At 41.6% G+C, this 72,089-nt stretch overlaps 1 protein-coding gene across 1 annotated transcript; it reads right to left on the bottom strand.

The window, feature by feature from the left end:
• Positions 1-17,579: 17,579 nt before the first annotated feature.
• Positions 17,580-18,486, bottom strand: LOC101273620 (40S ribosomal protein S2-like). The gene is given in 2 exon segments (XM_033429456.2): positions 17,580-18,375; positions 18,377-18,486. Coding segments are annotated over 2 exon segments (858 nt in total). The 3' UTR covers positions 17,580-17,627.
• Between the last annotated feature and the right edge of the window lie 53,603 nt (positions 18,487-72,089).

Consider the following 72,089-nt stretch of genomic DNA (forward strand, 5'->3'; position numbering starts at 1 on the left):
AATAGAGGTGAATCTCCCAAATCAGGTTCTTCTCCAAAACGGAGATAAGCACATATATTTCACGTCAAGTTGTAAAGAAAATAAAAAATGGATGGCAGAAGTGAAACGGTTTCTTATAAGACTCGACCAGTGGACGCCAGTGCTTGACGCCCACCCGTCTCCTCCACCTGGATTGTGGGCAGAGGTGAGCTAACGGGCCAGGGGAAGGTCATGAGGTGATGCCCACTAGGGGTGATGCACAGACTTTGTGTCTAAACAGAGGCTGGTACTTATTTATTTGTTTTGTGGACAATGCCTGGGAGGTAGTCAGAGCCTCATCTCATCTGTAATTTTTTTCTTAGAACCGTATTTTAATTAAATAGGAAAACCTTCTCCATGTTAAAAAATATTTTAAAGGGCTTCCCTGGTGGCGCAGTGGTTAAGAATCCGCCTGCCAGTGCAGGGGACACGGGTTCGAGCTCTGGTCCGGGAAGATCCCTTATGCCGCGGAGCAGCTAAGCCCGTGTGCCACAACTACTGAGCCTGCGCTCTAGAGCCCGTGAGCCACCACTACTTAAGCCCACGCGCCTAGAGCCCGTGCTCCGCAACAATAGAGGCCACCGCAATGAGAAGCCCGCACACCGCAACAAAGAATAGCCCCCACCCACCGCAACTAGAGAAAGCCCGCGCACAGCAACGAAGAGCCAACACAGCCAAAAATAAAAATTAATTAAATAAATTTTTAAAAATATTTTTAAAATACGCATCACGAATCTGACTCCATTAGCTTAGACCATTCTAAGTCCCATTTTCCCACTCAACATGCCGACAACCTGGATTCTTTAGGCTGGTGCCCAAAGACTGTTGCTACTTCCTGGCACACAGCTACTTTTCCTGCAAACAGAGCTCCAGTAAGCACACTGCTTTCCCATGCACACGTGCTTGTGCTCATGCACTCATGCACACACAAACAAAAGCCCTTTCCTGCTGTGATCATGTCCCTCCAATGTACCATGCAGAGACGTTCTCTCTCAGAAACACTTGGATGAGCTGGTTGAAAAAGCAGATTCCTGGGCCCCATCTGCTTCCAGGACTCCCAGGGTTGAGTATTGGAGGTCCCATCTTTCAGTGAACTTCCTAATTGTGTTCATGGCTTGTTCTCCCTCCAGATCTGACCCTTGTAACATCGGCGGAGCCAATCGTGTGTGCATGAGTGTACGTATACACAAGCACAGACCTACACGTGCATATATCCATGCATATTCTTACCCTTTCTCATGACAGCCTGTGATTATTTTTTCACACTTAAAGTCAAGAATTAGGACTAAAAAAATAGTCTCTCTAGGGAAGAGATAAAACAATCATTTTTGTTGGAAAACGAAGGTGTTTTTTCTGTTTTTTATTCATTGCTGGACGATACATGTGTGTGCATGCATGGTGATGCACATGTGTGTGCATGTATGTGTTATACACTATATATTACATATTTAGGAAGTTTGTATTTAAATTCACAAGGCGCAGTATTCTCTGAGGGATATGAAATTCTCATTGTACAGTCGCTTAACGTGATGCTTGTTACTGGACCAAAGGCCAGGGTTTCTCATTGCTTTTTTGCAGTCCTAAGGAATAGAGATTTGGGGGGTGACCAGGAGCAGTGGCCCCGGGGCACCTTTAAGGAGTCTCCTAGGAGAGCCCAGTCTTAGCTTATATGCTGTGTCCTAATCACCCTCCTGGAAAGTTGGGGTGGGGAAACCAGAGGTGTGTCTCTGACTCTTACGGCCGCTTTGATCACAGGTATCTGGCCTAGAGAAGGGAATTTACCGACCCTCTCAAAGGGGAAATATTTTCTGGACAGCAAAGTGGTATTGTGATGAAAACACCCAGGGTTCTTTTAAAACTAATGGTGTCATTCCCTAAAGGTAACAAATGTCATAGCTTGTATTGAGGATAAAACAAATAACAAGACCAGCTAACATTGTCTGAATACCATCTCAGCCCGTCTACAAAACAGACATATTTAATCTATATACTATGAACACATAACTGTCTATACATGGACATGTATATGAGAGGCATTCAGAAAGTCTCTTAGCCTCTCTGTGCTTCAGTTACAATCCCTATAAAATGCAGATGATAAATAATGCCCACCTCAGGGTTCTTACGAGAATGATATGCATTCAAAAGTGTGAAGCACTTAGCCTGGCATATGGCATTTTTTCTTTTTAGTAATAAATCATTTCTATATCTATCTGTATAATTTATCTGTGTCCATGTATATTGCATAGATTCAAATAATATATATTCCATATCTATGATATGTAACACAATTATACATACAGATGTATGTATAATCTATACAGTTTATACATCCAAAATAAATCTCTTTGTATACACACATGGATACCAAAAGCTTTATAATATGTAATATGTTTCTTTTTATGCATTAGCATAGCTACAATATACCCATTAGTGGACCATAAATATATATGCTAGTTCTTGTAAAGCACATAGATACTGGCAGAGGAAGCAATCAGCAAATGGAACTTATCAACATCATAGTTATTATGATCTCATTTAATCCTCAAGAACTGGCAAGGTAGGTACTATTATTACCCACGCTACCCACCAGGGAGCAGGAGCTTAAGCAAACCTGGTGATGCCCAAGGGATACGGCTCTACGTGGTGCAGCCACGCCTTGGGCATCGGCTGTCTGGCTCCAAAGTGCTTGCTGCTCCACTCTGAACAATACTTTACAGACACTTGGCACTTAATCCTTGCGGCATCCCAGGTAAGTAACTTGGCCATGACTTCCTACACTTGTTCAAAAGGTGGAAATCAGGATGGTCCCAGAGTCCGCCTCTGAGAGTGCAGACCACCCTCCCATGATTATCCTCAGGGTCCCCAGCCCGTGCCTGTGACTTTGACATCCCAGCTCTCTGACTGAGGCAGGCAGATGGTGCGTTGCCTGCATGAGGCAAAATGCCAGGGAGAGCAAGAGAATTCCCCAGCCTCTAAGAAAGAAGAAACAACAGGACCGCGGGTAGAAAACAGAAGAGCAGAGACCCAAGAAGTAGGGTCACGGCGGTGCTGCGGGCAGGTGACGGTTGGAAAGCACGCAGACTCCAGTAACCCTTAAAGGAGAATTAAAAAAAAAAAAGCAGATAGCAATTTCAGATCAGCGCACGAAACCCTCATGCTCACATCCGGAAAGGCAAACTCTCTGCAGCCACACCAGGAAGTTGTCCGGAACTGAAAAACAGGTCAGAGGCACTGCATACAGCTTGACTTTTATCTCCCCCAAACACTCCTAGGCTGCTGAGCAGCAGGGAAATTCATTACTGTAAGTAGGATTTCAGCACCAGAGGACACTGCCGCTCTGCGGGACAGGGCTGTCAGCTAACTGGCCTGCTGCCGCTTTTCCCTTTTTTATTTTCCTAAACTGCACGACTAGATGATGCATTGTTCTTTGGACTATTTCCTTTTTTTCCCAAGCCCTGTTCTTCCCCTCTCCCCCTAAAGACCGAGAGACATCGAGAGACAGAGCACAAGCTTTTGCTTTGTGAGAAAAGGAGGTAAGAAGGAAAAATGAAAAACCCACAAAACTTTCAATGTCAGTTGCAATCTTCTGAGATTGAAATTCAAAATTGTTTGTGCCCTACCTCGTAGAAGAAAAAATCCTCCTTTCTTTTTATCATTTTTTCCATCATTTAGAAAAAGAATGACTCATGAAAGCTGATATAAACAAATAATAGTGATTTCCATTTGCTCTGAGAGACTTAGACATGCAGTAGCCCGAATGGAAACACAGACAGCAAAATTCAGTGGGTAGAGGTCTTTTGCCTCTTTTTAAAAATTTCTCTCCATCGACATTTCAACTCTGTTATCATCTATCTTATTCCCAACTGTGCAAACTTAGGCAACTTAATCAGCCCCTCTGGGGCTCAATTTTCATGTGGGTGAAACGAAAGGGTTTTGGTGAGAATTAAATGCGGTGTGTAGCACTGAGAGGTTTGGTTCTGGAAAAGTCACCCACCTCCCACTTGGCAACAAAAATCGAACCCCATGTTAAAAAGTGAGACATTGGATTTTTTAATGGCAGGAGGGAGTTCCAAGCTAGGTCGAATTTGGAGAACCAGGGAGAATGCTCACCTATTGAAACTGTTCTTGGAAACCATCATAGTGCCCTGGAGTCTGCATGCACGCCACCCAGAAAACAGCCCGGAAGACTCTGCTTTGGGTTTGCAGATCCACAAATGCACATCCCCCCCAATGCCAGGCAACACAGCATTAAAGCCTCTCTACCCCAAGTGTGAATCTCAGCGCCTACACTTGGTTGTGGGCCAACGCACTTAACCAAATGAAGCCCCCCTTCCTTGTTAGTAAAATAGAGAAAAATAGAATTACCTTGAAGGGCAGTTGTGAGAAAAGGGTAAGAAAATGCACATAAACTGCTCTGAACACAGAAGATATGCACTAAATATTCACCCCTCCTTTTCTCCTTCATTAGCCTCAATATATTACCATCTAGAAAGTTCTGTTCCTTCCTGGTTTAGAGGATTTACAGTAAAGCAAAATGGGGACTTCTCTGGCGGTCCAGTGGTTAAGACTTTGCCTTCCAGTGCAGGGGGTGCAGGTTCAATCCCTGGTCGGGGAGCTAAGATCCCACATGCCTTGCGACCAAAAACCCAAATCATAAAACAGAAGCAATATTGTAACAAATTCAATAAAGACTTTAAAAATGGTCCACATCAAAAAGAATATGTTTTAAAAAAATAAATAAAATAAAGCCAAAACAACCCCACAAAGCCTTATAGGTACCAAAACCCACCCTCCACAGAGCTTTGGAATTTCAGCGGCTAGTGTTGAGTCAGGGTGATTGGCACGCAGCCTAGACTTTGAGAGCTCCTGCCTTAGATCTCATCGACTCTAGAGGTTCTCATACCCAGCTGCACAGGAGAATCAGGTGGGATGCTTTTGCCAAAAATCCATGCCTAAACTTCATTCCCAGGGGTTCTGATTTAATTATCTAGGTGGGCCGGGTTGCCGTAGTCTGCGAACTGTTACTAACCCATCCTCATTTTATATACGAGGACCCTGGGGCTACAAAAGAGGAAGCGACCCACCCCAGCAGTTAGCTGAAAAATCCAGGATTCCAACCCGGGTCTAAAGGATTCCAGTGTCTGTACTCTTTTAACTGCCCTATCAACCCAAAATGATGCTAAAAGGTACTTTCTAATCTCCAAGAGAACTCAAAAGTTGGGAAAGTTAAAGTATCAATACTAAAATGTAGAGCATGATTTTCCTTGGGAGGTCAGTCTTTTATCCCAAACTCAGACTACCTGGGGGAAAGACTTTCCGTATAATGTGAGATTAGCATAGATCCTTTCAGTTGCAGGGGCAGAAACCCAACTAGGATTGGCTCAACAACAGCAAGAAATATTAAGCCCTGACTTTAGGCATGCCTGACTCCACCAGTGTGCGATGCTGTCAGAGCTCTATCTTTCTCCATCCCTCCGCTCTGTTTCACATTGTGTTTAGCCTCATATATTTTTTCATACTTCCAATTGCTCCCTCCGTTTGGTGGGGTAGTTGCCATCTGGCAGCCTTGAACCTATATTGCGTCATCTTAGAAAAACCGGCTGAAGTTATGGCTTCTTGCTCACACAGTGAAACCATGTAGTGAAGACATAGCAAAAGCCAGGGAAGGATTCTGATTGGTCCTCCTTGGACCAATCACTGTGCCTGGGAGGGTTGGGGTGCTCTGACTGGCCAAGTTTGGATTAGCATCCTCATAGAGGTTTCCATTCTTATCGTATAAGACAAGAAACAACCCATCAGGGCATAGGAGTGTGGCATTGCCAAAAAAGGAAAATGTCCCTATGTAGATGAAAACTACAAGTGCATGCATGCTATAATCCATGACCTTGAATTCTAGCCTTGGGGCTTAATGGCATTATTAAAATGAAAACTTCATCCCAGACATGAACTGAGTAATACTAGAATACTTCATTTCTTCTCCAAACTTTTCTCTTCACGTCGTGTGCTAGTAAAATTGGGGAAGAAACACTGCCTATAAGACTCCAAAGCATCACTGAAATTTAATTTACTCAACATAACCATGACCGTAGCCATTAAGAATAAGTATTCTCTCCATCTGGGAAGGTGCTAAGCTAATTTTTGAAACCTTGAAAAAATGAAGACCACAGACATTGCCCATCCCGAAATCGCTCTTTTTTAGTTTGACTGCTTGCTGAGCTAATGGCCCACTGACTGGGTTTTAGGCTTTTGAAAGCCGAGTTCTAACATCATACTATCATCTCAGAGATAGCAGCCTGTCTCTAATCAATTTTTTATTTGTTAACTCATTGCTTCTCCTGGATATAAAAGTAACACTCCTCTTTTTAATATTAAAAATAACACTTTAAATCAGGGCCTAATCCAATGCCAAACTGTTTAAATTCACTACCTCCAAGACCGCTTCGCTTCTGAAGAAATCATGCTCTGAAATAAAGGAGGATGGTACTATGGGGAAAGAGTGACATGCCATATGTATGTTCTTTTTTTTAAAGCCTTTTGCGAGCATAGCGGTAAATGATTCATGTGAAACTGTGTACCGTACATCATGTGAGTTCCAGGAACACATCCACCGAACAGCTGTGCTCCTTACCTCGGGAGGGGCTGCTCTCAAAGGCTCTCTCTCTCCATCACTCTCCTCTCTGTCCTGTAAGCCTGGTATGTTGACTCTTGGGGATTTGGAAACCATCAATAAGAGACAGTGCCACGCAAAGACGTTGGGAGTAGGGGTGGTGTCCAGATGCCACTCAAGGGAAGCCTTGCACCCAGGGGCTGCTCAAAAGGCCAGGAGTGCATCCAGCCAAACTTCTGGGTGTTGTTTACTTGTCTTCCACACACAGAGTGGGAAAAACAAAATATAATAAATAAAATACAGTTGGATGCAAGAAGACCCACCAGGATATGGGATTGACTGGAAGAATAGGAAGCAGATCGGTGATGACCTAGGGCCAGGGTGGGGATGGGGGTAGAACAGGGAAGGACTACAGAAGGCCACCAGGAAACCCTTGGGGGTTCACTATTTTGATCTGGGTGATGGTTTCGGTGGTATATACATATGTCCGAACTCATGAAATTGTATACTTTGTGTGTAGTATGTAATTAAATTTGTTTTTCTCCTGTTAAACTGCCTTATTTCATTTGTATTGTTAGACCAGCCACAGGACCTAGAAGGGTAGAAAGAAAATGTTTCCTTCCCAACACAGGAAAGGCAACACTTAGAGTCACTGTGTTTATTTGTTCACAGAAGTGGTGATCCCACACTGGCAAACCATGACCCTCCACTGTCCCATCCTGTGTGTAAAGCCAGAATGACCACTGACAGGTGAAAAGGAAGACTCTTCAAATAATTAGTTATTGGGTTACAGGAAAGCCCAAACAAACCTTTTGGCCAACCCATGCTCTGCAAATGCCCTACTATGAACTTTTCACCTGTTTTCTACAAGTATGGATTTCGTAACACCTGAGGGATGATAACTGGATTTGTAACCTTATCAGGGTCCCTGGCACTTGCTCGGAGTCTGACTGATCTGGTGTCAAAGCCTGGGTCTCCCATTATATCTCTGGGTGACCCTAGGGATGTCACCTGAAATTCAGGAACCAAAGTTTCCTCATATGATAAAAATAGGATAAATGAAACCACATCCCCCCACCGGCTATGAAGAGAAGTAAATGATACAATAAGTAAAATCCATAGCGCTATGCTTCTCACGCATCCGGGGTACAAGAAAGCTTATCGTTATTGCCATTGTGATTATTCTTGTTCCAGGTACTTTCTACAGCCTGATAAATTTGGTGGGTTTGGGGGGAAAGGGCTCCTGCAGGAAGAAGATGGTCTTGACATTCCTGCTTCAGAGGGGCAAAGGGCAGGTCCAGGACTTTTGAGTGATCTAACTCAACAGATATGTACATTTTTCTGACTCCCTGGCATGGCTCTCCACTGGGACAATGTTTCTCTACCGACAGATTTCCAAATGTAACGGGGAAGAAGAAAAAAAAATGTATATATTGTTGCTGAAAAAAAGAAAAAGAAAGACTTCATTGAAAGCCTGGGGGCATTTCAGAAGCAATGTAATCAAATCCATGTCTCTGCTTGAGAATGAGAGTATTTGAGATGTAGTGTGGGTTGGGTAGGTGGGAGTGTGGACAGAGGAAAACACCGTAGACTTGAAGAGCTATGCGTGTCTCTTGTACCACTTTCATGTCTCACCTTGAGGCACTCTCCTTAAATCCCAGGGCCATACATTTTCCTGAACCTCTCTCCTTGACCGATGCCCCAGATGACACTGACTGCTTAATGCCCAGCTGACCAATGAGGATAAAAATCATTTACATAAACTCACCACATCTGATCTGCCACTTGCCTCTATGAAACTCAGTTTCCTTATCTGAAAAATGGGCAGAGCAATGAAACATATCTCATAAGGTTGTTTAGAGAAAGAAATGAGACCCTGCCTAGGGAAAGGTAGGTTGTGCTTAACACAAAACGGTATCCTTTAGCCATTATTATTATCAGGGGAGAGAAGAAAGTCTCAGGAGAACTCACATGATAAAAGAATCCGCTTCTCAGAAAGAGAACGCTCCTATACTGTTTGTGGGAATGTACATTGGTGCAGCCCCTATAAAGAACAGTATGGAGGTCCCTCAAAAAACTAAAACTAGAGTTGCCATATGATTCAGCAATCCCACTTATGGGCATATATCCAGACAAAACTCTAATACAAAAAGATACATGCACCCCTATGTTCATAGCAGCACTATTTACAATAGCCAAGACATGGAAACAACCTAAGTGTCCACTGACAGAAGAATGGATAAAGATGTGGTACGTATATACAATGGAATCCTACTCAGCCATAAAAAAGAATGAAATAATGCCATTTGCAGCTACACGGATGGACATGGAGATGATCATACTAAGCAAAGTAAGTCAGAAAGAGAAAAACAAATACCATATGATGTCACTCATATACAGAATCTAAATATGACACAAATGAACCTATGTTTGAAATAAAAACAGATTCACAGACATAGAGAACAGACGGGTGGTTGCCAAGGGGAAGGGGGTGCAGGAGGATTGGATGGGGAGTTTGGGGTTAGCGGCTGTAAACTGGTATACATATAATAGATGAACAACAAGGTCCTGTTGTATAGCACAGGGAACTATATTCAGTATCCTGTAATAAACCATCATGGAAAAGAATTTTTTTTAAAGTGGGGAAAAAAAGAATCTACTTCTCAGAACCCATTTTGATGAGACTTTGATAGAGACCTGAGTCAAAATTAAGAATAAGAAGCACACATTTTCCAAATTACTTCGAATTGCCCAAAGATATCTTCTATTTTACTGATGGATAAATATGACCAAAAAAATGTGTGCGTGTGTGTGTGTGTGTGTGTGTGTGTGTTGAGTGAGATTGAGAGATTTCTCACACAAAGTAGATACGACTGAACTGAAACTCAATCTAAATAATTTCCCAAACTCCTACAGTCCAATCAGTTGCCGTATTCTACAAACCAAACTCAAACTGGATATTGTGTTCGGCTTCTAATGTCTTGAGCATTTTCTCAAATCTAAATTAGCTTTTAAGAATAAAATAAAGAAATATGCAAGTAAATTAATTAAATAAGCAAAGCTCTTGGTGACTAAGATTTCTTCCAAAGGACATTATAAGTTATTCCAGGTGACACTCTCCAGTCTTTGTCTTATAAATATTCATTCATTCAATAATTTTTAATGAAGCACCTACGATTAAAAGTCCAATATAGTACTCATGCCTCTTAATAACCTGGCCCCATTTAACCCCTTCTTCCCCTCTCATGAGTTCCAGGATTCAGTTGTACCAAATAACTTAATCCACCAAATACTCCAAGGCTTACTTTCACCCATATGCCCAATTTCTTTTGCTTACAGGGTAAATTCTTACACACTGTTAAATTCTCAACTTTGAACTATTAAAAAGAAAATAGCTTAAGTGACTCAAATAGAGCAAAAGACTTGACTCGGCTAATATGCTTCAGGGACCATCTGAACTTGGTAACTCAAGGCAAGGTTGGAATTCTATAGGGTGAGGACAAGGGAGGGGTACATGACTTCAGGAACAGATTGGACGTGTAACAGTTTTCACCTTTAACTTCTGTAAAGGTATGGCTGGAAAAGTTAGAGATTTTTCTATTTTATCATGCCTCTTGTGCAGGAGTGTTAGTGATCCCATTCTGATAACTATCCAACAGTGCATTAAAGAGATTGCAAGGCTTGAAATCTGTCAGTCAAGTTCAGGAAGAGGAGAGGTGGAAAAAATAGGGAGGAGAAAAGATTCAAGGGTCAAAGTCAAGGGGAATGCTCTATTGTGCCTATTTTGTTTTACAGTTCTCCTCTTGGTTAAGTTTAACACCTTTCATTGTTGACTAAATGGGTTAGGAGAGAAAACAAGGTTACAGGGATGTATAGGACTCAGGAACAGACCAGAGTTGGTTGAAGGGGCTGTTTGTTCTTTGATCTTTAACTCCTCAATCATAGCTTGCATCATCTGTCTGGACAGGGCAATACTGTTGATCTTAATTAATCATGATGGAATATACTTGATGAGGGCTATTTCTAGCAGGAGGAAAAGAAAAAAAAAGATCCCTAGCCCTTGGGGGGAAAAAATGCACATCCAGGACTGTAGCCCTCTTGGGACTAACCGGGAAAAAATATCCCTTCCTCAGCCACCTAAAGCTGATCCATGAGTCCAAGAAGCCAAGACCGTGTTGTTCATTTGACAAATGTCTGGTTGGTTTCACAGATGGTTGGATTCAACAAAAAGATACCAGAAGGTTTTCTGGGAATGTACGCAAAGCAATCATCACTGATGGCGTTGCATGTGTCTCCCGTAGATGCCAGGAGGTTGTCCAGTGTCGGCTGATGATGGGAAACTGCCTTCTGGAGTCCCTGCATTTCTCAAGCAACTACGTCAACATTTGTACTGGCAATCTTGGTAGCTTGTGTGACTTGATAAATGGTAACAAATATCTCACCAAAAAAGTCTGCAACTAATATTGAAGTTACAGTGAAAATTCAATGCTTCCTTCCAAAGATTAGGCAAAAAAAAAAGGATGTCTGCTTTCATCGCTTCTATTCAATATTGCATTAGCGGTCCTAACAAGTGTAATAAAATAAAATAAAATAAAAGTTGTAAAGTTTGAAAGGAAGAAATAAAACTCTACTCACAGATGATAGGATTTTACATGTAAAAAACCTAAAGGATTCTACAAAAAAAATAAATAAATTCTAGAATAAACGAGTAAATTTAGCAAGTTGTAAAAGATAAAATTAATATACAAAAATCAATTGTATCTCTGAAAACTAGCAAAGAACAATTGGGAAAAATATCATTTACAAAATCATGCAAAATATAAAATACTTATAAACTTAACAAAAGACATGCACCAAAAACTGTAAGATATTGCTAAGAAGGATTATAGAAGACTTAAAATATGGAAACCATGCAATGCTCATGTATTAAAAGACTCAATAGTACTAAGATGTCAATTGTTTCTGCATTTATTTACAGATTCAGCATAATATTTTTCAATATCCATAAAAACATTTTGTAGAAACTGACATGATGATTCTAAATGTATATTGAAATGCAAAAGACTAAGAAGAGCTTGAACAATTTTGAATAAGAACAATTTAGAGGAAAAAAAAGTTGAAGGATGTACTCTAATTGGATTCAAGATCTACCATAAATTGACAGTAAGAGGATAGACATACAGACCAGTAGAATAGAACAGAAAGTCTAAAAATACATATGTGAACAAATGGTTTTTGACACAGGTGACAAAGCAATTCAATAAGAGTGTTTTCAACAACCTCTGATATTAAACAAAACAAAAATCTTCACCACTCCCCCACTCTTATTGGTTGAGCTAGATCACAGACTTATCCCAAAAGCTAAAACAATATCCTAGAAGAAAACATAAGAGAATATCTTCATGACCTTGCAGTAAGCAATGATTTCTTAGAACACAGAAATACTAACTATAAAAGAAAAAAAACAGAACCTGATCAAAATTTTAAATGTCTGTTTATCAAAGGGTGCTAAACATATCATAAATAGGCAAAACGTTGACTGGGATAAAATATTCATAATAAATATATGTGACAGGGCTTCCCTGGTGGTGCAGTGGTTGAGAGTCCGCCTGCTAATGCAGGGGACACGGGTTCGAGCCCTGGTTTGGGAAGATCCCACATGCAGCGGAGCAACCGGGCCCGTGAGCCACAACTACTGAGCCTGCGCGTCTGGAGCCTGTGCTCCTCAACAAGAGAGGCCGCGACAGTGAGAGGCCTGCGCACCACGATGAAGAGTGGCCCCTGCTCGCCACAACTAGAGAAAGCCGTTGTGCAGAAACGAAGACCCAACACAGACAAAAATAAATTAATTTAAAAAAATTAAAAAATATATATATATGTGACAAAGAACTTACATGCTGAATACATTAAAAAGAAAAAGCTCATACAACCCAATTTTTAAAAATGGGCAATAGATTTAATCATATACGTCACAAAAGAAGGTATACCAAAGTTCAATCAACTCAAGAGAGAGTGTTGAACATCATTAGTTACGAGAGAAATGCAAATTAAAAGAAATATGAGCGCTTCTAGAAGGATGAGCATATTTCTATCTTTATAGGCATATGGGTTATACAGGTATGTGATCTGTATGATCACACACTGTGCATTTCATTGTGTATAAATTATACTTCAAAAAAAAAGACCTTGGTATATTTTTAAGAGGCATTTCAATGTTCTACAGGTCATCAACCCTCAGAAGAATCAAAATGGAATTTCTGAGCATTGGTTCACATTCTCATCTCTTATTCTAGCTGAAGGTCTGAACAATGTGTTTGGTGCTTAGAATAATGAAATACAGTCCCCAACTTACAGTGGTTAGACCCAGCATTTTTCAACTTTATGATGGTGCAAAAGCAATGTGTATTCAGTAGAAATCATATTTCAAATTTTGAATTTTGATCTTTTCCCCAGCTAGCAACATGTAGTCCGATTTTCTCGTGTGATGCTGGGCAGTGGCAGTGAGCCCCAGCTTCCAGTCAGCCACGAGATCTCAAGGGTAAACAACCACTACCCTTACGACCGTGCTGCACCCATACAACCATTCTGGTTTCCACTTTCAGTACAGCATTCAGTAAGTTCCATGAGATAGTCAACACTTTATTACAAAGTAGGCTTTGTGTTAGATGATTTTGCCCAACTGTAGGCTAATGTAAGTGTTCTGAGCATGGTTATGGTAGGCTAGGCTAAGCTATGGTGTTCAGTAGGTTAGGTGTATTAAATGTATTTTTTTAATTCTCTATATTAAGCACTTTTATGCATACTTTTTCTTTAAAATAATTTCTATAGATTTATTTATTTTTATTTATTTTTGGCTGCACTGGGTCTCCGTTGCCGCACGCGGGCTTTCTCTAGTTGCGGCGAGCAGGGGCTACTCTTTGTTGCAGTACGCAGGCTTCTCATTGTGGTGGCTTCTCTTGTTGCGGAGCACGGGCTCTAGCCGCGTGGGCTTCAGTAGTTGTGGTGTGTGGGCTCAGTAGTTGTGACGCACGGGCTTAGTTGCTCCGTGGCATGTGGGATCCCAGGGAAGTCCCTTCAATGCATTTTTGACTTTTGAGATTTTCAACCTTCAGGATGTAACCACAACATAAGTCAAGGAAGACTAAAGTCAGAAGGTCAGAATGTCATTTCTGTGATGGGACTGTAGTGAAAGAGATTCCCTTTTGAAGCTGGCAGAGTCATCCTTTATTAGTCTAGGAAGAGGGCTAGAAGTTGTGCCCATCAGTGGGTACTCTTGCTGGAATATAAGTGAACTCTTCCCCAAATTTACAAAGAGGTTGAAGACAATTCACATAACTTGTCTGTCGTAAATATTCCTTCTGCCTTCAGATGACCTACAAAAAACCTCTACTGAAAGTTGATGAGTCTGTTCTGGCTCTACCTCTTTGCCAAGAAATCATATAGAAGAGAAATCAACCCATAAAAGTTAAAAAAAAAATAGACTGGGGGGGCGGGTACAGATTGTAGAAGATTCAGAACTCTATTCATACCCAGGATGACTTATTTGGCTCTGAGCACGCTCCATAAAAAATACAGTGTTATTTTCATACATTAGTTATAAGACAAACTTTCCCAAAATGATGCAGCTCGTTAGCTAAGGATATTTCTCAGTAGATTTGTTATATTAAAAAGGCGCTGTGTCTACTATGCTAATCAACTATGTTGTACTAAAACTCCACGTAGATTAATTAAATGCATTACTTGCCAAAAGGAATGTGATGTACATACAGCACACACACACACACACACACACACACACACACACACACACGAGCCTTATAATAATGGAAGGGTGTAAATTACTAAAAGTCCTCTCTCCCTGAGCCAAATGCTTTTTTAGTTCCTGCCTACATGATTTTAAACAGAACTGAATGAAACAATCCCTTCACAGCTGAGCTGAACACTTCTGCAAATAATAGCACCATGATATGCTTGTGTCTCTGGGTCTAAAAGCACTTTAGGTGTCTGGCACTAGGGTGAACATTTGCTTCAGATTTTAGTTTTAACCTGGGATTGTAGAAATGAGTCTGTCACCTGCCCTCACAATCTCTCCAAGAAAAATAAATGTCCTAAATGAAGTCTTTGTGCCCACGAAACCCCCAGCCCATCCAGGGCAAATACTCGCGACTTGAGTTTAAGAACCTGTAAGAGAAAGAACTAAGGTCACTAATCATTCCCTACTCCTCCCTTCCCCTAAAAATAAGTTGATCAGGCAGCTGGATTGTTGAGAATCATCCTTTGCCGTAAAACTCCACCCCTCACTCAAGGCACACAGAGGGAAGAAGACCCCAGAGATGGGGCTGGAAAGGGCAGAGACACTAGTTCCCGCATTTCTTTGTCACATCCTTATTGAATGACTTTGGACAAGCTAGTTAATCTCCCTGTGCCTAGTTTTCTCCTTTGTAACTGAGACTGTTGTGAGGGTTACATGAATAAATTTCTGGGAAGTGCTCAGAGCCGCCTACCACAGAGGGTAAAACATTCTTAGCTTCTGCAATCCCGAATGCCTTAGCCTCCCGCTCTGTTCCGTAACCTACATGGTCTCTAGAAGACCTCCCAGCTCTAGCATCCCAGGACCATTTGGCCATTCACTGCATTCACTCCCCCAGGCCACCATCCCCACCCCAAATCTCACACCTGGAAGCTTACAGAAGTCCCCTTCTCTGAGTCAAATATCACTCCACCTACTTCCAGGATACAGCTGGTATCATTTCCTGATTGCAGGAAGTGATGTGTTGTTGTGTTTAAGAACGTAAGATTTGGGGGTTTCCCTGGTGGTGCAGTGGTTAAGAATCCGCCTGCCAATGCAGCGGACACGGGTTCGAGCCCTGGTCCAGGAAGATCCCACATGCCACAGAGCAACTAAGCCTGTGCGCCACAACTACTGAGCCTGCGCTCTAGAGCCCAGGAGCCACAACTACTGAAGCCCACGCGCTTAGAGTCCATGCTCTGCAACAAGAGAAGCCACTGCAATGAGAAGCTGAGAAGCCTGAGTACTGCAACCAAGAGTAGCCCCTGCTCACCGCAAGTAGAGAAAGCCCGCGAGCAGCAACGAAGACCCAACGCAGCCAAAATAAATAAATAAATAAATGTATATATTTAAAAAAAGAACATAAGATTTGGAATGAGACAGAACTGCTTTCGTTAATCAGCTTTGTAATTTTTCAAGAGACTTTGGGAAGGCATCTCAGAGACTCAGTCTCCTCTTTGGTTAAATGGAGATAATAAGAGTTCTGGCATCAGAGTGCTATTGGAAGGATTACATTTTCTACATGTGAATGTAGAAAATATTTGGCACCGTGCATTTTAAGCAGTCCCTAAATAATTTTAAAATACATAATAGTAGCAGTGGTAGCACTGCCAAAAGAAATAAGTATTCATGCACTCCAGACAGAAATAAAAACATAGAAATTTAAGGAAATATAAATACCGATGCTTGAAGGGATGACAGGTAGTATAATAAAGTATTGAACCCAATTCTGTCATTCTATAGCTTTGTGACCTTGGGCAAGTTTCCTGTGAGCCTCAATTTCCCTATTTGCAAAATTTATACAATGTCACCTACCATAAGCATTGGGCGCTTATCACGTAGGAGGCATGAGCTATATGGAATCTGATGTAGTTAGTCTCAAGGATGTACTTCGGTCCACTGCTGTTGGTCCCGTGCCATGTATGGCTTAGGGTTTCCATGTGGGAATAACTTCCTGGCATACAGTCATTACTGAAGGATCCACTGACATTGGTGAACAGCAAGAGCAGGAAACACTGACATGTAAAATCAAAGAGTAAACTTTCTGGAACGTGGACAGGAGCGCATAGGAGAAAAGGGGTTATGAACAAATCAGTCAGTCTTGCTGGCTGTTCTTGCCCCGTTACAAGGGTATGTTCATGGCCCTTTCTGCTGCTCATGGTAAGTCATTCTTGAAAGTAAAATAAGCACTAATGAGTTTACATGCATAGCATATGCAAATACTATGAGTGGTGTTCCAAGAAATAGCAAATTTTGGAAGCAAAATAAATCGTTAAATAGTCCATTTCAACGTGTAATTCTTCGTAGGGCTGTGAATCTTGCTAGGAGCTATAATCACTGCATTATTCAAATACTATCCAATAATGTGCACTTGTGTATTCCAGGGTTTGAATATTCACTGTAGGCTACAGAGGTTTGTAAGACAAAACATACTTGGATAGATATATAGAGATAGATAGAAAGAAAAATAGATATGGATAGATGATAGATAGATATAGATAGATAGATAGATAGATGATAGATAGATAGGATGATTCATCTCTAAGAAGGGAAGGGGCGGGCTTCCCTGGTGGCGCATTTGTTAAGAATCCGCCTGCCAGTTCAGGGGACACAGGTTTGAGCCCTGGTCTGGGAAGATCCCCACATGCTGCAGAACCACTAAGCCTGTGCATCACAACTACTGAGCCTGCGCTCTAGAGCCCGTGAGCCACAACTACTGAAGCCCGCGCACCTAGAGCCCGTGCTCCACAACAAGAGAAGCCACCACAGTGAAAAGCCTGCACACCGCAATGAAGAGTAGCCCCCGCTCGTCACAACTAGAGAAGGCCCATGTGCAGTAACAAAGACCCAATGCACCCAAGAATAAAAATAAAATAATTTTTTTTAAAAAAGGGAAGGGGCACATATATGAAACAACAGGAGCCCTGACACCCAACTTTGGGTGTTAAAACCAACCCAAGATGTGTTTGGTCTCTTCCTTCACAATTCGACCAATGACAATGCAAAAGGAAAGGCATTTTTCCATGTCTGGACCATTTTGTCACAAAAGAAAGATCAGGATATTGGATTGGGCACTGAATGTCTTGCGCTTTAAAGTTTCAACTTAAGAATGATAATTTTAAAATATTCAACATCTGAGGAATTATCTCTCCATTTTAAAAGTGATTTTTTTTTTTAAACTGGCTTCATTCACTTTATTTTTCTCATAGAAAACTATGTTGTGGCTACAGCTGGAGCCTGGGTCCTCTGCGTGGAAACTCTGATGTGGGTCTTTACAAGATGGTCAGTGAATTCCTGATACGGAGACTTGGTGAACACCGTCTCTTTCCAGAGATCAGGAGTGAGATAACTGTAGGTCTTGGAAATGGCATCGAAAGTGGTCTTGGCGAAGTTGCCCAGCATGGCGGTGCAGCCCCTGGCAGAGGTGTAGCGGTCATCAATTCCAGCCATCATCAGTAGCTTCTTGGGCACAGGGGCTGAGATGATGCCAGTGCCCCTGGGGGCAGGCATGAGGCGCACCAGCACAGAGCCACAGCGGCCAGTCACCTTGCAAGGGACGGTACGGGGCTTGCCAAGCTTATTCCCCCAGGAGTCTTGCCGCACGGGGACAATGGAGAGCTTGGCCTGAATGACGGCCCCACGGATGGCAGTGGCTACCTCCTTAGAGCACTTGACACCCAAACCAACATGTCCGTTGTAATCCCCAACAGCGACAAATGCCTTGAACCCAGTCCACTGGCCAGCACGGGCCTGCTTTTGCACAGGCGTGATCTTCAAAACCTCGTCCTTGAGGGATGCGCCCAAGAAAACGTCAATGATCTCAGGTTCTTTGATGTGCAGAGACAAGAGACAGATCTCCTCCAGGGACCTGATCTTCATGTCCTTGACCAGGTGGCCCAGCTTAGTGATGGGGAGCCACTCCTTGCCCTTGGCCTCGCCTCCACGAGCTCCGTGGCTTTCAGCCCTGGCCCCGGACGCCGCTGACAAAGCCTCCATGGAAGGCACCGCTGCCTCCCATTCCAGGGCCCCCGGGGCCTCCGGGCCCATCGGCAGCACTGACATCATCCGCCATTTGGCGTCTTTACGGAGAAGAAGAGCTAAAAGTGATTCTTATTTGAAATTTATTTTTGCTGATGATTTCTATGATGAAATGTCTGTATCAGGAACTCTTACATATTATTGAAATATCTAATCTTGTCACAATATATCAGTTCCTAAAAATGCATGATAATGCATTTTTGTTACAGAAAACCTCTAAGTCATCTCCTATAACCCTATCGGTGAAAAAAAATGATCCACTTTTTATCATGATGGTCATCTGTTATTGTTTTTAAAAAACACATAATAGCGTTATAAGAAGTATAGAACGACTTATGGGAAATTCCTGAGGATTTCTAGGAATTTCATCTTCTTTTTCCCCAAGTCCCTAAGATGAAGCTATTGAGATTAAGTCATATGTTCACTTAATAAGTGTTCATTTTGCACAAGCTGGGTTGTCTATGGTGAGAACCAGCTTTCCGTCTGATGGTAGAGACAGGCATTAAATAAATGTAAAAATAAGAATTAGAAATTGTGCTGGACATGTGTAGTAGAAACTGTGATGGGGACGACAGCTCGGCTCACAAATGTTCCCCAGCGACTGTGTTTGTGCTGCCTCCTCCCCTTCTCCGCAGGGAGGGCTCTGTCACAGGGTCAAATGGAGCAGCAGGCCCCCACCTCCTCACCCAAGTGCAGACACCTGATGCAAACTGGCCAATCAGAATGCTCCATATGCTGGACCCCAGTGATTGGTCCAGAGGTGGTCATGTGACTGAAATGTGGGCCTCACGGTCCTTTCCTGGGGTTTTGGGAGCTGGAGCTTAGAAAGAGGGTCCTTCCCTTTTCTTCTGAAAACTACGCAGCTGAGAGCCCAGAGCTATAGCAGCCATCGTTCCAGCCCAAGGATAAAGCTATTATTATTTGAGAGGTCAAGTGCTCATACACAGAAAGGTGAAGGATGAAAAAAGAAGAGAGAAGATTGATCCCATTCTATTCTGTTTCCTATCATGGTTCCCATTATTACATGAACCACTCAGCCTTTCTTTTAACTGAATGCAGACAAAATTAGGCTTCTGCCAACCCAGATATTTTTTACCAATAAAGAATCAGGGAAGTATCACATGCCATGAAAGAGAACCAGAGGGTCCAGGTGCACTCTTTGGGACTTCTACATCCAGTGGGGGAGAAGGCAAGCAGACCGTGATGTGGTGATGTGCTCCTACTGACAGAAGCGCAGGTTACTGAGACTAAACGAAGGGGCGTCCCTGTCGGGTATAAGCTCCCACTCTGTGCTTCATTTCTGGGCCCTCACTGAGAACTGGCCTTGTGCCAGTGCTAGGAAGATACACCCACAATTCCATTCAGCTCTTGCCTCTGTAGAGGCTTGGGGGCCTTCAGTGAAGAGTTTCTGAGCCTCGAAGTTTGAAGAAATGCACCCGTATATGGCGGTCAGAGCCCTCCCGGGGCATAAAGGGGGAGGCCCTGGAGGTAGGAACTGAGCCCCAGAGGCCTGCCTTTGACCAATTAGAAGACACTCCACTTTGCTCCCCTTTGTTATTCACTCACTCGGGATGACTTGGTTTCAAGGTGGCCCTTTAAAGAGCTGGGCAAGCTTTCGGGCCGGCTTCTTTGTGAACAGTTCGGCTGCCCAAACCAAACGGGAAACAAAGCCGATCTTGGTGCTCCGGCTTAATGGGAAACCTGAGCCATCTGTGGGCGTTCCTTCTAGTTGATTTGCTTCTTTGGCAAGTAGTAAACAGCCCCTTCAAGATCCAGAGAAATTATGGAAATGGGTATTAACATTAAAATCAGAGTACAATTAGAACATTTCACTGCATAATTGTTTGGCAGGACCTGCGAGGAAACAGAGGATTTCCAGCTCTGTGATTTACTGCTCACAGGTCTGACTTTTCAGAATCTCCAGGGCCAGAAACACAGTCTGGGAGTGGGGGCCCTGACATGACAGTACAATTGGACCATGGTTAGAAACTTATACCGTCTTTGTCTGATTCCTGGCTAACCTTCTTTTGAGCGGTCGCATCGGCTTTATGGAAGCCAACCAGAGCTCGATCCAGATGAAGGGAACATGCAGAGATGTTGGAGAAACCTTTGTGCCACGCTCCCGTGTCTTTGTCAGAAAAAGTATTCTGCGTCCGCTTGTAATTAGCACTACGACAGGCGTCAGAGAAAATGGCTAATTGCTGACATGGCCCACAGTGCTTTGTAAGTAAACACCATATTGGAATAGACATGCAAGTAATTGCACAACACTCCAATTAAACATGTTCAAAATGAAAATGGGGATGGGGTTAAGGTATCAGAGCTGCACTGCCAAAATCCTATTTTTTTTTTCTCTAAGAAATAATAAATGACTCACCTCTTGAATGTCACCAGGCTGTTTCCAAGCATCGCTTGGCTCCAGGCCTGAGGCTACACTGTTTCTGGGAAGTTTTGAGTTGCTGGACCAAAAGCCTCTTATATATATTCCAGACCCAACGTCTTCCTTGGCTCTGGTAGCATATATTATGGACGAGGCTTACATTCCTTCTTACCAGGTCACAGCCCCACATCCCAGCTTCTGCAGGTTTTTGCTGCTCGTCACTCAGAGCTGTACCCTTCCCTGCAAAATGAACTTCACTGGCAGGGGCCACCGCCTTGAGGATGCTTAGAGGACTGTGCACACTTTCCCACCGGAGTGATGCTCACGCAATGTCTAAGTGATATGTGTGTCTGTCAGCCCAGTCCCCTTTCCTGGTGGTGGGAAAACTTGCTGGTACAACCAACAGTCCAGAGATCCTTGTGGGATCAGTTGTGGCTAGGCTTCTCCAGAAACCCCATCTCTGTCTAGCCTTCTGCCTTCCCCTATTCTCCTTCCCTCATCCTTTTATAAGTTTCTCTGCGTTCCTTCACTCAATAAGTCACTTGCCCAGGGAGAGAAGGGAAGCCAATATAAGACGACTATCATTTATCTTAACATTGAGGTTTGAACTAAGTATGGTAGACTTTCATTTTGTTTGGTTTTTTTCATCAGGGTGGACATCACAGAAATGCAACAGAAAGTGATTCTAGAAGTTTCAGAAGCAAAGAAAAACAATAAAGTGGGCTGGGGATTGGAATTCCACATTTGGGGACACAGCAGTCAGCTCAACTAAGCAAGTATTTATTCAGTGCTTTAAGCAAGTCAAGACAGGCACATAAGAATCAGGCATCCCATGGGCTTCCCTGGTGGCGCAGTGGTTGTGAGTCCGCCTGCCGATGCAGGGGACACGGGTTCGTGCCCCGGTCCGGGAAGATCCCACATGCCGCGAAGCGGCTGGGCCCGTGAGCCATGGCCGCTGAGCCTGCGCATCCGGAGCCTGTGCTCCGCAACGGGAGAGGCCACAGCAGTGAGAGGCCCGCGTACCGCAAAAAAAAAAAAAAAAAAGAATCAGGCATCCCAAATGTAGTTTCTGCCCCTGAAGGAGTGAATTATGTCCTGAGGTAGATGGACACACAAAGAAATAAGATGACACCAACATTTATTGAGCACGTACTACATGCCAAATATTACACCTTTGTAAGACACTATTGAATTGAATTCTTATGAGAAGGCTCTGGAGTGATTTATATTGTCACCACTTTGCGAATGAAAAATAAATAAATAAATTAGGTTTACAGAGGTTAAGCCACTCTGCCAATGTCACTCAGCTAGCAACTGTTGGAAATGTGGCCATCAGGAGCCCTGGCAGGTTTATTAACAAGGGAATGATGAGATTAGATGAGGCACAGAGAGGTTACAGAAGAGAAAAGATGGTCTCACAGCTCTAAGTCCCATGAACAAGATAGCAGACCCAGAAGAGGACAGAAGCATTTCACTGTGTAATATCCAAACTGGCTCACATCACTGATAAGCCAAAGACACTGGCAAAGCTTGTCTGCTTCGCTTTCAACGTTAGAGTCTCGTTGCTTCTACTGGGAAAACTAATAACATAACAAATGAAACTATTGTTCAGTTTCATTAAAAATAAATCTGATAAGATGGGCAGAATTGAATTAACCAATCTCAACTGAGTTCTCATTATTGGAGCAAATGGAATATTCTCTCTAATAGAATAAGTCCTGGTTCATTTTGGCTGGTCTGAGCTGCTCCTTGCTATTGCTTTGGTTTCCAGCCTTTGGCTCTAGGCATCCTCACGCTCATGTTAGTATTATCAGGTCAGCGTAATTGATCAGCATACTAGATCTGGCAAGGGTTCTGGATGGATCAGCATAACAGATGCAAGGGCTTCGGTTACCCTTGGCAGATGAAAACTGTACTCCCTTCCAAGGAAGTCAGATTTAGGACCCTAAAGCTCACAAAAGAGAAAAGGCCCTTATTCCACACAGGGTGAGGTTGGGCTCGAATCCTGTGATGAACTGCCCTTGGAGTCAGAGATGGGGAAAACAGACATTCACTGTGCCCGCTTCTCTTGGCTGGCTCTAATTGAAGTAAGTGCCAGCAATGCTTCTATTCCTCTGCGCTGGCGGAAGTTCAAAGGCTCAAGACTGAATAGCAAAGAGGCGCGTGCAGGTATTTTTGTGGATCCACACAGATACACACAAAGGCACATGCACATTCGCATCATTTTCCCAACAAAAGGGATTTGACACAGCTTATAAATAAACACAGAAACACAAGATGGAAAAATGGAAGAAATTGAGATCAAATATAGAACAGAATGGAGAAATAATATCGACTGATTAATAAAATATAGCTCAGACTGGGTGGCTGAATCACTTTTTGGAGGGGAACTGTCAATTTTGCTCTAAACCCACTAGTGAACATGGAAATACACACACACACACACACACACACGCTTATATATAATCAGTTCGTGATTTGTGTCAATCACTGGATGAAACCAAACAGGTGTTAGGAGAAACACAGTTTCTTCCGGTCCTAATGACTGAAAGCATTTTTTAAAATTGTGCAAGTTCTTATCAGGAGGAAACTGAATTAAAGTGTGAATGAATGAATGAATGAATAAGCAACCGATGTGTCATAGATGGCCACGCCATGAAAAGTCATCCTTGTAATGACATTTCATGGAGTATAATCTGTAAAAATACTGAATCACTATACTGTACACCTGAAACTAATATAATATTGTGACTCAACTATACTTCAATAAAAAAGTCATCCGGTGCGACCTCTCCAGCCCCCGACAATTCCAGTGCTTGGAAGCCTCCTCTTAGGGAGCCAATGATACAGCCCACACTGCTTTCTGAGACAGACTCTGCTCTGAAGTTCTGTCTGTTGAGGTGCATTTCTGTCATTACAGCAACACAGTTTGGGGTGGGTCTGTGTGTAAAGGAAGAAATACAGGCTTTGTCCTCAGATCTGAGTTCAAATTGTGCATTTGCTACTTTCCAGCTGAGTGACCATGGGGATGTGACATCACCTCTCTGAGTCTCTGTTTCCGCATCTATGACACAAAGGTTCCTAGCAGCCATTGGACCACAAGGATTAGATACAAATGTGTGAGTTTAGTGTCTGGTTGCATGTAGGTGAGCCATGTGGGTTTATTCTTTCAGTTCACTCACAACATGTTGATTAAACATACGTGAGCCGCATCTAGGGACTAAGAATGCCTGTCTATTTGTATAAACGAGGCAGGTCAAGCTTCTAACCTACCAGAGCTGATGAGACCCTGTATGGGCCGGTTTCATTCACGTTGTCCACATACAGAAACTTCACACACATTTACTAACAAGCTCGCCTCTGCAATGAGAGCGGTTGGGTGGCATCTTTTTATTCTCATTGTCTGGTCTGAGTCTGACAAACCTTCTGTTTCTGTTTAGTCGGGAAGCTAAACACAAGACAGTGGATTGCACACTGGCTGGGTTGGCTGGGAGTCTAGCCCTATGAAGATCTGACCTCAAATTAGCTCTTCATCACTTTGCTGTGGTTTAGATAAACCCCAGTGGGATTGCTCTGCTCAGTTGCACTACTGGCAATTTCAGTAAAATAAATGTTTTAGTTTTTATAATTTAGTCCCAGACAGCCAAGAAGGTAGTTTTCCCTTGAAGTTTCTCCTAATAATTACAAAAGGAAAGAAATGAGACAAAACAATCTGGGTCAATAGGATCAAAAGGTACCTCTCCACTAGTTTTTTTTTTTTAAACATGAAAAAAGCCTCTGTTTGGTTATTGAAGGATTTAACTTAAGTCCTCCATGGGTGATACCTAAATAAAGAAGTAAATTTTGGCTACATTGTGATATAGTGTAGACAAGTTATGGAGGCAACTGAAGAGACTTCAGTTTTCAGTCTATTTCCCTATTAGGACTCCTCTGTGTTTCAGACTTTGGAATTGATATGTTTGCAGCCAGGTGAAGACTCATACATGGAACTAGGAATAAGTATAATCATGATGCTGGGGATAATGATAAAGATAACAACTCTGAAGATGATAAAAGCTGCTACTTATCAAGCATGTTAGATTTGAGGAAGCGCACACTGAGAAGCTTTACAGTGTTCAGACCCCCTCACCAACCCTGGGATTGGCACCACGATGAGAAAACTGATTCACAAAGACGTCAAGTAAGTGGTTCAAGAGAGGGCTGCTAGTAAGGCTAAAAGTGAAGAATAACTAACCCTCTACACCAACTTCCATTGTCAGACTTGCCATTGGCTCATTTCAGGACCTTGGGCAGGTCAACTCTCCTCTTGGGACGTTGGTTCCCCATAGGTAAAAAGAAGAGTTTGGGCTACCAGATGGTTAATTCCCTTTCACCTGTGACAAATAATGATTTAGAGTTTCTTTCAGCTTCTGTGATGCAATTAAAGTGGGCTGTCACCAAGCTTAAATGTTTTCAGTCATCCAGATTCAGAGTAACCATTAGATGTTAGGAAACAATCCATTATTTTAAAAATTTGGATTCCCTCACCATATGGAAAAGCATATGGGGCACGGTGCTATTTTCCAGTACGGGAAGTTTTCCTTCTGAGGCAAGAAAGAAGCCCAGGACTTCCCTGGTGGCACAGTGGTTAAGAATCCGCCTGCTGATGCAGGGGACATGGGTTCGAGCCCTAGTCTGGGAAGATTCCACATGTCGCGGAGCAACTGGGCCCATGCACCACAACTACTGAGCCTGCGCTCTAGAGCCTATGCTCTGCAACAACAGAAGCCACTGCAATGAGAAGCCTGCGAACTGCAGCGAGGAGTTGCCCCCGCTCGCCACAACTAGAGAAAAAGCCCGCGCACAGCAATGAAGACCCAATGCAGCGAAATAAATAAATTTATAAAAAAGAAAGAAAGAAAGAAGCCCAGATCTTTGCAAGACTTGATGAATATAATGAGATCAGGGAGAAACCAGAACCCAAGCTTAAGCTACACTTGGAATATTTCCTTTACTAATGCACATCCACACTGGTTTTGGGGTGAATTTCCAGGCTTTATTTGTGAGCTTGAAGTAAATTGTGTATTTACTTCCATTGTAAATTTACTTCACCAGCTTCCAGAAACAAATCGCTGACTCTTGCTCTTGTTCTTTCTTCAATGCACCTCTGTTGCTTTCTCCCTTGTATATCTCTGGTTTTGAGCATATGACTTTCAAAGTTGCTGGAAGTAATCACTGCATTCCTCTCACACAGAGAAATCAAAAGCAAATATAAACTGCTCTCTCAGCTTCCTTCTAAATCTAAGCAGACCCAACTGCTGTTAGATAGTGCTTTGTATGCTAAGATGCAATATCTCTTTGAATGGAATAAACAAGGAAAACCTCCAAGTGCTTTGCTGACACTAAAGCCTTACTGAGCTGGCCAAATTCATAAACTAATATTGCGAAGCAGCTCTCTGCTACGTGCTATTTTCGGCAATTTGTACTCTCTGTCACTATTTCCTTTTTCATGCCATCTGTAAAGCATACTCTGGCTTTTTTCTCAACAAAAAATGTGTCTTTCTGGAAGGTTGATCAGACAAAAATAGAAAGTACTTGCTGGGTTGGTTAATGACTATAGAGGATGTGCTACCTTAGCATCCTGGAGGGGGCTGTTTTGGGGTTATACAGGACAGACATGGGAGACTGATATAAAAAGTAAGAAAAAAAGAAAAAAAGGAAGCTATCACATGCCAGCTAGAATATACTAAATATTTCTCATCATCATTAGAAATGATCATATTTAAATTCCCACTGCCTGATTACTTAGGATCAAGGGAAGAAGTATCAGTGTCATTAAACAAAAATCTCTCTAGTTATTGAAGGATAAACTTAAGCCATACATGCGTGATGCCTGGATGCAAGGGCATGGATTGAGAGACCTGGGCCCATCCACTTACTAGCTCTGTAAACATGGGCAAATCAATTCCACCATCGTTTGGTCTTAGTGTCATCAAATCAGGAAGGCCCTTCCCAACCCTGAAATGCTTTGGTTTGTCAAAGGAACATTGATTTGTTCATTTGTTCAGCAGCTGTATATTGAGCTTCTACTATGGGCTGGGCACTGAAAAAGACAGAGAAGATTCCCAGGATCATGAAGCTGATGTTCAAGCAGAGGAGAGAGCCAATTAACGGCTCAGCCATTAATAACGGAACAAGATGGCTTCAGGTAGGAGTGAGTACCACGAAAGGTCATAACTGTGTGATCTGATAGAAATCTGACAGAAATTAATTGGCGTGGGAAAGGGTGGGGGTTAGTCATACATTAAATTTGCAATACCTATCTACCAAGAGAGGTGTTTTTAACAGGGCTGGTAGTGCCTCCTAATGCGATTTTGGAATTTTGTGACTTAGTTATTTTATAGTGTAGCCGTTCTAGACAATTGACATTTTAAATACATACAAATTATTTTATTATGAATTATATCTTTATTCCTCTCTTATATTACATGTTGAGAATTTATTGTATCCAAAATTGTGCAGGTGTATATATTACTTAAGAATTGCACTTCAGGGGCTTCCCTGGTGGCGCAGTGGTTGGGAGTCCGCCTGCTGATGCAGGGGACGCGGGTTCGTGCCCCGGTCCGGGAAGATCCCACATGCCGCGGAGCGGCTGGGCCCGTGAGCCATGGCCGCTGAGCCTGCGCGTCCGGAGCCTATGCTCCGCGACGGGAGAGGCCACAACAGTGAGAGGCCCACGTACCGCAAAAAAAAAAAAAAGAATTGCACTTCAGCATCATAAAACGGAAGTTAGACATTAATATATATTTTTTAGAAATTTATTTATTTATTTTATTTATTTATTTTTGGTTGCATTGGGTCTTCGTTGCTGTGCGCAGGCTCTCTCCAGTTGCGGCGAGGGGAGGCTACTCTTCGTTGCGGTGCGCGGGCTTCTCATTGTGGTAGCTTCTCTTGTTGTAGAGCACAGACTCTAGGCGTGCGGGCTTCAGTAGTTGTGGCACACAGCCTCAGTAGTTGCGGCGCACGGCCTTAGTTGCTCTGGGGCATGTGGGATCTTCCTGGACCAAGGCTCGAACCCATGTCCCCTGCATTGGCAGGCGGATTTAACCACTGTGCCACCAGGGAAGTCCCCAGACATTATTTTTAATAAGCGGGGGCATTGAGTTTGATAGGATTAGAAACCACTGATCTAGAACTCCCATAACCAGAACCCTAATATAGCTAGCATTGCTGTGCCGTGATTTATTTTTAGGCAAAAGTGATCAATCATTAGGAAATAAGTTCCTACAGGGAATAATGGGCGCAGAGTTGTTTTAAGTAGCAATTTTCAGATTTTTAAAATCAATTAATTCGTTGGGTCACATCCAAACTTTATTTAGTTGTTAGCCTAAGTTATACACTAAGTTAATCTTACGGAGAATAAAAAGGAGAACATTTGGAACTAGCTCTGAAAGTCAGAACATATTAATTGGAAGAGAAATAAAAACAAGTTCCAGGTAGGAACAGCCCTCTCACCAGTTCTTACATCATCTGCTTTGTGGATATGGACTAACTGCCTGTCTAAAAATAACCTCATATATGCTAAGGAAGAATACCCCCTGTATCTGTGGGACTACTTCTGTTCTTACTCTTATGGGGTTAGGGAACCACCATGAATAACCACTCTTTCCTGCCCAGTTGGCCCGCGCATGGGCCTGAATCAACTAGGCCTGATCAGAATCATTCTCCAAGAGTTTTCAAAGGGGACTGAAAAATGAATTAAGCATTTTTCCAAGAGTCGTGGTGGAGGGAGGTTCCCAAGGCTCAGGAACAACCGACAGCCATGTCTTCCCCCATAGAGAGGAAGCCTGTTTGAGGGGAAAGACTGAACGTGATAAACAGAGAGGTGCTTTCACTCTTTCATTAATTCACTCAATCGATGATACTTTTCACGCTACTGTATACTAGACATTGTGGTGACCCTGGAGAAAATAATGCCTGCAGTAGGCTAAATAATGCCTCCCTTTCCCCCTCCACCCCCTAAAAAAAGATATCCACACCTGAATCCCCGGAACCCTGTGACTGTTACTGTATATGGCAAAAAAAGACTTTGCAGATGTGATTATATTAAAAGTCTTGTGATGAGGACATTATCCTGGATTACCCAAACGGACCCAATGTCATCAGAGACGTTCTTAGAAGAAAGAGACAGGAGATTCAGAGTCAGAGAGAGAGATCTGAAGATGCTGACTTCAAAGCTGCCGGATTTGAAGACGGTGGAAGGACCACAGCCAAGAAATGTGGGCGGCCTCTAGAAGCTGGAAAAGGCAAGGAAACGGACTCACCCTCAGGACTTCCAGAAGGATATCAGCCCTGCCAGCACCTTCATTGTAGCCCTGTGGCCACGATGGGCTCATTTCAGGCTTGAGCTCCAGAATTGTAAGAATACATCTGTATTGTTCTAAACCACTATGTCGTCGTTTGATATACTAGCAACAGGAAACTGATACAGCGTCCCTACCCTGGCATCTCTTATGTTCTTGTAGTGGGGACAATCTAGAAATGTGTCAATAAAAAGTAAAACAAGATAATAGAAATCCAGAGAGTGGCAAACTGAAATAAGAGATGGAGAAAGTAAAAACCCCTGGTTCCTGCTGACCCCCAGGCCCAGCTATTTCCCTGTAGCTATTCAATCATATCCCAGTACCTTCCATAAATCATATTTTCTTCTAATGTTTTTTCCAGTTGAGTTTCTACCTCTATCAAACAAAAGAGCCCTGCTTCATATAATCTGCACTGATGGTCCTATACGGGCTCTGATGTCTATTGTGTCAACCTGGAAGCAGTTTCTCAAGAAAGTCTTAATGATGTTTAGCAGAACTGCATTTTCTTACAGGAAAATGTGCTTCTCCAACGTAGAAACATTTTCAGCAACATCGAAGATTTTCTGTGAATTTCCTATTAGGCAGTTCCACTAAGGAAGCCTTAGCTGGGTGAGCTTCTTAATCAAAACTTTAATTTATTCATTCCTTCTGGTTCATTTTTGGTGTTCATTGAACACCTACCGCATACCAAGTCCTCAGAAGACAACACTGAACAACTTAAAATCTCTGCCAGGACTTAATAGGAGAGATTTTATTTAAAGAAACAATTACAATACAGTGTGATAATAACACTAACCATCAATGCTTACGATCATGTTCTATACGCCAGCCGATGTTCTAAGCTATGAAAATGGCTTACGTGTTGTAATGGTCACAAATACACTATTTAGCAAGATGCACTATTATAGCTATTTTACAAATAAGGAAACTGAGGCAGATTTAGGAAACATGCCCAGATGGCAAGTGATGGTGTCAGGCTTTGCATCCAGTCTCCAGAACCTGGATGAATTCCTGCAGTCGGTTGTCTTTGGGGGAAAAGAATAGGGAACCACAGATGTATAAGATAAAGAGCAGCTTGGGAAGCAAAATTACTGGAAAAAGAGACAACTGGTTTGAGTGTCTCTGGATGATTAAGAATTTATCGGGTGGGACTTCCCTGGTGGCGCAGTGGTTAAGAATCCACCTGCCAATGCAGGGGACATGAGTTTGAGCCCCGGTCTGGGAAGATCCCACATGCCGCAGAGCAACTAAGTCCGTGCGCCACAACTACTGAGCCCACGTGCCACAACTACTGAAGCCTGTGCGTCTAGAGCCTGTGCTCCACTACAAGAGAAGCCACCGCAATAAGAAGCCCGTGCACCACAATGAAGAGCAGCCCCCACTCGTCGCGACTAGAGAAAACCCGTGCGCAGCAACGAAGACCCAACGCAACCAAAAATAAATAAATAAATAAAATTGATTCTTTAAAAAGAAAAAGAATTAATCGGGTGGGTAGAGGCTGGAGTTTCAGGCAGAGGAAAGCTACAGGGAGTGACTCATGGACTGAGCTGGATGCGACTTGACTGCTAAGCAATGGAGTTGGAGGAATAAGCAAGACCCTGGCTACAAAGAGTTTTGTATTCCAGGCTCCGGGGCGCCACTTCTGCCCTTTATTCTAATGCCTCTGTCCATGGTCCTGGTAATGCGCTTCACTGTTACTAATCACTTTCTCAGCACCTTGGACCTAGAAGATATCTGACTATCCTCCCACCCACAATGGATCTCTTTGCGCATCTCTGCCTTCTCTGCTTGGCTGATGGCTCGCTGCAGAAGCACAATTCCTTTTTCTTCAAATTACAAAAACCCTACTGGGAAGGACAAGGGCAGATCCAAGATATTGAATAGTGTTGCCCTGAGTCTCTCTTGCCATCTTTCACTTTGGCTTCATTCCAGTGGTTCCTTTTCAGGTTCTGCTAAGGGCCATTCTCTGGGGCTCACTTGTTGCCTTCTTGCTTGGCCCATCCATTCATCCATGCATCATTCAACAAACATTTAGTGAACATCTACTATGATGTGGAAGCTGGAAAATTTGAGGACACAGAGATAAATAAAATACAGCCCTTGCTCTCAAAGTAGTTCACTGTTTAAAGGGAAAGAGAGAACCGGAAAGATTATTCCTGAACAGCAGGATGCGAGGGGCTGCAGGATAAAGGAAGAGACTCGTTGATTTCAGCAAGGAAGAGGCACTGAGGGGGCTTTGCTACCAGTTAATATGCTACCACCTCTTAGCTTCAAACCCACCTTAAAAAAAAAAAACATTTAATCTTTTCTCCTTTAAGTGTGGAGGAAATACATGAATGTTGTAAACATTTCAGAGAACTCACAAAAGTTTAAGGCTAGAAATAAAAATCCAGAGATAATAAAAATAAAAATCTATAATGCCAGAGAAAATCACTATTAACAATTGGATGTATTTTCTTCTAGTATTTATGTGTATATAATCTATATATGTTCTTAATCAAATTGCAAACCTACTTTTTTATACTCTGCGCTGTGATGCTGAGGTTGGCAAATCACATTTCTGCTCTGCCAAGTGGTTCCTGCTTTGGTTCTGAAAATGGGGGGTCCCCGGGGAGCCTGCAAATCTGGAGAAGGGATTTGCACCTGCCTCTTAGGTCACCACTGGCTTCCTCTTTCCTTTCTGTTTCTAACGGCATCATCCCAGCCTGGCTCCCACACTCTGGCTGGGTGCTCCAGGACCAGAGATTGATTCCACTTTTCAGTTTCTCCAAGACTCACAGAACCAGCCTGATTATATCCACTCAGAGACACAAGCCCTGGTCGGCCAGCCCACCTCCTACTCTGATAAGAGTGACCCCCCCTACTCTGAGCTCAGAGACTTGAGCCCTGACCGAGCAACACCCTCAGACAGAGGTGTGCATCCCAGCTTGGCAGGACTCCTCCTCCAAGCCTTTAAATTTTAATAATTCCAACCTCTTCCCTTTGTTCCCTCAGCCCGAGGGGTGGTAGCTGCTTTCCACCTGCGGTATCTCAGTGTTCTTTTTGCTTGTTTAGTTCAATACCTAGTTAATAATTCTTTATGTTAAGTCTTTCCTGTTAAGATAACTAGTGTGAGTGAGTTCTGTCTCCTGGCCAAACCCTACTGACAAAACTTCCAAAGGAAGTTTTGCTTACCAGAGTTCTAAAGGATATGTAGATACTCCAAACAAGGGGAAGGGCACAAACCAACAATTTAAAGGAGAGAGGGAAGATAATATATACAACCAGGATGTTGTTTGAGGCCAGAAGCATTGTTTCTCAAAGTGACCATATTGCCTTCTAATAGCAAGGGCTTCCCGGACTTCTTACATATGGCACGTGAGAAAAATGGTCTATGTATACAGTACACTGGGATAAATGGATGAAGTTGCATTTATCCAGAGGTGACTGGCCTGAGGGCTCTAGCATCCCTAGGTCCCATCCCTCTGCCCCAAGGGGATTACTATCCCAGCACCCTGGATGGGAAATCTTGCAACAGACAGTTTCATCTCAGAGTGGAAAACCTATCATAAGCAGTGTGTGTTCGTGCGTGCATGCGTGTGTGTGTGTGTGTGTGTGTGTCCCTGCAGCACTTCAAGGGGACAACTTTGTGGCCTTAGAAGCATAGACTGTGAATCCTGAAAAAGACCTTAGGGATGACGCTATTCATGGTGCCCCTTTAGCCCAAGAAGAAATGTAGGTTTGTAAAAAGAAAGTGATCTACCCAGAGCCATAAGTCACTAAGTATGTGACCCTTTGTTATGGCAACCCCAGAAAACTAATACAGCTATAATTTAAGAAGCAAAGCAAACAAACAAAAAGGGAAAAAAAAGCAACTGTTGCTGAGGGTGTAGAAAAATCGGAACACTTGAACATTGCTAGGGGGAATGTAGAATGATACAACTGCTGTGGAAAACGGTTTAGCTGTTACTCAATAGGTGAAACATAGAATTACCATCTGATCCAGCAATTCCATCTCTAGGTTTATACTCAAAAGAATTGAAAATAAGTATTCAAACGAAATATGTCCGTGAAGGTTCATAGCTGCCTGTTCACAATCACCAAAAGGTGGAAACAGCCCAAATGCCCATCAATGATGACTGAATAATCAAAATGGGATATATACCTACAATGGGATACTATTTGGCCATAAAAATGAATAAAGTACTAATTCATGTTACAACACGGATGAACCTTGAAGATACTAAAGAAGTCAGACACAAAAGATCACATATTATAGGGTCGCACTATATGAAAGATTCAAAATAAGTAAATCCGTTGAGACAGAAAGCAGTTTGCTGATGGGAGGGGCGGAGGGAAGAAGGAATAGGAGAGAAACAGCCTATGGATATGGAGTTTCCTTTTGGGGTAATAAGCATGTTTTGGACCAAGATAGATGTGATAGTTGTACAACACAGTAAATGTACTAAAGGCAACTGGATTGTACACTAAAATGATTAATTTTACATTATATAAGTTTTACTGCAATACCAAAAGGGGAAAAGAAAATAATGGCATGGGTTTGGTAAAGCACTCCAGCCAAAGGGAAGCAGTATGATTAGTCTTGGTTTTAGAAAGATAACAGGAAGAGAAAATGGAGAAAGATGGGCGTGATTAGAGAAGTGAGAACAAAAACGTTACTCCTATAATGTAGGTAAGAAATAGAGGTCATAGAATAAAGCTGTGGCAGTGGCAATGAGAGAAATAAATAGATTTAAAAGACACTTATAAGGGAAAATCATTAGGAGAGGGGGTAACTAACAACTGGGGTTCAGATCAATGCGTATGAACACTTTCTCTACCACGTACCAGTTCCATAGACCTAAGCCTCCATCTCCTTATGTGAAAGACAAGTGGGATAATTGTTATGGGTATGTTTCCCTGTAGATTCCAAAGTGTCCCAGAAAAGAAGTCAAGAGACTCCATAGGAGAGTTTGATGCTATGTCTTAAAGGAGAACGTTCACAAATTTAGGTTCTCAAAAATGACCCCTATCACTGGCATCACTTTTTCTGGCATTCAGCACAAAAAGCACCTCCAGAAATGTTTGCAGTGAGTCAGACTTGTAGCATTTCATGCCTGAAGGTGCCAAGCTGTGTACTGTTTGTAAACTAGAGGGTAAATAAGTCTGCAACTGATTCAGAGTCCATAGGAAAGATGGAAATTAACAGGGATGACCCGAAGCAGTTAACTGCATTCAGAGAAGGAACCATGTAAAGCTCCATGCAGTTGTTTGGGAATTCAGGCCACCTCACCCCAAAACACTGTCAAGTCCACTAGCAGTGAAGGTGGTAAAACATCGCTTCTTGTCTTTATACTACATCACCAAATTTTGTTGTCTGTTTGCACTTTATTGAAGAGGTGAAAGGTTGGGACTTCAGTTGGGGATGGATTGAATTTGTAGAGTCCATGGCATAGGTGGAAATGTCCAGCTAAAAACTGAGTATTGTCAGCAAGGGGGAATTTCCCCCTCTACCTTTCTTGAGTGCTTGAGGCTGGACTACAATAAAATTGACACAAGACAGATTAACAGGAGAAAAACAAACAAATTTTAATATGTGTGCATGGAGATCTCATAGAAATGGGATGGAAGAAGTAAATTCAAGTACATGAGAGTTTATGAGAAAACCCAGGACAGAACCTACAACAACATGCAAGATGCAGGTAGAGGGGAATCAGTGTGGGCAATCAGAAGGGAGTTGGGAAGTCCGGCTGGATGATTAAAGAGTAACCAAGGGAACATGGCACCATGGAAACCAGGAGAGAAGAAGTCAAAAAAGCAAGACTGCACAGCCTAGCATGTCTGCATCCCCCATATCTCGTGCCTTGCATCCTGTACATTATTCATGAAAGTGGTGGAAACAAGTCAAAGAAATAAGAGGAAGAAATAGAATCAGAATTGCATGGAAAGTGTGCTACTGTGGGAAGCAGGATATGAAGCTAATCTAGAGGGAAACAATTCCCTAACTGGTCCCTCCAGCTGAACCAGTAACCGCATTCCTTGCAGCTCTTCAGTAGCTGAACCAAGTGCAAACTCATAAAGAGGCATTTGCTTTGTTAAAGGGAAGAACAGACAGTGAAAGAAAAGGAAGGAAAACATCCTCTTCATCTCACCACATGCAGCCCTTTGGTCCTGTTTTTTTTTTTTTTTTTTTTTCAGGGAGGAAGGCTGGGAAATTGGATTTTGAGTGTTGAGGACACAGTTCAAAAATTTCGAAACCCGGCATGGCCACTTTGCTGGGAAAAAATAATGGGGTTGGATGGCCCAGGCTTCTGGACAAGTCTCAGTCTGTTGAATTGCATCACCTTGAGACAACGAGATTTGAACTGTGACCTGAGAATAGAATGTTTTGAACCGTGTGGCTGTGTGAACTTTTCAGCCTCTCTTTTCCTGACACATTTCCATAGAACCCCCTTCAAGCTGAAGGGTTCAGACCTCAGCTGCCTTCTTCCCAAGGAGAAAGCATTTTAATCATGGTGCAGGTCCCTGGGTTTGCACCTCCAATGGCAGCACTGAGTCGGCTTTGAGGCCACCCTCGCTGACATTCTTTTTTTAAAAATTATAGTTGATTTACAGAGTTGTGTTCATTTCAGGTGTACAGCAAAGTGATTCATTTATATATATACATACATACATATATATATTCTTTTTCAGATTCTTTTCCATTGTAGGTTATTATAAGATGTTGAATATGGTTCCCTGTGCTATACAGTAGGTCCTTGCTATTTACCTATTGTATATATAGTAGTGTGTATCTGTTAATTCCAAACTACTAATTTATCCCTCCCCCCTTCCCCTTTGGTAACCATAAGTTTGTTTTCTATGTCTGTGGTTCTATTTCTGTTGTATAAATAAGTACATTTAAATCATTTTTTTTTGGATTCCACATACAAGTGATACTGAAACCATGCACCTCAGATTGGGACTCTAACCCATGTGGCTGGGACTCAAAGCCAGCCAAAACCCACACTGGGACTTGAACCCACTCGGCTGGGACTCGAACCTGGCCAAAACCCACAGTCTTCCAACTGAGATCACACACCTGGTTGCAGGACATAATAAAGCTCAGGTTCTTGATGTCTCACTGCAGAAGGAATTCAGTGAGAGACAAAGTGATAGGTAAGAAGTGGATTTTTTACCCTGATACCAAAACCAGACAAAGATACTACAAAAAAAAGAAAATTACAGACCAATATCACTGATGAATACAGATGCCAAAATCCTCAACAAAATACTAGCAAACAGAATCCAGCAACACATTAAAAGGATCATACATCATGATCAAGTGGGATTTATCCCAGTAATGCAAGGATTCTTCAACACACGCAAATCAATCAATGTGATACACCATTCTTCACCAAATGAAGAAAAAACACCATATCATCATCTCAATAGATGCAGAGAAAGCTTTTGACAAAATTCAACACCCATTGCTGATAAAAACTCTCCAGAACGTGGGCATAGAGGGAAACTACCTCAAGAAAATAAAAGCCACATAAGACAAACCCACAGCAAACATCATTGTCAATGGTGAAAAACTGAAAGCATTTCCTCTAAGATCAGGAACAAGACAAGGATGTCCACTCTTGCCACTATTATTCAACATAGTTTTGGAAGTCCTAGCCACGGCAATCAGAGAAGAAAAAGAAATAAAAGGAATAGAAATTGGAAAAGAAGTAAAACTGCACTGTTTGCAGATGACATGATACTATACATAGAGAATCCTAAAAATGCCACCAGAAAACTACTAGAGCTAATCAATGAATTTGGTAAAGTTGCAGGATACAAAATTAATGCACAGAAATCTCTTGCATTCCGATACACTAATGATGAAAAATCTGAAAGAGAAATTAAGGAAACACTCCCATTTACCACTGCAACAAAAAGAATAAAATACCTAGGAATAAACCTACCTAAGGAGACAAAAGACCTGTATGCAGAAAACTATAAGACACTGATGAAAGATATCAAAGATGATACAAACAGATGGAGAGATATACCATGTTCTTGGACTGGAAGAATCAATATTGTGAAAATGACTATACTACCCAAAGCAATCTATAGATTCAACGCAATCCCTATCAAACAACCAATGGCATTTTTCACAGAACTAGAACAAAAAATCTTAAAATTTGTATGGAGACACTAAAGACCCCGAATAGCCAAAGCAATCTTGAGAAAGAAAAATGGAGCTGGAGGAATCAGGCTCCTGGACTTCAGACTATACTACAAAGCTACAGTAATGAAGACAGTATGGTACTGACACAAAAACAGAAATACAGATCAATGGAACATGTTAGAAAGCCCAGATATAAACCCATGCACCTATGGTCAACTAATCTATGACAAAGGAGGCAAGGAGATACAATGGAGAAAAGACAGTCTCTTCAATAAGTGGTGCTGGGAAAACTGGAGAGCTACATGTAAAAGAATGAAATTAGAACACTCCCTAATACCATACACAAAAGTAAACTCAAAATGGATTAGAGACCTAAATTTAAGACTGGACACTCTAAAACTCTTAGAGGAAAACATAGGAAGAACACTCTTTGACATTAACCACAGCAAGATCTTTTTGATCCACCTACTAGAGTAATGGAAATAAAACCAGAAATAAACAAATGGGACCTAATGAAACTTAAAAGCTTTTGCAAAACAAAGGAAACTACAAACAAGATGAAAAGACAACCCTCAGAATGGGAGAAAATATTTGCAAACAAATCAACGGACAAAGGATTAATCTCCAAAATATATAAACAGCTCATGCAGCTCAATATTAAAAAAAACCCAACAACCCAATCAAAAAATGGGCAGAAGACCTAAATAGACATTTCTCCAAAGAAGACATACAGATGGCCAAGAAGCACATGAAAAGCTGCTCAACATCATTAATTATTAGAGAAATGCAAATCAAAACTACAATGAGGTATCACCTCACACCAGTTAGAATGAGCATCATCAGAAAATCTACAAACAACAAGTGCTGCAGAGGGTGTGGAGAAAAGGGAACCCTCTTACACTCTTGGTGGGAATGTAAATTGATACAGCCACTATGGAGAACAGTATGGAGGTTCCTTAAAAAACTAAAAATAGAATTACCATATGACCCAACAATCCCACTACTGGGCACATACCCAGAGAAAACCATAATTCAAAAAGACACATGCACCCCAATGTTCACTGCAGCACTATTTACAATAGCCAGGACATGGAAGCAACCTAAATGCCCATCGACAGATGAATGGATAAAGAAGATGTGGTACATATATACAATGGAATATTACTCAGCCATGAAAAGGAATGAAACTGGGTCATTTGTAGAGACGTGGATGGATCTAGAGACTGTCATACAGAGTGAAGTAAGTCAGAAAGAGAAAAACAAATATCGTATATTAATGCATATATGTGGAACCTAGAAAAATGGTACAGATGAACCAGTTTGCAGGGCAGAAATAGAGATACAGATGTAGAAAACAAACGTATGGACACCAAGGGGGGAAGTGGTGGGGGGGTGGGGTGGGGGGATGAATTGGGAGATTGGGATTGACATATATACACTAATATGTATAAAATAGATAACTAATAAGAACCTGCTGTATAAAAAGTAAATAAAATTAAACTAAAAAAATTTAAAAAAAGATTACCTAAAAAATAAGTAAATAATAAATAAAGGACAAAATTATAAAATAAATGGTAAGAAATTTGGGAAAATAAATTTGCAACAATATGACACCTTAAAAAGAAAAAAGAAGTGGATTTATTTAGAGAGAAACACACTCCACAGATAGAGTGTGGGCCATCTCAGAAGGCGAGAGTGGCCCCAGGGTATGGGGTTGTCAGTTTTTATAGGGGTGGGTAATTTCATAGGCTAATGAGTGGGAGGAGTATTCTAGTTATTTTGGGAAGGGGCAGGGAATTCCAGGAATTGGGCCACCATTCACTTTTTGATCCTTATGGTTGGTCTTGGAACTGTCATTCTCTGTCTAACTTACTTCACTGAGTATGATCATCTCTAGGTCCACCCATGTTGCTGCAAATGGCATTATTTTATTCTTTATTTCCTTTTTGGCTGAGGACATTCATTTTTAAAAATAAAAAATAGAGATAAAAAATGTTTAAAAAGAACCCAATAACCAGCATGTGAGTGTGTTCTACTGGAATTGGGTGTAAGCAATTCGATGAATTCGGGAGTGGAAAGAGCTTCGGGCCACCTGCTTGGGGCGTCTGAAGGCTGATAGAAATGGGGAGACTGGTTCTGAGAAAATGAAATGAGACAGTCCTTGAAGCATATCCGAGCATATTGGGGTTTTGTTGTTATCATTCGTTTTGTTTTTTTTAATAATAAAGCGAAAAGAGTTTATTTGGATTTTCCCCACTCATCTATTTCCAGGAACCACCTGCAGGAAATTGATTTATAGGCTCCTTAGGGTGGAAAACAAAACAAACCCCAAATCTTAGAGATCATATTGGCTCAGGCCCCTTTGGAGGTTATTTATTGAGGCATGAGAACCAGGAGTGGGGACAAAGCGCAGCTGAACACAGTGGAACAAACACAACTGAAATGGGAGTTAGAAAATGATCCTTCTTATGACCTTACCAGTGAACTTGTTCCCTCTCTACTTCTCTCTCTTATTCATTCTTAGTCATACAGGATGAGTCCAAGGCTAAACATCACTTTTTCACAAAGTTTTCTTAGACTCTCCAATCTCGTTTCCTGGCATTTTCCCCTTAAGGCACTGACTGCTGTCTACAAACACATACTTGTGATACTTTGTTCACGTCTGTCTTAAAAGCATCTGGAAGCCAGTGACTACACTTGTTTTGAACATCCTATGCCCCATACCTAGGGTAGGTCTGAGGTATACTAGGTGTCTGGTATGTATACGTTCATTATCTGTGGCCTTGGGCAAGTCAGGTGTCCGGGAGGAGCACATTTTCCTCTACCCTTCTAGGTTCTTCTGGCTGGTCTAAGAATTAAATTGACATGAGACAGATTAACAGGAGAAAACCAAACAAAGGTTTAATAACATGTGTACATGGGAGAGACCCAGGAAACTGGAGTAATTGACCAAAATGGTGGAATCTCTCACCTTAAATACCATCTTCAGCTAAAAACAAAAGAGGATATTGTGGGGGGCAGTGATTTGGGACTTCAGAGGGGAGGAAGGCAATTGACATGAAGATGGAAAAGCAAATGTTTGGCAAACAAACGTTCGCTGGGCCAGCAGAGACAGTGGGACACAGAGAGGAATTTTAACAAAGAGACTTTGCTAAGTTCCTCTCTGTCTACACACTTACTTCCTACAACAGTGATCTACGGTGATGCTCCCTTCCTGCAACAGGTCCTCTACATTCTTTCGGGCAGTTAGGAGAAGGTTGAAGGTTCTTCCTGAGTCTTTTGGGCTTTAAAAATAATCAGCCAGGGTGGGGGGAGATAAATTAGGAATTTGGGATTAACATATACACACTACTATATATAAAATAGATAAACAACAAGGACCTACTGTATAGCACAGGGAACTATAGTCAATATCTTGTAATAAACTATAATGGAAAAGAATCTGAAAAAGAGTATCTATCTATCTATCTATCTATCTATCTATATATATATATCTGAATCACTTTGCTATACACCTGAAGCTAACACAATATTGTAAATTAACTATACTTCAATTTAAAAAATGGTTTAGAAAAAGACAGAAAAAGTCAGCCTAAATTAATCCTTCTGCCAAAGAGACACATTTTGGGGTGGCAAATTTTGCTCCCCTATACAAGCCACCTCTCAGATCTCCAATGTGGGTGTAATGCTCTCCAACCTGCAGGTGGATCTCTTGTGGATGGCATTTGAAAGAATCACACACATGTACGTTGCTTTTATTGAAACACATTTTACCATGTCCCTTTACATTATTTATTTTATTTCTTTCCTTTCCTTTTTTTTTGGACTAACTAAAGGAATACCTGCTTATCATGTGGAAAACACAGAAAACAGCAAAGAGGAAAACGAGACTCAGGATCACTTTTCCCGATTCAGAGACAATCATTGATTTTTTTTTAAGCCACTAAGTTTGTGACAACAAACTTAGCAACAATGAAAAACGAATACAGGCCTCTTTCACTGATCACCGCTTTCTCTTTTTAGTAATAAAAATTATGGAAAAGAGGGTATTGGGCTTCAGGGCAGGCCACCCCCAAATATGCCCCAATGGCATATTGATGATTTTGAATTGAAGTCACTTGAAAAGCAGCCAATCTAACAAGGAAACTCTGATCCTCCTCTGTCCCCCTGAAGGGGGGAAATAAATCTCCCATGTCAAAGATGCCCTCTCTCTATCTGGAGCTAGAAGGACATCCTTATCATTAAACATGGGGAGCTGAGGGCTGAGAAGTGTGTATAGACAAACCTTTTTACCCCTTTACTAATTAATCACCCAAGGCAAAGTTTCTTTGTCCTGTCAGTGACTCACACACTCATTATTTCTTAGTCTAAAAAATACAAAAGCTGCCTACTTTGACCACTTCTTTTGGGTCCCATTTTATGAGACCTCCATGGTCATGAATTAATTTTTTTCCTCCTATTAATCTGTTTTGTATCAATTTAATTATTAGACCAGCCAAAAGAACTCAAGCAGGGGAAGGGGGAAAATTGCCCTCTCCCCTGCCATGGCTAATAAATGAAGAACATGTCTTTACATAATTTCTTAGAGGATTAGTGAAATGATTCAAGTTCAAATTTGACAAACCTCCTTCCCTCGTTATTGCATTGGTGTAAATGGGAAAGGTGAAGTTGTTATTTCTTCACATCAAAGTATTCCATTTCATATTACTCAGACATAAAAAGGAACAAAATTGGGTCATTTGTAGAGACGTGGATGGATCTAGAGACTGTCATACAGAGTGAAGTAAGTCAGAAAAACAAATATCGTATGTTAATGCATATATATGGAACCTAGAAAAATGGTACAGACAAACCGGTTTGCAGGGTAGAAATACAGACACAGATGTAGAGAACAAATGTATGGACACCAAGGGGGGAAAGTGGTGGTGGGGGGTGGAGGTGTGATGAATTGGGAGATTGGGATTGACATATACACACTAATATGTATAAAATGGATGACTAATAAGAACCTGCTGTATAAAAAAATAAAATAAAATTCAAAAAAAAAAGTATTCCATTTCTGGGGTAGCATTCAGCAAGAGTCATGGAATGTAATTAGAGGTGACAGGTGTTTCTGTTCTTTTTTTTTTCCCTCCTAAAAGAACTACTATCTTATCTGATGTCAGCTGCTCCCAGGCACTGTTTCCTAGTCCAGCCTTCCCCACCCCACCCTCACCTTGCCATTATCAGAGATCCGGGCTCCATAGACATATAAAAGAGTTAACAACCCTTTTGCTCTTTCCCTCTCTCTTTTAAAAGTTTTCTTTGTTCCTAGAACAGAAAGAGACTGAGATGGTGAGAGAGAGAGAAAGAGACAGGCAATAGACTTTTCAGCAATATTTTGTAGTTCATGGTGTCAGGGACCATTACGGGGAAATGCAAAGATTCTGTCCTTCCTAAGATGTGTCACTTCTTTTTGAAAGACTATGTTCTGAGATAAGTGGCCTCTTGCCTTTTATTTCCTTCATAGCTGGAGCCTCTCACGTAGCCTAAGCAAGTGAAACTGAAGAGGACCCTGCAGGGAACTGCCAGGTACCAGGGCCTTTCTGTGCCCCCCATTTCTTGTTTGTAGGAAAAAGGCTTCCCTGAGTTCCAAAGGGCAGATACAAATAGTTACTGATTAGGGAGGTGAGGGAATGCAGAAACAAAGGCAAGACAGTCAATGGACAATAGTGCAGCGATAAAGCAGAGCCTTAGTTCCTTCTCAAAGGATGTATATAACAATATATCTTTGAGTTCTTCTGCAGGAACTAAGGCTCCCACCCAGGTAGAGGAGGGTTAACTTCAGGCTGAGCACAAGATTCCTGGAGCACAGGCCTGTAACCTCACCACCAACCAGTCAGATGAAAGTCACACACCCTGCAACCCTCACCCAACATTTTGCCTTTAAAAACTCTTCCCTGAAAACCATCAAGGAGTTGTTTGAGCACAAGCCACCCATTCCCCTTGCTTGGCCCTGCAATAGACCTTCCTCTGCTCCAAACTCTGACCTGACTGTGTCAGGCATATGAACTTGGGTTCAACAACACAAGGAACATGGGCTGCAAGCTCTTTGCAGGAAGAGGCAGACACGGCTTAAGTCTGGCAAAGGGGAGTAAGAGGAGCCTTGGGAAGAAGAGATGGTAAGAAACTTTGGTGAGCATCTTGTCCAACTTCAGAGACAAGACACAAGCAGGCTGAATGTCACAAATATAAAGGGAAAAACTCAGTTTGCTTCTGATTTTTCTTTTTCCTGATTGTTTCCATCCTTGCTTTTTGTCTTATAGTGGAGCACTGGGAAAGAGCAAGGAACGACACCCCTGTCTTGGAGAAAGGAGCAGAGTTTAGGGTAAGGATGCAGCCAGGGTCAATGTTTGCCTGGGCTTTCATGAGTTTGGAACTCTGGCATGATATTGAACATGAGCAAAGTTAAAGAAGTATAACCCTGTGCGCTGAAGAAATAACTAAACTTCTTGTGCAGGAAGAATACCCTTGTTCTATAAAAAGGCAAATAAATTTTAAAGCACCCAAATACTTTCCAAGCATCTGGTCCAGAGGCAAGAGTTACAACTGGAGGGGGAGTTTGATCATTGTACCCACTGCATTGTCAATGTTCACCATTTCTTCCTTGCTTCCAGGTCAAACAAAAGCTCTCAAACCTCAACGTGTCTCCAAACTAGGCTACTGGGATCCTGGGGGCAACACAATTAAGAAGGAATCAATCCGCTGGCAGAAAACCCTACTCCATGTCCTCTCAGTGAGAAGTCTTTGTAAAGACCGTAGAATATCCAAGTTTGCAAATTTTCTGAGTCTCCTCCACCCATTCTAGACCACGACTAACAGGACCCTAAGCCCATAGAGTTGAGAGAGATGGATAGAGTCTCTCCAGGAAAAGCAGGTTTAAGCTGAATTTTGACTCCATTCTCTGAAAAGACTCACCTACTGACATTCTATCACTGAGTCACTTAATGTCCAAATACTAAATATAAGAAGCAAAATCAAACACGAAACAAAAACAAAACACGCTTCCCTTGGGTTCACCTATACCCTTATTTACAGGCTTCTGAAACTGGGTTGGAGCCTGAAGGTTTTTTTTTTTTTTTTCCCTGCCATCCTAATTCAATTAGTTGGCAAGAAAAAGAACAAAAGAAAACCATTATGCAAATACATGCCATCCGAAGTCAGAAATTGAGGTCAGGAGGTGAAGGGTGGGGAAGAATAAAGGTTTGGAGAATTTTTTTCTTGTCAGAGTTCACCTCCTGTTTTACTGTAATATTCATTTTCTGAATCATTATTGATATTCAAACTCAACATCCTGGATTGCCCGGCTTATCACCCATATCCCAGCAGTACTGAGGAATAAATTTCCTTAAAGGACATCTCTGCTTTTTTGCTTCCAGATCTAGACCAGGGACTGGCAAACGTTTTCTGTAAAGGGCCAGATAGTAAATATTTTAGGCTTTTGGAGCCATATGATCTCGATCACAGCTACTCAACTCTGCCGCCACAGTCAATCTGTAAGAATGCGTGTGGCTGGGTCCCCAGGGAAAGAGAACCAGGAGTGGCTTTTTCCACATAAGAGAACCCATTTTGGCCTAAGCCATTCTGTAATCTGAGCCTGGCTGCAATGCTTGCCCTTGAACAGGTCTCAGTGATTAATGATCTTAAGGGAGGGAATGCAGAAACAAGGGAGGAACAGTCAAGAAACAATAGTGCAGCCTCGGGGCAGGGTCCTGCTTCCTCAAGGGAGATATATATATATATAGATATATAGATATATATATATAGATATATAGATATATATATAAAACAATATATCTTTGAGTTCTGCAGGTACCAAGGCCCCCACCCAGGTGGGGATGGAATGATGATGCTGATCCTTCTTGACTTCAATCAACTAAACTCCTCTGCTGAAGCCCCTTCATGAATATGCATGTACCCTTAGCTTAAAACTTCCCCAATTTTGCTATTCAAAGAGACGCTGCTTTGCGAAAGATCCCGGTACTCTTCTTACTTGCTGCCCGTAATAAAAAATCCTTCCTTCTCCAGATCTCTGGCTTGGTTTTGTCTATTGGCTTGATACCCACCAAGAGGCAAACCCAGTTTTCAGGTAACAGCTGTGTTCCAATAAAAATTCATTCATGAACATTGACACTTAAATTTCATAAAATGTTCATGTATAATGAAATAATATTCTTTTTATTTTTTTAATAGTTCTTAGGCCATGGGCAGTACAAAAACTGCAGCGGGTGCTAGCTAACCCCTGTTATGTATCCTGCGATCCTGTCAGTACCTGAAAAAAACAGAGTCTCAGCCCCCTCCCCTTCTGCCACCTCGATTTACAGGATCAGAATCTGCATTTAATCAAGGTCCCTCAGGTGATCAAGATTGAGCTGTAATCACTCCCTATCAACTTTTCCCAATTTGACCTTACCGGGACCATCAGGAGACTTATGAAAAATGAAGATGTCCAGCCCCTTCCCCTGAAAATTCTGATTCGGTGTATTTGGAGCTGGGGACAGGACTGTGTCTTTACAAGCTCCTCAGATGGTTCCTATAAATATCTAAAATGCCAGATTGCATTTTGACCCAGTGCCCTGAAGAAGCCAGCCCATGCAGTCCTTTCCTTCCTTTTGTAACCTGCAGAGACCCAAGAAAGCAAAGGTTTCAAACATATATGTCATTCTGTAAAACAACAAAAGCAGAAGTAGTTTCCCGGATTTGAACTTTCTGACCACACAACGGCTTAGCACCTGCTCTCGCCACATGAGAAAGAGGTATCTGAACCACTGTGGGTGCCAGAGCGAATGTGTTAACCTTCCTGATTCTTCTGGACTCCCCTGCCCCTCCCCAGCATACCCCCTTCCCATCACTACCTGCAGGGGATTCAGAACAGACCATTCAGAGACTTGGTGAGAATGGGCCAGCAACCCTGGACTCCAAATAAGTGTAACTAGAACCCCAGAGAGGACAAAAAATTGTAGGAAAAATGGAGAGAGAATGAGAAAGGGCAGGAGGGTGTTTAGAAGGAGCTGGCTCACCCTTGCTTTCAAATAGCATCTAACAACGCACCACATCTGGTTTCTAGAAGCACTGATTCCAGGTGTGAGGCATTCTGTGAACAATCACCTCTGGCTGATGGAGTGGACTCTGGCACATTATCAAGAATAAATGAGACAAAATATTCCAATTACAGACTCATCCTACTTCTCTCCGTCTCACGCCAAGTGTTTGTCTCAATCGTTCAAGCTACAAATTACCCCCATGCTCCAGAAAGACTGCCGAGTGAGCAAACACCGTGGCTTCTGCTTAGGAAGAAAATGGCTCATTTTATTTTCGTTGGAGGGTTTGTGTCTAGAGCTGAAGCAGCTTGTCTTTCCCCACCAGGATGGACCACGTTGAGTGGGGATATCCCAGATGTGGCCAATGATGGGAATCAGAGGACCCTGGCATTGACAGAAAGCTATCTTAAGAGTAAGATGGAAATACTATAAAAAAGAATATATATATATATATATATAAAAAACCGAATCACTTCACTATATGGCGGAAATTAACACAACACTGTAAATCAACTATACTTCAATTAAAAAAAGAGTAAGACGGAACTGAAGCATTATTTAATTCATTGGAGATCAAAAGTACCCTTGACCTAATTAGGAAACTGGCTAAGTAAATCATAGTATATCAATAAGAGACAAAGCAACCAAAATAAAGTCATTAAAAAAAAACTATTGAATCATCTGGGGGAGAGGGTCACAGTAAAGTACAAATAAGAGCACTGTCATTAAACACAACTACCACCAGTGACCAAGTTCTTGCCACATGCTAGACACTCTGTTAAATGCTGTCTATGTGTCATGGCATTTAATTCACAAACAGGTAAGTAGGTGCGATTTCCAGAGGGTTAAGGAACTGGCCCAAGGTCAAACAGCCAGCAGGTGGCGGTGCTGAGAATCAAGTTCAGGCCTGTGTGATTTGAGATTTGGGAACTTTAATCCTTAACCTATAGTCCCAATTTCACTTTCAATGAATTTAAAACAAATAGGAAGAGATGGGAACAGTGGTTGTTTCTGTATGGTAAGGTTAAGGGTGATTTTTTGGTTTTATTTCCGTGTTTTTTCCCAAATTCCCTACATTCTTCTCGACATCCTTATTCTACAATGAACACGTACATTTTTCATAATCTGAAGGCTATTACAGAGAATCAGAAAAAATAAGCTTGGTTTAAAATGTTGTTTAGTTTCTGTTATTTTATGTTTCCAATTTTCGATTGCAAAGCAACGATTTGTGATTTCGGTCACCTCCTTTTGATAAATTCAAAAATAATTGATGTACTTTAACATACATGCATATGTTATATATGTATGTTGTATGTTGTATGTATGTATGTTATGTTGATGTACTTTAACATACATATGTTATGTATGTATGTTGTATGTATGTATGTATGTTATGTTGATGTACTTTAACATACATACATAACATATGTAGAAACAATTCTCTTAGCTGTAACATTTGTCACCTTCATAGACTTAACAAATGAGCCATATTTAGGGGGATGCTTCAGTAGCAGGGAGAGATGTGGGGACCCACCTAACGCTGGGATGTACATGGAACACTGATTCTGTTCACAGTTGTATTTGGAGTTTCCACCTGCCTATTTTAGGAGAACACGGCAAGGTGTAACCTTACCCTAAAACCAGGCGACTTTTGTTCACACACCAGTTGCGTGACTCTGACCACGTTCTCTTAAATTGCTGAGCTTCGTCATATGTAAAAAGGAAAATTAATATTCATCCAATAAGATCATTCGGAAGGTTGAATGGGTTAATACTGTGCAGGCTAGTTACATAGAAGGTGTTTATATAAGTGATGCTGATGAAGCCAATTGTCTTCACGATCATCCTTATTACCATTCTGCTGCAGAGTGAAGGGGCTTGTTCCATGTGGACGCCGAATGTGAATATAGACCTCACAAGCGGCAGACACTCACCGCCCCCCCCCATCAAGGATGGGTGCCCACTTGCTCGGCGAAGGCCCTGTGAAGGCACAAGGGGCATCAGAGGAAGACGGCAAGAGACCACACCTCCAGTGGGTTTGCCATTTCTATCCTGGAATTCCCGAGCGCCCTCGGGCTGCTGGGATAAAAGTATCTGCTCTCTAAACTGCCATCAGCAAGCACAGTATTTGTGCACCAGCGACCCTTCCCCTTCCTTCCCGCGTGTCACAGGAAGTGAGAATACGTTGCGCTTTAACAACAGTAACAACCAAAAAAAATCAACAACAGCAGAGTCCCCTACACCCCAGCAATTCCATGCCTAGGTATGTGCCCAAGAGAAATGAAAGTGTACATCTATGAAAAAACATATACACAAATGTACACATCAGCGTTATTCAAAATAGTAAAAAAAAAAAAAAAGGAAAGAAACTCATATGCCCATCAACTGATGAATGGATAAGTAAAATACAACTGATGTAATGTATTTATGCAATGGAATATTATCTGGCCTTAAACAAGAATTAATTACTGATACATGTTACAATACAGACGATCCTTGGAAACATTAGGTTAAATGCTATAAACCATTCACAAAAAAACACATATTGTAACTCCATTTCTATGAAATGTCCAGAATAGGCAAATTTATATAGAGAGAAAGTAGATTAGTGGTTTCTAGGGGCTGGGGGTAGAGGAAAAAATGGAGTGACTGCTAATAGGTATGGATATTTTTAGGAAAGGGGGAGGTGATGAAAATGTTCTAAAATTGATTGTGGTATTGATATTTGCACAATTCTCTACCTATATTAAAACATTTAAATTTATAATTTAAATAGATCAATTGTTTAGCATGTCAATTCTATCTCAGTACAGCTGAGCTGCTATTAAAAAAAAAAGGCAAAGATAAAGTCTGTGGAATCTTTGGTACGATTTAAAAAAAAACAGTTAAGTCTTGGTTTCAACACTTGGGTTCCTTCCTTCAAGGAAAAGAGACAGAAAGTAAGTATTTGTTTAAATTTTTTTTTTTTTTTAAAGTTAAAAGCAAAGATGTTGACACTCAGAGTAACTGAATCCTACAGAGATGGGAAAGTAATGTCAATAGCGGCCTGATTGTAGCAGAGGGTTTAGAAAGGGATGAGAATGAAGCAGCCAGGTCTCAGAGAGCCTTGATTGTCAGGTGAAAAGATTGTATTTTATCTTCATAGAAATGGGAACAATGGGAGTTTGGGGGACAGGATGGTGTTTTAGAAATACAGAAACAGCAGTCAGAAGAATGTATTGGGAGGAAACATATACATTCCTTCCTAATTTCAGAAATTGTTTAAGGTTGCTCACAAGGATTGGTAAAACCCATAAACCAGCAAGAATTAAGAGTTGGGTAGGGCTTCCTGGTGGCGCAGTGGTTAAGAATCCGCCTGCCAATGCAGGGGACATGGGTTCAAGCCCCGGTCCGGGAAGATCCCACATGCCATGGAGCAACTAAGCCCACGCGCTACAACTACTGAGCCTGCGCTCTAGAGCCCACGAGCCACAGCTACTGAGCTCACGCTCCTAGAACCCGTGCTCCACAACAAGAGAAGGCACTGCAATAAGAAACCTGCTTGCTGCAACTAGAGAAAGTCTGCTCAGAGCAACGAGGACCCAACACATCTAAAAATGAAATAAATAAATAAATTTATTTAAAAAAAAGAGTTGGGTAAAAGTATAGATAATATCTATAGACTATATAGATATTATGTAGATATATAGAATATACATGGAAGATATATACATACACACACACATATATATGACAGAAGATATCAGTTGATAAAAATGTGTCTCTATGAAAACTGGCTTCAGAATGCCTTCCCCCTCCAACCCCCTGGGGGTTTCTGGTCCCCTTGAACCTGCTTTGATCAAGAAATAATAAGAAAAATAATAATAAATCATATAAGCACCAGGCTAACTGCTGCAGTGACAAACTAACCCAGAATCCCAGTAGCCTAACAGCAAAGACTTATTTCCTACTCATGCTCTGTGTCCCACATGGTCAGTGGGGGGACACCTCTCTACAGAATCCCTCAGAAACCAGACTCGTGGAGACTCTACTATCTTGTGATGCCACCATAGCAACACGGCTCTCACACCAGGAGAGGAGAGGGCTTCAGAAAGCCACACACACTCCTACCTGGCTCTGCCTGGACTCACATCATTTCTGCTGGCAGCCCATTGTCCAGAATGGGTCACATGGCCCAGACCTATCTGCAAAGGACACTGGGAAACACAGAGGGGCACCTGGGATGTTCGATGATCATTGCTGTCTCTGCCAATAGTACACGGCTGCTACGACTACTACTAATGGAATAGTTCATCTTTATGGAGTGGATACCATGCCCAAGGCACTGTGCTTTACACATGCTGTTTAATTTAATCTTCCCCAAAGACTCTGAGAGCTAAGCAACTATTCCTACTTGGCTAGCAACTAGAGTTAAAGAATGTGCCTGCAAGGAAATGAGTGAGCAGGGAGTGAATCCCAGTGTCTGGCTCCCAAGCCAACACTCTCCCTGTTCTCTAACCCTATCCCTACCTCCCTGCAGCCCAATTTCCTGACAAGACAAAAAACTGCTACAGATCTTGTACAAGACCCCAAGGCCCCTGCTCTGCCCCTCACCACCCTCTCTTGGGAAGGACGGGATCAGACCGCTCCAGTGGGTCCAGTCTTTTCTTTCCCCTGGACATCTAGACGTTCTTCAAGAAGACAGTACTTAGCTGCTTCATTTTTTCACTTGAAAAACATGCATTATTTAATAGCAGAATTTCAGAAACATGGAAGTGACCCTTGTAAACACGGTTAAAACGTTTTCCTTTCAAAACATCCTGCTTCTTTTTGTAGTGGTGGGATTTCAGCCTGTAGAAGTAGCTTTCTCTGTTTTTCCTTTGGTGCCAGATAAATCTTAATTTTGTTTGGCATGTAGTAAATATTTAGCTTTACTCTCCCAGTGCTGAAAGACATTTATACAAGCTTTGGGGTTATTTGGAAATTGTCTTGATAATTGGCTATGTTTTCATAGAGATCAAGAGGGCTTTACATTTCTTCTTCAATTAAGTTTTTTTCTTTTTAGTGAGTATTTAAAAATGATCAAAGGTGGGATGCTTTCCTTACTCAAATGTTTTAGGTGTCTAGACTAAAGCAAAATTTCATCTAAAGGAGAGAGAGACTGGCTAGATGGTAACTTCAAATGCCGTGGCTTTTCTCCTTAGGTGTTCATCCTAAAGATATGAACGTGCTGTTGGTAAACAAACAGAGGAAGCAGTGTTCGTGTGCAGAGTGAGAACCTAAGGTATCCATCCTTTCTTTCAAAGATGGCTTTGGGTGTGGGATAGAAGATGGACTGGAATGAGAGACATCTCTCTTGTATAAGTTTCAAAGATTTGTAGAAAAAGCCAAGGGCAACAAAGCTCAAGTTGATATAACAAAGAAAATATCTAGTGGAGGGTAGAAGCCAGAGGAATGGTTGGCTTACTTTCAGGGCAGAAAGTAGAAATATCATTTCAGGAAACCTTCATTCACGTAAGCATGATAACCAACAAGGCAGTGAGTGATCATAGGAAAAGGCAGAGGCTGTAGAGTCAAACAGACATGAGTTAAATCTTGGCTCTCCTTCACTTGCTGTGTGCCTTTGGGCATGCCAGTTAACCTCTCTGTGCCTCAGCTGCTTCCTCCAAAGAAGAGTTGGTGATCACTAAAGTTCCCCTTCTTCCCTCCCTCCCTCCCTTCCTTTCTTTTCTCAGCATATGTCAAGTATTGTTCTAGGTACCAGCAATGACCATGAAAACAATTACAGAGGTTACAAGGAGAGGAGTAAGCCAGGGAACAAATTGACAACAGAATAAAGGACGTAATTTCAGATAATGATCAGTGCTATGAAAAAACATAAAATAGGTTAATGGGCTACTGAGTAACGGAGAGGGGGAGTTACTGTTGATCAGATGTCTCGGGAAGACCTCTAGGAAGATGGGATATTTCAACCAAGAGCTGGGGGATGAGAGGAACCAGCGATGCCAAGATCTGAAGGAAGAGCATGGCGAGAACAGCGACAAGGGTCCTTGAGGTTGCCACTGGCTGGTGACGCTGCTCGGCTGTGACCGTCTCTGATCCAGGAACAGAACTGGGCTTGGAATGCAGCTTTCCTGCCCTGTGTTCTTTCTGTTCTCCCAGCAGCGTCTCACTCAAAGGTCTCTGCGGCCAATGGAATTGTCCACTTTCCCGGGATGGCCGCCCCTTGGGCACTCCCCAGCGCTTAGCTGTGCTCTTGTCTCTGTTCACTATTGGAGCCTCCAGAGCAATCCATGAAGGATGGGCATCTTGTTTTGCTCCTCACTCATTGGGATGGATGGGAAATCTTTCTGCCAGCTGACTGCAGCAGGGCAGCTTCTACCTTCCTTGGGTGTTGCTGGCAATGTGTACCAAGGACACCAGGAACAATAAATACTTCTCTCTACAAAGTGTTAGACTCTAAGGCATGTGAACGTAGGAGCAAGAACCCATGATACCCTGGACTGTACTCTACCTTGGAGGCACCTATAGCCTAGTTCCTAGGGACACAGTCACTGGATGTGGAATCCCTGAGTTCAAATCCTGGCTCTGTTCATTGCCACCTGGGTGGCCCTGAGGCAGTTAATCAATGTCCTGTGCTTCAGTTTCCTCTTACTCAAAATAGGAATGATAATAGTTAAATAGTGCCTACAGCCTATAGGAGATCTTTAGAGTGAATGAGACAATGAGAGTTAAGTGCTTTGCACAGAATATAGTAAGGACTCAATAAGTATTAGCTATTGGTATCATTTTATTCATCTTAAGAAACAATATTGGGTCCCAAATTTAATCTTTTTTTTTGGTTTCTTGCTTCCCACCCTCCTTCCCTCATTACCATCAACTATTCATTATTAAATAACTTTTGACATCTCCCATTCCCTGGGCCCTCTGTTTGATGCAGAGAAGGCAGAGGCCATGGAGAAATAGTCCAGGAGCGTGGAAGAGTGAAGAAAGATGGATTGAATGTACAACTTTTTGGTTCCAGTCTGTCTTTGAATCGCTTATTTTTTTCTTTTTAACATCTTTATTGGAGTATAATTGCTTTACAATGGTGTGTTAGTTTCTTCTTTATAACAAAGTGAATCAGCTATACATATACATATATCCCCATATCTCCTCCCTCTTGTGTCTCCCTCCTACCCTCCCTATCCCACCTCTCTAGGTGGTCACAAAGCACCGAGCTGATCTCCCCGTGCTATGTGGCTGCTTCCCACTAGCTATCTATTTTACATTTGGTAGTGTATATATGTCAGTGCCACTCTCTCACTTCGTTCCAGCTTACCCTTTCCCCTCCCCATGTCCTCAAGTCCATTCTTGACGTCTGTGTCTTTATTCTTGTCCTGCCCCTAGGTTCTTCAGAACCATTTTTTTTTTTTTTTTAGATTCCATATGTATGTGTTAGCCTACAGTATCTGTTTTTCTCTTTCTGTCTTGCTTCACTCTATGTGACAGACTCTAGGTCCGTCCACCTCACTACAAATAACTCAATTTCGTTTCTTTTTATGGCTGAGTAATATTCCATTGTATATATGTGCCACATCTTCTTTATCCATTCATCTGTCAATGGACACTTAGGTTGCTTCCATGTCCTGGCTATTGTAAATAGAGCTGCAATGAACACTGTGGTCCATGACACTTTTTCAATTATGATTTTCTCAGGGTATATGTCCAGTAATGGGATAGCTGGGTTGTATGGTAATTCTATTTTTAGTTTTTTAAGGAACCTCCATACTGTTCTCCATAGTGGCGGTATCAATTTACATTCCCACCAACAGTGCAAGAGGGTTCCCTTTTCTCCACACCCTCTCCAGCATTTATTGTTTGTAGATTATTTGATGATGGCCATTCTGACTGGTGTGAGGTGATATCTCATTGTAGTTGTGATTTGCATTTCTCTAATGATCAGTGATGTTGAGCATCCTTTCATGTGTTTGTTGGCAATCTGTATATCTTCTTTGGAGAAATGTCTATTTAGGTCTCCTGCCCATTTTTGGATTGGGTTGTTTGATTTTTTGATATTGAGCTGCATGAGCTGCTTGTAAATTCTGGAGATTAATCCTTTGTCCGTTGATTTGTTTGCAAATAATTTCTCCCATTCTAAGGATTGTCTTTTTGTCTTGTTTATGTTTTCCTTTGCTGTGCAAAAGGTTTTAAGTATCGTTAGGTCCCGTTTGTTTATTCTTGCTTTTATTTCCATTTCTCTAGGAGATGGGTCAAAAAGAATCTTGCTGTGATTTATGTCATTGAGTGTTCTCCTTATGTTTCCCTCTGAGAGTTTTATGGTGTCTCACCTTACATTTAGGTCTTTAATCCATTTTAAGTTTATTTTTGTGTATGGTGTTAGGAAGTGTTCTAATTTCATTCTTCTACATGTAGCTGTCCAGTTTTCTGATCACCATTTATTGAAGAGACTGTCTTTTCTCCATTGCATCTCCTTGCCTCCTTTATCAAAAATAAGGTGACCATATGTGCATGGGTTTATCTCTGGGCTTTCTATCCTGTTCCACTGATCTATATTTCTGTTTTTGTGCCAGTATCGTACTGTCTTGATTACTGTAGCTTTGTAGTATAGTCTGAAGTCTGGGAGCCTGATTCCTCCAGCTCCGTTTTTCTTTCTCAAAATTGCTTTGGCTATTCGGGGTCTTTTGTGTTTCCATACAAATTGTGAAATTTTTTGTTCTGTTTCTGTGAAAAATGCCATTGGTAGTTTGATAGGGATTGCACTGAATCTGTAGATTGCTTTGTGTAGTATAGTCATTTTCATAATGTTGATTCTTCCAATCCAAGAACATGGTATATCTCTCCATTTGTTGGTATCCACTTTAATTTCTTTCATCAGTATCTTATAGTTTTCTGCATAGAGGTCTTTAGTCTCCTTAGGTAGGTTTATTCCTAGGTATTTTATTCTTTTTGTTGCAATGGTAAATAGGAGTGTTTCCTTAATTTCTCTTTCAGATTTTTCATCATTAGTGTATCGGAATGCAAGAGATTTCTGTGCATTAATTTTGTATCCTGATACTTTACCAAATTCATTGATTAGCTCTAGCAGTTTTCTGGTAGCATCTTTAGGATTCTCTATGTATAGTATCATGTCATCTGCAAACACTGAAAGCTTTACTTCTTCTTTTCCAATTTGGATTATTTTTTTTCTTCTCTGATTGCTGTGGCTAAAACTTTAAAACTGTTGAATAATAGTGGTGTGAGTGGACAACTTTGTCTTGTTCCTAATCTTAGAGGAAATGGTTTCAGTTTTTCACCTTGAGAACAATGTGGGCTGGGGGTTTGTCATATATGGCCTGTATTATGTTGAGGTAAGTTCCCTCTGTGCCAACTTTCTGGAGGGTTTTTAACATAAATGGGTGTTGAATTTTGTCAAAAGCTTTCTCTGCATCTATTGAGATGATCATATGGTTTTTCTCCTTCAATTTGTTAATATGGTGTATCACATTGATTGATTTGTGTGTATTGAAGAATCACCGCATTCCTGGGATAAACCCCACTTGATCATGGTGTATAATCCTTTTAATGTGCTGTTGGATTCTGTTTGCTAGTATTTTGTTGAGGATTTTTGCATCTATGTTCATCAGTGATATTGGCCTGTAGTTTTCTTTCTTTGTGACATCTTTGGTTTTGGTATTAGGGTGATGGTGGTCTCATAGAATGAGTTTGGGAGTGTTCCTCCCTCTGCTATATTTTGCAAGAGTTTGAGAAGGATGGGTGTTAGCTCTTCTCTAAATGTTTGATAGAATTCACCTGTGAAGCCATCTGGTCCTGGGCTTTTGTTTGTTGGAAGAGTTTTCATCACAGTCTCAATTTCAGTGCTTGTGATTGGTCTGTTTATATTTTCTATATCTTCCTGTTTCAGTCTCAGAAGATTGTGCTTTTCTAAGAATTTGTCCATTTCTTCCAGGTCGTCCATTTTATTGGCATATATTGTTTGTAGTAATCTCTCATGATCCGTTGTATTTCTGCAGTGTCAGTTGTCATTTCTCCTTTTTCATTTCTAATTCTATTGATTTGAGTCTTCTCCCTTTTTTTCTTGATGAGTCTGGCTAATGGTTTATCAATTTTGTTTTTCTTCACAAAGAACCAGCTTTTAGTTTTATTGATCTTTGCTATTGTTTCCTTCATTTCTTTTTCATTTATTTCTGATCTGATCTTTATGATTTCTTTCCTTCTGCTAACTTTGGGGTTTTTTTGTTCTTCTTTCTCTAATTGCTTTAGGTGTGAGGTTAGGTTGTTTATCTGAGATGTTTCTTGTTTCTTGAGGTAGGATTGTATTGCTATAAACTTCCCTCTTAGAGCTGCTTTTGCTGCATCCCATAGGTTTTGGGTCGTCGTGTTTTCATTGTCATTTGTTTGCAGGTATATTTTGATTTCTTTAGTGACTGATCTCTTGGTTATTTAGTAGTGTATTGTTTAGCCTCCATGTGTTTGAATTTTTTACAGAGTTTTTCCTGTAATTAATATCTAGTCTGATAGCATTGTTGTCAGAATAGATACTTGATATGGTTTCAATTTTCTTAAATTTACCAAGGTTTGATTTGTGACCCAAGATATGATCTATCCTGGAGAACGTTTCATGTGCACTTGAGAAGAAAATGTATTCTGTTGTTTTTGGATGGAATATCCTATAAATATCAATTAAAACCATCTGGTCTAATGTGTCATTTAAAGCTTGTGTTTCCTTATTTATTTTCATTTTGGATGATCTGTCCATTGGTGAAAGTGGGGTGTTAAAGTCCCCTACTATAATTGTGTTACTGTCGATTTCCCCTGTTAGCATTTGCCTTATGTACTGAGGTGCTCCTATGTTGGGTGCACAAATATTTACAATTGTTATATCTTCTTCTTGGATTGATCCCTTGATCATTATGTAGTGTCCTTTGTCTCTTGTAATAGTCTTTATTTTAAAGTGAATTTTGTCTGATATGAGAATTTCTACTCCAGCTTTCTTTTGATTTCCATTTGCATGGAATATCTTTTTCCATCCCCTCACTTTCAGTCTGTATGTGTCCCCAAGTCTGAAATATGTCTCTTGTAGACAGCATATATACAGGTCTTGTTTATGTATCCATTCAGCCAGTCTATGTCTTTTGGTTGGAGCATTTAATCCATTTACATTTAAGGTAGTTATTGATATGTATGTTCCTTTTATAATTTTCTTAATTGCTTTGGGTTTGTTATTGTAGGTTTTTCCTTCTCTTGTGTTTCCTGCCTAGAGAAATTCCTTTAGCATTTGTTGTAAAGCTGGTTTGGTGGTGCTGGATTCTCTTAGCTTTTGCTTGTCTGTAAAGGTTTTAATTTCTCTGTCGAATCTGAATGAAATCCTTCCTGGGTAGAGTAATCTTGGTTGTAGGTTTTTCCATTTCATCACTTTAAATATGTCCTGCCACTCCCTTCTGGCTTGCGGAGTTTCTGATGAAAGATCTGCTGTAAACCTTATGGGTATCCCCTTGTGTGTTATTTGTTGTTCTTCCCTTGCTACTTTTAATATTTTATCTTTGTATTTAATTTTTATAGTTTGATTAATATGTGTCTTGGCATGTTTCTCCTTGGATTTATCCTGTATGGGACTCTCTGTGCTTCCTGGACTTGACTGACTATTTCCATATTAGGGAAGTTTTCAACTATAATCTCTTCAAATATTTTCTCAGTCCTTTTCTTTTTGTCTTCTTCTGGGACCCATATAATTTGAATGTTGGTGTGTTTAATGTTGTCCCAGAGGTCTTTGAGACTGTCCTCAATTCTTTTCATTCTTTTTTCTTTATTCTGCTCTACAGTAGTTAATTCCAATATTTTATCTTCCAGGTCACTTATCCGTTATTCTGCCTCAGTTATTCTGCTATTGATTCCTTCTACAGAATTTTTAATTTCATTTATTGTGTTGTTCATCATTGTTTGTTTGCTCTTTAGTTCTTCTAGGTCCTTGTTAAATGTTTCTTAGATTTTCTCCATTCTACTTCCAAGATTTTGGATCATCTTTACTATCAATACTCTGAATTCTTTTTCAGGTAGACTGCCTATTTCCTCTTCATTTGTTTCGTCTGGTGGGTTTTTACCTTGCTCCTTCATTTGCTGTGTGTTTCTCTGTCTTCTCATTTTGCTTAACTTATGGTGTTTGGGGTCTCCTTTTCACAGGCTGCAGGTTCGTAGTTCCCTTTGTTTTTGGTGTCTGCCTCCAGTGACTAAGGTTGGTTCAGTGGGTTGTGTAGTCTTCCTGGTAGAAGGGACTGGTGCCTGTGTTCTGGTAGATGAGGCTGGATCTTGTCTTTCTGGTGGGCAGGACCACATCCAGTGGTGTGTTTTGGGGTGTCTGTGACCTTATTATAATTTTAGGCAGCCTCTCTGCTAATGGGTAGGGTTGTGTTCCTGTCTTGCTAGTTGTTTGGCATGGGGTGTCCAGCACTGTAGCTTGCTGGCCGTTGAGTGGAGCGGGGTGTTAGTGTTGAGATGGAGATCTCTGGGAGAGCTTTCACCATTTGATATTACATGGAGCCGGGAGGTCTCTAATGGACCAATGTCCTAACTCGGCTCTCCCACCTCAGAGGCACAGGCCTGACACCCGGCTGGAGCACCAAGACCCTGTCAGCCACATGGCTTGATTGACACCTTGTATTGTGATGACTTCCTTATGTGCCTCCCAGTCAGACATAGGAGGGCTTCTGAATTTCTGGAACCACAGAATGCATCTGCAGTCTTGTTTCCTTGTCTTTGCTCATGGCATATTTTATGCACAGTCTTCCTTCTCTTCATGAGGAATCTTGTCATCAGACTGTCTTTCTGTTTACATTTTGGAAAATCCCCAAAGGACTGTAATAGGAATTATCTCCTCCAGGTCCTCACCTTACAGAGAAGGGCAGGGAGAAGATGGAGCCAACTCAAGTAACTGCAGGGAAAGATGCTCAGGTAGTGATCTGGAGGGGGCAGGCCCAGCCTGGCGAGGGCATCCCACAGACCCTGTGTCTGAATCACTTATTTAAAGGATTTTCTGAGCCTAGTTCCTTCACAGGCAAACCAAGAGTGAGATCTGTGGGAAAGAGTTTATGTAAAGCTTAAGCCACGACTTTTTTTTTTTTTTAACTTTTGGCTGCACTGGGTCTTCGTTGCTGTGCGCAGGCTTTCTCTAGCTGTGGCGAGCGGGGGCTACTCTTTGTTGTGGTGCATGGGCTTCTCATTGTGGTGGCTTCTCTTTGTTGTGGAGCATGGGCTCTAGGCATGTGGGCTTCAGTAGTTGTGGCATGCGGGCTCAGTAGTTGTGGATCACAGGCTCTACAGCACAGGCTCAGTAGTTGTGGCACATGGGCCTAGTTGCTCCACGGCATGTGGGATCTTCCTGGACCAGGGCCCGAACCCGTGTCCCCTGCATTGGCAGGCAGACTCCCAACCACTGCGCCACCAGGCAAGTCCCAAGCCACGTCTTTATTAATTGATCATCATATCCTCGGCTTCTAGTGCAATGCCTTACAGTAATCAATAAACACAGGGTAGCTCAACACTGCTATCAAAGACAATGAAAACAACAATATCACGAGTTCTCACGGTCTGGAGATTTAGGAGAGGAGGTCAGAGGACAACTGCTGTTTCCCTTGTACAGAAATGTGATGTCTATAAACTATCTGTAGTATTTCCCTAATTTGAAAGAGTTGACATTGTTCTCTTTTTTGATCTCCAAAAGTTCTTTGTTTCTCCTTGTCCATCCCTTTGTTTACTCAACAAATATTTATTGAAGGCTTATCATGTGTCACTGTGCTAGGATTGCAATAATAAATAGATATATAGTTCCAGTCCTTTTGGAACCCTCAGTCCAGTGGAGGACACAGGTATTAATTAAAGAATGACATATCAATAAATACAAGGTGTGAGGAATTACTAAAAGAAAGGCTTGATCTGCGTTTCCCTGATGTTGGCCATTTGTATGTCTTCTTTGGAGAGATATCTATCTAAGTCTTTTGCCCATTTTTTTTTTAATTGGCTTGTTTGTCTTTTTGTTGTTGAGTCGTAAGTGTTCTTTATATATTTTGGATACTAGATCCTTATCAGTTATATGATTTGCAAATATTTTCTCCAATCCTATGGATTGTCTTCTTACTCTCTTGATAGTGTTTTTGAAAAGAATGAAGTACTTATCCCAGTTATAACATGGAAGAACCTTGGGCAAAATATTTAAGTGAAAGGAGCCAGACGTAAAATTATATAATTCCACTTACATGGAAATATCCAGAATAGGCAAATTTGTAGAGACAAAAAGCATTAGCGGTTACTAGGGAGTGAGGAGGGGGGAATGGGAAGTGACTGCCTAATGGGCATGAGGTTTTCTTTTGGGGTCATAACATCCTGGAACTAAACAGTGATGATGACTGTACAACATTACAGATGTACTAAATGCCAGTGAGTTGTTTGCTTTAAAATGGTTAGAATGGTCAATGTTATGTGTATTGTACCACAATAAAAATCGAGAGGTCTAAGGCATACCGAGAGCATTAAAAGGAGATCCAACCTGATCTGGTGTACAGAGGAAGGATTCTGTGAGCAATAGTGCCTGAGCTGCTAATAGCTGATTGTGAACTTGCTCTACAGTCTTGGAGGAAGAACAAGGGCATTTGGTAGAAATGGATGATGGTAGAGAAAGAGGCTTGTGCATAGGAGACACAGCTTGTGCAAAGCCCCACTCCCTCTTCTACTTTGCATTACAACTGTGAGCACGCTGCTTTAATACTACCTAAGAGGCTCTAGTCTTTGTGATGGCTCTACACCTTAGCTGTAAAGGTGAAACCGAGCAGGACCCTGTGGGGCTCCTGGACACAAAAGCCTGTCTGTGTCCCCCCATTTCTTGATTACAGGAAATAGGCTTCATTCAGCTTCCACCACCTTCCCTGAGTTCCAACGGGCAGGTTCAAGCAGTTGATAATCAGGGAACAGAGGCGATGGGGAGACAAGGGAGGAGCAGTTAAGAAACAATAGTGCAGCCTCAGGGCAGAGTCCTGGTTCCCCCTCAAGGGACACACACAATATCCTTGAGCTGTTTTGCAGGTACTGAAACCCCCACCAGGTGGGAGAAGTTAACTATATGCTGCCCACAAGCGCGTAGACCTCAGACCTATTGGAACCAGAAGGTTGATGATGCTGACTCCCACTTACCTCACCACCAACCAATCAGAAGAAAGTCCACGAGCTGATCACGCCCTCCTCTTTGAACCATTACTATAAAACTCCTCAGTATCCCCTCCAGGTTGGGACACACAATTTTGAGGGCATTGCCTACTGTGGCTCCCTTTGCCTGGTAAAGCAATAAAACCATCCTTTCCTACTTCACCCAAAACTCTGTCTCTGAGATTTAATTCAGTGTAGGGGTACAGAGGCTGGATTTGGCTTGAAAGGCAGGCTGTGAAGACACTATGACCACTTCCTTACTACCACTCCTCCAAAGATTATAATACCAGCAATAGGGACTTCCCTGGTGGCGCAGTGGTTAAGAATCCACCTGCCAATGCAGGGGACACAGGTTCAAGCCCTGGTCTGGGAAGATCCGGCATGCCGCAGAGAAACTAAGCCCGTGAACCACAACTACTGAGCCTGCGCTCTAGAGCCCGTGAGCCACAACCACTGAGCCCATGTACCACAACTACTGAAGCCCACGCACCTAAAGCCCATACTCCGCAACAGGAGAAGCCACCACAATAAGAAGCCCGTGCACCGCAACAAAGAGTAACGCCCGCTCGCAGCAACTAGGGAAAGCCCGCACGCAGCCACAAAGACCCGATGCAGCCAAAGATAAATAAATAAATAAATGTATTATAAAAAAGGAATACCAGCAATAACAAAAATGGGAACACAGAAATGAGCATTTCCTAAATGCCATAATATATAGTATTCACGTTCTAAAGTCAATACCCCCAAAAGATACTTTGAGGTGGTTATCCCCACTTTAGGCAATCAACTTATTTTATTTTGGTCATTGATCATCACGCAATATTTTCAAACATAGTAAAGAGCATGGAACAATGTATAGGGATCACCCACTTACTAACATCCAGCTTTAGCAAATGTTTGTACAGCCAGTTGAAATATGAAAAAGAAAGAACAGATTCACTGATGCCAGGTTGCTCAGGCTGGAGGGAAGACCTGACAGTCCAGATCTTCCAACCTCAGATGTCCCCACTTCAGCAGTGCACAGTTCTATGGACTTAAGCTGAACTGGGACCGGTCATTAGAAATCAGCATCCTCATCTATGAAATGGGGATAATGTCTTATTTATTAATCTTACATGGTAGTTGGTATGTATGTTGCAGGGGAGGGGGTTGGGAGGGATGGACAAGGAGATCCCAAGAAACCTCCCTGTATGGAAAACCATAAAATATTCTGCAAACAAAGAAATCGTCGATGCTTACAAGATATTAAATGCCCTCCTCCAAACAGGCCTTCAGCCATCGGAAAAGCATATCCAATAATCCACTTTAGCATCTGTGCAGATAAATATTTGTTAAATGCTTTAATGGTGATGATGGTCACTGACTAGGTAGAGAGTCTATTGGGCCCTTCCCAGTACAATCCCAGTGTGAATAGTGGAGCCCAGTGATATTATAAGCCCACCTCCAAATTTTCTGAAAAAATAAAATGGATGGTGGCTCGTGTCCCCAGTGCCTGAGCCAGATCCCAACCAATCCTGTGACAACATTTCCATTTTACTAATGGCTTGTGCCCCAGTGGATGCCCTCCATTGCCCAAAAATATGCAATCACTTAATTGCCATAGCAATCCTATTATATTACCATTACACAGCATCTAGTGGGGAAAGCTCAGAACACATTATTAGTGCTGAAAGGGACAATTCACTGGATTTCACTACATGCCATCGCTTCCCAAAAAATGAATCAAAATCACTTGATGATGCATGTCTCACTTTAATGTCCCGCTCAGAGAGTGATAGGGAAGCTGCCACTATGGTCTGAGCTGCTTTCGGTAAAACCGGCTTTGTGGCAACAGCAGGGATGCAGAGACTTGTCTGTCTCCATCGTCACCGAGGTTCCCCAATGGGACACTAAGGAATACATGTCATATCACCGTGTTGGGGCCCTTGGACATACTCCCTGGTCATCAAACAATCTTGCATGGAGCTCTCATCACGAAACTTTAGTTCAAAGGAGTGTTGAATTCTAAAATGGTTTCTGAATTTTAGAGGCCATGTCAGGAAAACACAGGCACATCCCAAATTCTGAAAATGAAACTTCCAAAGCAATGGAAGGTAAACAGGGGCTATTGGTCTGGAAAGAGTGGAGATCAGTAAAAATGGATCAGACCAAATCCAGGTACAATCCTGGAAAAGCAGTGCTAAACTCTATGGGTCAGAACATAATCTTTTTACATGAAGAACCGCATGTAGATATATATTCTTCATGTAGAAAGATTATGTTCTGGGACTTCCCTGGTAGTGCAGTGGTTAAGAATCCACCTTCCAATGCAGGGGACGCAGTTCAATCCCTGGTCAGGGAACTAGATCCCACATGCATGACACAACTAAGAGTTTGCATGGCACAACTATGGAGCCCACTGGCTGCAACTAAGACCCAGTGAATCCAAAATAAATAAATTTAAGAAATAAAATTTTAAAAATAAAATAAAATAAAATTTGTGAAAAAAAAAAAAAAGATTATGTTCTGACCAGTGAGTCTTTAATACCACTTGGCAATGACTCCACTTGTCTCCCTGTTTGATGCCTGTTTTCTCACCACTGTAAGTCAGAGCAGTCATAACAATGAACTGCCTTTGGACAGCTACGTCAGGTTAAAAAAAAAAAAAAAAAAAAAAGATGTGATCTTGCCTGCAATCACTCTTCTCCCAATACATGCCATGCTTTTTACATTTTGGTGGACAGGTCTTTCTTATAAAGCCGGGAAGCAGAATTAAAAGTCATGTGTGATCGTGATTAACCCTTTGCATGCAGAAACCTGCAAAGCATCAAAAAGGAACGAAAGTCACCTCAGGACCCAGGATGCAAAGGCTTACGAGAGTAACGATGTCTACAAGCAGAGTGAGAAGAATTTGTACAAGCCTTTGATTCTCTCTGATTTTTTTGAAAGCGCAAAGAGGCTTCATATTTAATTTATAGGTTATATAAGCTGCTCTTCGTGTGTGTGTGTGTGTGTGTGTGTGTGTGAGTGCGTGAGTGTGTGTGTGTGAATTCCCCGGCATAATCCTGACTCTGGTAGTTTGGATTTTGCATTACGGAGGCAACAACTATTCCAGGATCTGAATACTCATCCTACAGAGCTAAATCCAGGAGAGTGAAAGGGTAGCAACAATTTTGCTGACCTGGTGGCATTTCCCTTGCCTATAAAACCAGTTTTAACTGTGCAAAACCCTCACCACGTTGCATTTGGGAAATGCAGCGGCTGCACATTAAGCTGTTATGAATAACGGCTGTTGGAATGGAATAAAATGGAAACAAATCTGCATTTTATTTGCACTCTTTCTGCAATCCCACGCCATCAAAGACTGCAGTTACAGTTCGTGCAACACCGCTGAAAGGACAGAGTTCTGCTGAGTGGCATGACGGTCCTCTGATTATTAGCCAGGCAATCATTTGAAACCGCGACCATTCCTCCCTGACACTGGCCACTGCACATTCTAATAGAGATGGCTTGCCTCTATGGAAGAAAATATAATCCAAGTCAAGTCTAATTTGACTCAGACACTATCTAACTCTCCCCTTCTAATTCAGAGGCAATGAACCCAGGGTAAGAACTGTCAGGCCGGCCTCTGGGACTCTGAATATTCCTTTGCTTAAGGAGGCATGAGAGTTACATTGGATGATTTGGGCATCCGGCTGGTAACCGCATAGCAATGCACCTACAGTGGTGGCAGGCACTTTGCCATTATCCGTGTTGACAGGATGAAGCTGTAACATTCGGCGCAAGAGGATTAGAATGATCCTACATATTTGCCCAATGATAGGGGAATGATTAAGAAAATTATAACACAGCCTAGACTATCTATGCAGCCTTTACAATGATAGTCATAGGACCATATAATAAGAACCAAGGAATGGTCAGTGTGGCTGTCTCTTGTGGTAAGATTAAGGTAATAGTTATTTGTATTTCTCCGGGACTTCTACCTGCCCAGTTTTCTGTAATGTAGAGGCCAGAGACATTACCATTTTCATTTTCCTCCTCGGCACACCCCAAACTGTGTTTCTCAGCCGTTTTACATCTAGGTAAAACCACGTGACTAGTTTTGGCCAAAAGAATACGAGCAGAGAGCGCGTAAGTTACTTTGAAGCCTGGATCCTAAAACATCTGGCGTGATCTGCTGACCCCTCTTCATCCCATCCATGTGGCTAGAAGCAAAGAGCCCCAGAGTGACGTAGCCACAGAATAGAAGGACACTGGCTCCCCACAAGGCTGCATGGAGGAGGGCAGCCCAGGAAGGTCCCCGACTCACTTCTGATTTACAGGAAAGAGAAAAAAAAGTTTATGAAGCTACTGAGATGGGGGGTGAGGGTTAAGTAGTTCGTGTTAACCTACTTTGAATAAGAGACTCAAATGTTATGCCATTTCAGTGTTGTGCACAAACGCTCTGCCTTTTAAAATGGAGAACAGTCACATTTTGAAAATCATACCGCGTTCGCAAACAAACCTATGGTTACCAAAGGGGAAAAGGAGGGGAGGGTTAAATTAGGAGTTTGGGATTAAAATATATACACTACTACATATAAAATAGATAAGCAGCAAGGACCTACTATATAGCACAGGGAACTATATTCAGTATCTCGTAATAACCTATAATGGAAAAGAATCTAAAAAATAATATATATATATATAATATATAAAACTGAATCACTTTGCTGTACATCTGAAACCAACACAACACCGCAAATTAACTATACTTCAATAAACATTTTTTAAAAGAAGAAAATCATACCGAGAAAGTAGGATTGTAAAGTAGAAGTAAAGTCCCTTGTTTAAAACCTGGATAATGGCTGTAAGAATAAAACCAGCTCCCTTTTATGGAGCACCTGGCACAATTTGATGGCATCCTTGTGACAACCCCGCAAGAAGACACTATCATTCCATTCTAATGCTGGGAAACTCAGGATCTGATAAGGAAAGTCAAGTCACACAAACTAAGCAGGAATTCCAGAATTTGAATTCAGGTGTGTCAGGTGCCAAAGCCGAGGCTTACTTACCAGGACTGGCCCGATGAGACGTGGCATGCCTAAGCTTCAGGCCAATGTGGGTGAAGAGTCGTAACCACTGAACTGTTACGTAACGAGCTTTCTGTGTCCAAGGCACTGTGCGAGGTGGCCCCCTATGTGAGAAAAGGAAACACTGTGTGTTCTTTAAACATTTAAAGGACTGTAGGAAATGATGACAGCTTGGAGGCACAAATGGTATCTCTCCTTCCCCAGTTGCTTCTGCCTCTGCCCCCAGCCACTTTTTACCACATTTTACTTCTCAGCTAATTTTTATGAATCAGAGTCCAGCACTTTAAGCAGACACTGGCTTGAGTTACTGGGCTTTAGGGCAATTTTATACCAGAGCAGTCAAGAGAGGGCTTCGGTTTATATCCCAGGCCAACTACTTTATTAGCTGTGTGTACTTGGACCACGAGACTTACTGTCCCTGGGGCTCAGTTTCCTTATTCATAGGATAGGGATGATGATAATAATAGTAATGACTTCATAGAACTGTAGCAAAGCACATAGAACAAGAGTCTGGCACATAGCATATGTGTGTGTGTGTGTGTGTGTGTGTGTGTGTGTGTGTGTGTGTGTGTGTGTGTGTGTGTGTTCTGGCATTCTGTGAACACTGAGAAATCTGAGCCATGATCAGCTCTTCACAATTTTTCCACACTTTCCTGAACATACAGCTGGTGGGTTGACTTGTCAAGGTCATTCTCCGTGACCTAGCTCCCTTTCTGTCCTCTTTCTCTTCAGTTCTTCTGAGCATGTTGGCCTCCAGACTCCAAGCCACAGGGCAGAATGTAGGAGTCAACATTTATACCTCCAGATCTCATCCAGATTTTCCTGGGCTTCCAAAACTAGGACTTTTCGGGCAATGATGAGAAATATCTGAGTCTCCGGCATCATCCCATCACAATAGCACCCAAACCTCACTGCAAGTAATTGAAACTGCTCTTGATGTAATTAAATTCCTAAAAACACAGAAGGTCCCCTTTGTCCTCAGAAGACAAAACCAGATATATGTGAAAGTCACTTAAAGGCAATCTAAATCATGCAGTGCATGTTAATATATTTACGTTGCATTTTGTCGTATTTTATTATATATTTTTTCTTTCACGAGGATGGTTACTATTTATCTGAGTGCTTACTATGTGCCCGCTTATTTTTATAGTATCTGGTTTAATTTTTTACAAAACCCAATAGAGTATTATTATTTTTCTAAATTTAGAGATGAGGCTATGGGAACTGGGGGATGGAAAGTCACTTGCTGCTCAGCCAGTGACTGATGGAGCTTGGCTTGGACCTGAGGAATGCCGAATTTCAAAGCCAGTTCCCTTTTCTCTCTATTCCAAGCCACCCAGAGGGCAGGAAACATGTCTTCATCTATCTTTGCCTTCCCAACAGCATATGGTCCATTCCCTGACACACAGTGGGTGCGAACAGTAACAAGATATTTAACAAAGGTTAGCAAAAAAAAAAGAAAGAAATCCTTAAGTCTAATGTCATATCACCGTAACTAGGTCAATTTACTTCTGTGTGAACAGAAAGACGTTGCCATCTCTTAAGTGAGGCATTGTGGCTAAGTCCACATCTACTGATTCTGTCCCCAAATTCTGTCCATTTTGGAGAAGAGCATAATTGGATCATATTGACCATCCCTCCTTTAATATATTTCAGTACAACAAAGAGATTTAGATTCTGAAAAGAGGTCTTCACAGGAAAAGCAAAAGGCAAAACCATAATTTCTGGCCACCTTCCTGTTAGCTACATAATGAACCCCAACTCTTCATTAATTCATATATTCATTCACATATTCATACATTCATTCATTTTCATTGCTCATTCATCCGTATATTCATTCACTCATATATTCATTCATTCATATATTCATTGACTCATTCATTTATTCATTTACCCCCCAGGGGGTGTTACCTGCCTGAAATCTTAGTGTTTAGATCTGACAAAGAAATACAACACAATCTTTGATTATGGCAAGCTCATCATACTGAATAAATTTTTTTCTTTTATGATTTTCCCCTAATACAAAATAATATTTGCTGATTATAAAACACAGAATCTAAACATTTAAAAAAGAAGCCCCTGTAATCCTCCACTTAAAGATTAATAATAACTAAGTAACATTTGGTTATATTTCCTCCCAGACTTTTCTGTGCATATTTTATAAATATGGTGTACTATACATACTAATTTATGACTTTTTCTTTACTTAATATACATTGTTTGCATTTCATCATTTTGTAAATATTCTTCTACAATGCCTTTCTTTGTCTGCAAAGTGTTCCACTCAATTGCTCTGCAGTACTTTGCTTAACCACGTCTTGGGTGTATTATTCTTTTTTTTTGTTTTTTCTTTTATTCATTTATTTATTTACAGGCATGCCTCAGAGGTACTGTGGGTTCAGTTCCAGATCACTACAATAAAGCAAGTCACATGAATTTTTTGGTTTCCCAATGCATATAAAAGTTATGTTTAGGGTTTCCCTGGTGGTGCAGTGGTTGGGAGTCCGCCTGCCGATGCAGGGGACACGGGTTCGTGCCCCAGAGCAGCTGGGCCCGTGAGCCATGGCCGCTGAGCCTGTGCGTCCGGAGCCTGTGCTCCGCAATGGGAGAGGCCACAACAGTGAGAGGCTCGCCAAAAAAAAAAAAAAAAAGTTATGTTTACACTATACTATAGTCTATTAAGTATGCAATAACATTGTGTCTAAAAAACAATGTCCATGAGGATACTCAAACAGCCCTATGGAGAGAACCATGCAGTGGGAAACTGAGCTCTCCAGGCAACAGGCTGTGAGGAACGACATCCTTGTGAGTGAGCTTGGAAGCACATTTCCCACTGTTGCTCAAGCCTTGAGATGACTGCAACCCCAGCCAACACGTTCACTGCAAAGTCACGAGACATCCTGAAACAGAACCAGGCAGCTAAGCTGCTCCTGCTTTTTAAACCATGGACATAATAAGAAAATAAATGTTTACTGTTTTAAGCCATTAAAAAATTTTTTTAAAAATAAAAAACAATGTACATACCTTAAGAAAAAAACACCTTATTGCTAAAAATGCTAAACATCATCTGAGCCTTCAGTGAGTTGTAATCCTTTTTGCTAGTGGAGGGTCTTCCTTTGATGTTGATGGCTGCTGACTGATGCATGTATTATTCTTTTTTTTTTGCGGTACGCGGGCCTGTCACTGCCATGGCCTCTCCTGCTGCGGAGCACAGGCTCCGGACGCGCAGGCTCAGTGGCCATGGCTCATGGGCCCAGCCGCTCCACGGCATGTGGGATCTTCCCGGACCGGGGCACGAACCCGTGTCCCCTGCATCGGCAGGCGGACTCCCAACCACCGCACCACCAGGGAAGCCCCGGATGTATTATTCTTAATGGCATCATTATTGTTCTTTACAAAATACACAATAATGAGAAATTGATGTTGGCAAAAGTGTAGAGAATTAAACTGCCCCCACATTTTCACCTGTTATTTCTTTTGCATTCGTTTTCCAAATTACCTTAGGGTAGCTTGACACATCTTTAATTGAAGTCCTAATTATTGTACATAATGCAGCTCACACCTGTGGTGATAATGCTTTTATTAGCATTAAAACTAAAGACATCAAAGAATCATATCAGGATAAAATGTCTATTTCTAATTTAATAGAATTGCAATTAAAGCAAATTTGATCTGAATGAAATCCCATCATAACTGTTTTTTTCTTTTCTGCACAGTGAGTGAAAATTATTCTCCCCTAAATTGAAGATTAATAACATGCTTTTAATGTTAAATGTAGCAATTCAAGCATTAGGTTGCAATTCAAGTTCAACATCACTGAACATTTTATAAACTTCACATTTTACCATCTCTGGGAAGCGCTCCGAGGTAAATGCATTAGCGTTCAATGCATTAATGTTATTTTTCTTTATAAATGAGGTTATAACAGTGTTGTTACCTTCATTTGAATATTTTAATGAAGGGATAATATAGGGAGAGTGCTGCATTTTCACAAGGTAATTGTTTCTTCCCTGAGTGGCTAAACTTGGGCAGAAAGTGGAATTTATCTCATTGAAATTCTATTATGGCTGCATGGCTGTTGTTACTTGTCAGGAATCTCTCATTACCTGGAAACTGGGGCTTTTTGTTAAAACTCTTCTTTCCCATGGCATCCAGTCTCTTGCCTTCCTAAGGTGTAATCCTATCCTCTGGCAAGTCACAGCATCAAACCTTTGGTATCTTGCTCCAAGTATGCACTGGCTCAGCACTTAGAACGGAGCCGGATGGAGAATTCTGATTTAGATAAGTTCAGACTGGCTTGGTCACAAGTAATCGAAATTTGCAGTAGAACCTAAAATGAGGGAAAGGTATGCAATTGCTTTCAAGTTACTAAGCGCTGGGTCTGTGCCTATGATAGATTAATTGCAAAAACAGCCCCCATTTTCTGTCCTTCACTGAATCTGCTCCATTCACAATGTAACTTTCCAGATTCTCCCATCAACAGATGGAGTCTGTTTTTCCACTCCTCGAATCTGGGCTGGACTTGCCATTGGCCTTGACCAGTAGAATTTGGCAGAAGTGACATCTTGCTCTTGGACCCATGGCTCCACGATAAGAACAAGCCCAAGTTAGCCGACTGGAGGACGGGACCCTTTGGGGGAAAACCAAGGTGCTTCTCTCAACAGCCAGCCAAATCTCACAAGCAGAGCCGCCAGCCAAAACACAGATGATAACAGATTCACGAGGGATCCCAGGCAAGGTTAGAAGAACCACCCAACTGAGCCCAGCCTAACTTGGCCACCTGCAGTTAGGAGCCAAACAGCCATAATATGTTACGGAAAAACACGAACGAACTTTTTGGCCAATCCAATGTTTGAAGCCCATAATTTTTGAGTAGTTTGTGACTCAGCATCAGATAACTTATATAACACCCTACCTCTGCCCGAGTCTATCTGAACGATCATGGATGCGTGAGCTACTAATCTCTTTGAGTTTTCTTTTCCTTCACTGTAAAGTGAAAACAATAAGACTCCTCTATAGGATTGTCTTGAATTAAAGATAGTAGATATAAAATATTTAGTACAGTGCATGCTACAGAAGAGTGCTCAGAATAAATGTTAGCTGTTATAGTTGCTGAAGCTACTACTGTTCATTTCCGTGACTCAGATCCAAGCATTTCAATTAGTGGTTGACAGCATGTGTCTGGAGGTAGGCTGCCACCATTGGGTGCCTGACTCAGTCATCACTAGCAGTGTGACCTTGAACAGCTTACTTAACTTCTATGCCTCTGTGACCTCATCTCTAAAATTGGAATAATAATAGTACCTACTTCACAGAATGGTTGGGATGATTAAATCACTTCAAAATAGATGAAGTGCTTAAAAACTGATTGCATATTTTAGACACGAAATAAACAGAATTAATTATTATTTATAATAATAGAGAGATTTACATATCTCTCTGTACATCTAAGTGGAAAAAATCCCTGCCTATAATA

Source organism: Orcinus orca, chromosome 16 (assembly GCF_937001465.1).
Source record: "Orcinus orca chromosome 16, mOrcOrc1.1, whole genome shotgun sequence".
Classification (NCBI taxonomy): Eukaryota; Metazoa; Chordata; class Mammalia; order Artiodactyla; family Delphinidae; genus Orcinus; species Orcinus orca.